The sequence below is a fragment of the Erythranthe guttata genome, chromosome 5 (genome assembly GCF_056151865.1).
Source record: "Erythranthe guttata isolate IM_541 chromosome 5, IM_541, whole genome shotgun sequence".
NCBI lineage: Eukaryota > Viridiplantae > Streptophyta > Magnoliopsida > Lamiales > Phrymaceae > Erythranthe > Erythranthe guttata.
This window is the reverse complement of record NC_142537.1, coordinates 10,554,539-10,626,627: the sequence shown is the minus strand read 5'-3', so window position 1 is coordinate 10,626,627 and position 72,089 is coordinate 10,554,539. Positions and strand designations below refer to the sequence as shown.

General features: G+C 34.7%; 3 protein-coding genes, 1 long non-coding RNA gene and 1 pseudogene across 4 annotated transcripts; 3 read left to right on the top strand and 2 right to left on the bottom strand.

The window, feature by feature from the left end:
* Positions 1-27,669: 27,669 nt before the first annotated feature.
* On the top strand, positions 27,670-30,188 carry LOC105961335 (vesicle-associated protein 3-1). Its single transcript, XM_012985568.2, has 8 exons — positions 27,670-27,902; positions 28,014-28,084; positions 28,157-28,238; positions 28,757-28,869; positions 29,017-29,082; positions 29,493-29,544; positions 29,640-29,710; positions 30,030-30,188. The coding sequence occupies exons 1-8, from the start codon at positions 27,857-27,859 to the stop codon at positions 30,186-30,188; spliced, it is 660 nt and encodes a 219-aa protein (XP_012841022.2). The 5' UTR covers positions 27,670-27,856.
* A 7,050-nt stretch (positions 30,189-37,238) lies between these two features.
* On the top strand, positions 37,239-38,102 carry LOC148770595 (uncharacterized). The gene is made up of 2 exons (XR_016031255.1): positions 37,239-37,490; positions 37,584-38,102. It is a non-coding gene; the product is annotated as an uncharacterized LOC148770595 (long non-coding RNA).
* Positions 38,103-42,846: 4,744 nt separating this feature from the next.
* Positions 42,847-44,831, top strand: LOC148770594 (cytosolic sulfotransferase 14-like; annotated as a pseudogene).
* A 7,112-nt stretch (positions 44,832-51,943) lies between these two features.
* LOC105972142 (uncharacterized) lies at positions 51,944-54,088 on the bottom strand. Its single transcript, XM_088817927.1, has 2 exons — positions 54,028-54,088; positions 51,944-52,659 (listed from the first exon to the last, which is right to left on the bottom strand). Exons 1-2 carry the CDS (start codon positions 54,086-54,088, stop codon positions 51,944-51,946), a joined length of 777 nt encoding a protein of 258 aa, XP_088674053.1.
* Positions 54,089-59,843: 5,755 nt separating this feature from the next.
* Positions 59,844-61,991, bottom strand: LOC148770593 (uncharacterized). The gene is made up of 2 exons (XM_088817926.1): positions 61,931-61,991; positions 59,844-60,559 (listed from the first exon to the last, which is right to left on the bottom strand). Exons 1-2 carry the CDS (start codon positions 61,989-61,991, stop codon positions 59,844-59,846), a joined length of 777 nt encoding a protein of 258 aa, XP_088674052.1.
* Positions 61,992-72,089: the final 10,098 nt, after the last annotated feature.

The following is a 72,089-nucleotide window of genomic DNA, read 5'->3' as shown; positions in this document are numbered from 1 at the left end:
TTTTTTTCCTTCAAAATTCTTTCTACCTCTCCCAAACTCTCTCCAAACTAAACTCTCGGCATTCAATACGTCACTTACGACCTTCAAATACGGTAATTTTAAGTAACTTATTTCATTTCAAGCAATTTATTTACGAATTAATTAACAAATGTAGGTTTACAATCAGGTTTAGGAGTTGAGAGAAAAAAAAACTTGAATTTGCTATGGTTTCGAGCTATAGAACACGAACACTCCAAGAATTTGCAGAGTTTCGTGCTCTGGAATAAATATTTACAACCCCAAGAATTAGAAAAACATAGGGGTCCCCAAATAATATTTTTTACTCTTTATATACACTAATCTTAGTAGGGGTTGTCTAGGGTCCGAGAGGGGTTGTACTACTCGGACTCAAACGATTGAAAATCAACCAATAAAAATGTGACACGTATGATTTGTACGAACCCCATAAAAAAAGTACGATACCTACCTTATAGGTGAAATTACATAAAAACCCCTATAACTAAAACTTAAGTAACAATTAATAATAATTAATAATTAGGGTCATGACAAGGGACTTAAATGCACATTGGTCCACATAAACAACAATCTTTCAAATTAATCCATCACCATGTCTTTACTCTAAAATACCCTCCATAATATATTTTTTTATCAATTTCATCCATTATACTCTAACTTCCTTAATATTACACATTGACCCCAAATTTAAACAAATATATCACATTAAGCCCCATTTTAATATTTTTTTGAAAAAATATTTTTTTTTGAGAAAATAATTTTTTTTCTGAATTTTCTTTTTCGGCCAGATTCCGGCGTTGACCGGGCGGGCGGCGTCCGGCGTTGACTGTTTTTTTTTAAAACATTTTTTTTTGTGAATTTTTTTTTTCGGCCGGTCAACCGTAGTTGGCCGCCGCTCTCCGGCATTGACTTTTTTTTTTCGTTTTTGAAAAAAAAAAAATCTTAGAAAAATATATTTTAATTAATATTACTATCTTGCCTACTAAATTACTGTCTCATACAATAATATTACTATTTCAGACAATAATATTACTGTTTCAGACAGTAATATTATTAATATTATTTTCCTGAACCGTAATATTACTAATATTATTGTCCCAAACAGTGATATTATTGCTTGAGACAGTAATATTACGGTCGAAGACAATAATATTACAGTCGAAAACAACAATAATGCAGGTCAAGACGATAAAATTAATTAATACAATAATATTATTGTCTCAGATAGTTAAATTACTGTTGGAGACATTAATTTTGAGCCAAGACAGTAATATTAATTAAAACATTTTTTTTTAGAAAACAAATTCAAAAAAGAAAGTCAATTAACATTTAAATTATTGCATCCGACAGTTAAATTACTGTTGAAGACAGTAATTTAGCAGCTAAGACATTAATATTAATTAAAATATTTTTTTAAGAAAAAAAAAAGTCAATTAACAGTTAAATAACTGTGGAGACAGTAATTTAGCAGTTAAGATAGTAATATTAATTAATATATTTTTTTAAGAAAAAAATGTTAATTAACATTGAATTACTCTCTCCGACAGTTAAATAACTGCTGGAGACAGTAATTTAACAGCCAATACATTAATATTAGTTAAAATAGTTTTTTTAGAAAAAACAAAATGTAAAAGAAAAAAAAAATCAAAGCCGGAGACCCTGCGGTTGAGCTACCGGAAAAAAATTTCAGACAAAAAAAGAGTCAACGCCGGAGACCGTGGGTCTCTGGCGGTCTCCGGTGGTGGCGAGTCAAAATTGGGGTCAAAATTGAAATTATGGTCAAAAATTGGTTAATTGGCGAAATTAGGCTAAATTAATTAGTCGAGGTATGATCGTGGAATTTTTTTTTTATTTGGGGGGCAAATAGCAAAAATGACCAAAGTTAGGGGCAAAGTACAGTTAACCCTACTTTTAATTCTTTGGTTTAATAATGTAAGGTTAATAAAGTAATTTTACATCAAGTACGATGGAGTACGACCTTTGTACGATCTATTTTTACTGGGTTCGTACTTTAATTTATAAATTCATAGGTTCGTACTGGATCGTACTAGTTCGTACTTTAAATCAATGACTATAAATTTTTGCTAAATATTTTCTACGCACCAGATTAAATCGTTTGGGTCCGAGTAGTACAACCCCTCTCGGACCCTAAACAACCCCATCTTAGTATTCAATGATATTCATTATATATAAATAGTTCAACAATTTTAATAACCATAACTATATTATTTTAAATAGTTGAAGTATTTGTTGCAAATTTTTTACACTTATTCTTGCTTTGATGTGGAATGTCTTAGATTCATTATATTTAATTTGATATTGAGATTCTCTATCAAATTTTATCTATTTCAAGATTTTAAACTTTTTTATCTAATCGTGATCGTTATAATGAATTAATGTGTATGTTATACAATACAAATATGGGCTTATTTTTACAAATTCTTAAAACTTGCCTAGGGCCCCCTATTTCTCATAAATTGCCATATATCTGAGTAGAAGAGTGATGGTGTAAGATCTACACCCTCAAGACCTCCCAAGCACAACTCCCTTGACAGCCGGAAAATCCACCGAGCGCCGATCTTTCGCCGGAGAAGATGAATTTGACGAATGGAAAATATAAATCTGGAGAGAGAGAGAGAGTTTGGAAATGAATATAAAATTCGTATTCATTGTTGAGTCAACATGCTCTTAATCGGATTTAGTACAAGACTCTATATAGGAAAACAAAAAGTAGAAAGAAAAAAAATTCAAATTTTGGGTGGATCGTGAGAATTGTTCAGATATAGAATTAGAATATAATGGAAAATTTGAAATATTCCCCGGCAAGGCGGCCAAAAACTTGTTTGGTAAAAATACCTATACGCAAGTGCACGTATCGAACAAGTAATATAGTGGTCTAAGAGTTCGAGTATTGATCCCACAGAGAATATATAATTGTCTAATCCTAAGCGCTAGATTCTACCAATTATGTTCAAGCCCAACCTACACAGTCGAAAATCGATATAATTTATTTTTAAGTTAAACTAAATTCTCTAAAATCAAATAGAAAGAAACAAATAGGAAAAGCAAGTAAACATGAAGATTATCAAATTAAACGAGCCTAGGATTTTATCTTCCCTATGTGTGATTGTTGATTGCTCAATTCGTTCAAATATACATGTAATTAATTCAGATTACTACCCTGATATATTCTAAATCAATCATAACTTGTTTTCGCGTGTATTAAGATTCTATTATTCAGGATTAAATTATTGTATTCCTACGCAATTCAGTCAAGAACAAAACATTAACACATTTACTATGTTAACACAACAAAAGTTCTCCTACCACAATTGTAATTGTTACACCGATCTTCTGATTCAAATCTAATAATAACAACAAAGCACATAAAGTGGTCAATTTCATGCACTTAATAAAACAAAGTAGAAGAAGTAATTCGGAATTAATACTTGCATGAAACCATAAAAAAAGTTTCATAAATCTCACATAGGATTCAAATAAAATCCTAGAAAGAAAATTAGCTACTCATAGTCATTCTATGAACTAGATTAAAAATTTATAAAAGAAAGAATTAAAACTATGCTTGAATCTTCGATTGTCTTCGTCTTTGCTCGTTGTTCTTGGCTCGAAAAATACGTAATTGGATCCCCAATTTCGTGCTTGATGTTGCTATTTATAATGTGGAAGACTTGGCACAAAAGAAAAGGTTTCTCTGTGTAATTGAAATTCCAAAGTTGAGTAGATTCGCCGGTCCGACGACTGTCTTAGATTTTGACCTAAAACTCGGACGGCCATCTTCAATGTTGTGAGCTATTTTCTCCTCTTCAGCAACTCGGACGGTCGTCAGAGATTTCAAGGTGAAATCGAGACGGTGGTCCCGATTTGTGTGACTTAATGTGGCTTCGTTTTAGCTTGGACGGTCGTCTAGGCTTCTTTCTAACACTTTTGACTTAACTTTTCCCTTGTCGCCTGATTTCGCTCCATTTTTTACGATTTGACCTTTTAATCCGTCTAATTCTTCAATTCGCACCTGAAATACAACAATCCAAGACTTTAAACACCAAATATCAATAAAATCTCACAAAAGTTTTAATAAAGGAATATAATCGAGTGTAAAATATACACTCAACCCAGATTGTGGGTCTTCGATTTTATTTTTTCCATGGACGTGCTACCTTTTCTGTGTAGGTCGCGGATCTTCATTTTTTTCCATGGACCTGCTACCTTTTGCGTGCAGGTCGTAGGTCTTCATTTGTTGTTTACCCATGGGCCTGCTACCTTTTGCATGTAGGTCGCGAAACTTCATTTTTTGCTTTCCCATGGACCTGCTACCTTTTGCATGCAGGTCGCGAGTCTTTGTTTTTGTCTACCGATGGATCTACTACCTTTTGTGTGTAGGCCATTTTTCTCATGGACCTTGCTACGGTTTGCGTGCAGGTTGCGGGTCTTCATTTTTGTTTACCATGGACCTACTACATTTTGCTAGTAGATCGTGGGCCTTCATTTTTGTTTACCCATGGCTCTACTACCTTTTGTGTGTAGGTCGGCCTTCATTTTTGTTTAACCATGGACCTACTACCTTTTGTGTGTAGGTCGCAGGCCTTCTCCATGCAAGCTTACCCTACAAATTATATTAGTTTCAAGCCCTCACATATTTTTGTGAATTTTATTTTATTGACATGTAAATTCAATCGTGTAAATATTCAATCAAACAGACATGGCGGTCCAGAGGTCATGTGTGGTGGCAGTTTTGGAGAGAACCATGTTGGATAAGCTAGCCGTCGGTGATGGTGCCGTAAATCCAAAATTGGAGGAGGTAGTCCGTGTATTGCCATTCATCGGCAGAGATTGAGGCGGGCCTAGGCTTGCCGTGAAGAAGGTCGGTGAGGCAGAAACAACCGATGGTGATGGTGAAGAAGTTGCTCCAATTTCGATAGTTAGAATTTTTAATATCAAGGGTGATTTGAACGGGAGTCTTGATATTGGAACTTGTATGAGTAAGATGGAAAGGGTTGAGAGGGGCCGGAGGTGGAGGAGGAGGAGTAGAGTCGTCATCGGCCATAGAGAAGAAATGGGGCCGCGGTTGAGGAAGGGTGGGAAGTTGGCGGCTAGAATGGAACAATAGGAAAAATAAAATTTGAGAATGAGAGAGATGTGGTCTCTCAGTATATTATTGATACTTATACAATGTGTATAGAAAACCCTAACCACTAACATAAGAAAACTGTAATATAAACATTCCAAAGTTACAAGATCTCTAAGATATGATACCTACAAGATATATAATGGTCCAATCATAATTGGTCAGCCTATGTTGACCATATTCGTGTCCGGATTTTAGAAAAGCGCATAAGATAAGAGTTGTACTCCTTTAATTTAAAATAGTTTTCCAATGCCGCTGGAGTCAGGTTCTTTGGAGCTCGAATCAGAGAGATATGATAAAATTGTGGACATTGCCGAAGCGGTTGCGGACTTGTAGGATTCCTTCTTCCAAATTTGGTGTTATTTCGTTATTTGCAAATTTTCCTTTATTTTTGATCATTTTTCCTTCATTGAAATCTAAGACATTTCATTCACATCAAATGCTAGAATAAGTGTAAAAAATTTCAACAAATACTTAAACTATATAAAATAATATAGTTAGTGTTATTCAAATTGTTTAACTATTTCTAAATTTAAAGTATCGTTTAATATTATGACTAGTATATATATAAAGAGTAGAAAACATTATTTGGGGGACCCCTAATTTTTTATTAAAATCGGGGGCCCTAAGCGACCGCCTCCCTCCCCTATAGTCAGAATTGGGATTTAGAGACGTAGCGAGAATAGGAAAATTTAGTAGAAATTTTGATTTTTAAAGAGTTTTGAAAAATATAATTTGGTGCTAAGAAATTAATTTATTTATAACAAAACCTAAGTAACTAATTATATATTTATTCATAAAGGGAATTTAGTCATTTCAAAGGAAAGTTAAAAAAAAATAACACAATCCGCTATTGTGTGTGTGTGTGTGTGTGTTAGAGGATTTGCCTCGAGGGATGTGGATGGCTTAGACATTCTTACAGAAGAGGGTCGTCGACGGGAGAAATCCAACAATTAAATGTTTCACATGGTCCTGTTTGCAGTAAGTTTGAATAAAAAAATATATCCTTCTGCTTAGGGATGGCAATTGGGCCATGTGAGTCGAGCCTTGGTAGACTCAAACTCAAATACCGCCGAGTTTTACGATTAGAAACTCAAATTCACATATTATCGGCCTTAGTAATTGTAGGCTCAAACTCAGCTCATACAATATTTCTGCTTCGCGTTTAAATCGAGCTCTAATTGCACTTATAACACTACTTAAAAAAAATAAAAAGTCATGCACATATATAGTCATGTAGTAAAATTATTCTAAAATAGCATAAAGACAAGATTTTTTATGAATGTTTTGTTTGCTAATCATTTGCAATAATTCGAGATATTTTAAATAATTTAAATCAATGATAAGCGTAAATATTTGGTATTAAAATAATTTGAGCTCGATAAATTACTTTAATATAAGCTTGAAAGCAATTACAATGGATGAATGTAAGTTCAAATTTCCATTTATCACCAGAGTATTTGTGTAATTAGTTTTAGTTGAATCTATTGGAGATATTAACGTTAAATGATACATTTTTCTAATAACTTAAGCTTTTGGTTGAGGTGGTCATTCAACATGGTATCAGATCCAGGCCAAAAGAAAAGGTTCTGAGTTTGAATCTCACAACCACCCATTTCAAATATTTCAAGTGCAAAGCTTTCCAGATTTGATAAAATGACACTCAAACTTGATCTGGCTCACATCTAGTTAGACTCGGCTCATAAGCTTTTCGGATTTGATAGAATGGCTCAAACTTGATCTGGCTCACAGTTAGTTAAACTCGACCGAAATAAAATCGGGCCGAACAATCGAGCTTCGAGTAGGCCCGGCTCAATTGGCGTTCGTACTTCTGCTTAATTCTTAAGAAGTGGTGATGTTTGCACAAGTGCCCCATATTTCAAATTCAATGTCGAAAAGATAAGAAACAAGAAGTAAACAAATGACTAGAAGTACAAATTGACAACTCCTCAGTTCATTTGAACTCTTTGGCCCTTTTTGCATGTTTGAGTTGAAGACCAAATAGGCGATAATACTTAGTAGCTCAATTTATTTGAACTCTTTGGCCCTTTAGGATTACATTGAAAAATAGAAGAGGTACTAGTAGAATCAAAAGATCCACTTTTAGCAAATAAACAAGAGCAAGGGTGGGGACCACATGGGCAACTCTGGATGTTTCCGTGGAAATGTTTATGGTACCATTTGAAGAACCGAAATTGCCAATAGATAAATATAGTAAACTTATAAAGAATGTTGCAAACTATCGAGCTCCTTTGAACCTACACCCGGTGATAAATATCGGGTGAATCTTTTATTGTCATGTGTCATTTTTTTTTCCTAAAACCCTTAAAGGTAAAAGCAAATGGGGAAATATATTATAAGTAATTAAATATTCCACGTGGCAGAAGAAGACTCACCCGATATTTATTAAATTCGTAGCAAAAAAAGATTTTGCTACACATTTGCTATGATTTTGCCCCGTAGCAGATATGAGTGTGACAAAAACTTTGACGTGGTAAAACAGCCGCAACAAATACTTTTTTGCTACGACAAATCCTAACATTTACTACAACTCCTAGACTATCCCCTAGTAAAAGGTACATTTTATAATCAATTTTTACCGCAACAAAAACAATTGTATTAAAAAGCAAATTTTCAACTGGTTTATCAGCAAGGATTATTCGATGATAATCAATTGAAAGAATCACACTAAAAGGAGAAATTGGGGCATTTGACTTTAGCGTGACACAAAAATAATTAAATGAAAAAAAAAAAGAAGTAGTTGAACCTATACTATATCGAACCTCGTCCATTTTGGACTGCTGTTTGAACCCTTTGGCCGTTTTAGAAGTTGCGCCTGAATAAACATGCCTTACTCCAACGCTCATGTATATGACAAAACGCAAACACGTTTTATCATGGATATATATTTAAAATGCATTTGAACTCTTTGGCCCTTTTCTAACATGAATACTAACATTACTCCTGTTGAATTTTCCACATTCAAACTTCTATAAATACAGCCACATTTGATCTTGCTTTCCATTATTTATCAAATCTACAATCTTTTCGAAATGTCTTCTCCATCGCTAATATTTTTAAAACACTTTTTTCCGAGGGATCTTTCTTGAACTATTTGGCCCTGAAAATAACATTACTCCTGTTAAATTTTCCACATTCAAACTTCTATAAATACGTGATCTAGCTTTCCATAATTTATCAAATCTATAATCTTCAAACCACTTAGATTTTTTCTTTTTTTCTTTTCGCAATGTCTTCTCCATCGCTAATATTTTTACGACACTTTTTTCCGAGGGATCTTTCTATTCAGACGGTGACGAATTGCTTTCACGAAAGCATTCGATTCACAGTTCCGACCCTAATCGCCCTTCTCGGTTTGAGTTTCCAACTCTCCCATCACACCATCACTATAAGCTTCGCAGGCTGCGCTTTGCTGGTTTACTTCTTAGCAATTAGCGGGCACTTGGATTTTGCATTCGGTGGTTACTCTGCTTCGGTCATATCTAGCAATTGTATGATCTGGTCCGGGAAACTTCTTGTTGGTTTGTTAGCCTCTGTTTTATTCCCTGAGTTTGTTAGATTTTTATTATTCTTTCCCTTCTGGGTTTTTATGGTAACTGATAAGAAGCTGCTGCCTTTTATTTACGACCGTTTTCTTCATCCCGTCTTCAAAAAGATTGGGCCAAATTCTTTCTCTGGAGGTCGGACCCTACTACCCAGGTCATTCATCTCTTCTAAATTACTTTTTGTCTTCATTCAGGGGATTCTTTTTTTTTTTTTTTTTTTTTTTTTGTTTTTGAGAAAACCATTAATTAAATAGCTCTAAAGATGTGTTTTATATACAATTATTTATAGGGTTAATGAGACAAAATCCCCTCATTAAGAAAAATATTAGAACTAACCACCCCTCATTATTTTTAATAAGTCAAACCCCCTCCATTAGTGTCATACCAATACTACCCTCACATTTTGTATTAGAAATCAGCCCCCCCACCATCTCTACCTAAACTACGGGATTCATATCAAATATTCATGGGAAAAAAATCTCTCCCCCCTAAATCACGGCAATATGTAGAATATCATCCCAATAATTCGCTAAAATCTACCCATGATCTATGGCCTTCGGTGGAACCCTAGTTTTCTTCATTTGTTGGAAAAAAATTCACAAACGTGTGAATCGAGGAGAAGCAGACACAAAAACATGGTGAAATCAAAAAAATCGAATAAAGGTAGGCTGCTATGAAATCCGTTTTTCCTACAACATATAATTAGATTTCTCTGTTTTATGTCATAATACGACATATTTCCATTTTTTTTTTCAATTTCAGCGACTATGAAGACTGCAAAAATGGTTGATTATTTAAAAATGGAGTTTGTAAACAAGCTTGTTTTTTAGATCTACATATCTATGGTCGCACTATTTGTTGACTCATAAATATTTGTTTCGTATGAAATTTGTTTTATCAGAGTCCACAACAAAGAAGAGATCATTGTTGTCGAAAAACTTAAAAAATTACGGTCATACACTCAGAGTTAACTATAAAATCGGATAGTTCACTATATTTTTTCCAGAGTCAACTATAAAAATTAGATAGTTAACTATAATTTTTACGATGTCAACTATAAAAAAATGGTAGTTAACTATATTGTTGCCAGAGTCAACTATAAAATCGGATAGTTCACTATATTTTTTCCAGAGTCAACTATAAAAATTAGATAGTTAACTATAATTTTTACGATGTCAACTATAAAAAATTGGTAGTTAACTATATTGTTGCCAGAGTTCTACAAAAATTGGATAGTCAACTACAATTGTTCCGATGTCAACTATAAAAAATTGGTAATCAACTATAGTTTTCCATTAATTCACTATATTATATTTCAATTTAAGATACTATGGTGTTATAAAATGAGATGAGATGTAGAAGAAAAGATAAAGTATTGAGAAGATATAGAGAAACTAAAGAGAAAAAATGAAACAGACGAGAATAGAGGAAATGAGGGAAGAGAAAGGAGAGAGAGGGAAGAGAGAGAGAGGAGAGAGAAGAGAGGAAATTGTGGAAGAGAGAGAATAGAGAGAAGATAGGAGAGAGGAGAGAAAAGAGAGGAAATTGTGGAAGAGAGAGAAGAGAGAGAATAGAGGAGAGAGGAGAGAGAAGAGAGGAAATTGTGGAAGAGAGAGAAGAGAGGAGAGAGGAGAGAGAAGAAAAATAATAAATGACAACACGTCAAAAAGGACGGTTGAGAAGAGAGGGGGGGAGAGAGAGAAAGAGTGGGGGAAGAAAGGACAAAATTGGAATAATAAACACGTGAGGGGGGTCTCACAATTCCTAATGTTAATTTTAGATTTCTTTACAAATGGTAAATATTAAAATGGGCCTGGACTCTATTATTTTGTGTATTGAGGGGGTTATCCCTCATTTTCCCTTATTTATACTAATTTTTTTCATCTTGAATAGGATGATTTAATTAACACATTTACATCTCTAAAAGCTAGAGGAATGTTCTGTTTTTTTCTTTATTTTTTCTTACATAAATCTAAATTTTACTTTATTTCTCGTGCAACAAATTTTTTCTTACATAAATCTAAATTTTACTTTATTTTACTTTACACGTTGGAAAAAAATTCATTATATTTAATAAAAGGTTTTTTTGCAAGAATCTCCCCTGTGTAATCTCTAATTGTCAAAAAAATACTTGTGTCAAAAAAATTAGCAAACCCCCCCGGCCCCTATGAAAGTTAGTCAAAGGCGTTAAGCCCCCTGACAGCGAACCGTGCGCTGCACGCGCGAATTGTGCAACTGGGGGTGCGTTTTTTGACCTAAAAATACCTAAATACCCTTTCTCATAAACTTCATGAATTACAAAATCACCCCGAAATTTTTATAAGCACCAAAATGAATTTTGTTAAATTTTCAATTCAGACCATGGCATTGTTGGATAAGCCCTCTTCTCCATCAGACCTAAGCTCCCCTTACCACGTCGGCTCCGCCGGCCCGCCTCGCCACACTACGCCGCTGTCTACGACCGTCCACTCTGTTATGTCTCCGCCGATCTCACCAAATCCTCTATTGCGCCCTGACCCTCACTCGTAAGTGCAGCCACAATTCCTCCCCCGCCAATAGGAACGTCCACACATTTAACAAAGATTCCGATAATGGATGATCCATCAATTTATCTCTGAAGGAACAAGTCAGATATCTATTAATATGATACCTCGTTCTCTTCTATTACCGTGGTTTAATTATATTATGACTTTTTTCTTTTCTTTTTAATTCTTTTTTGTAATATATATTTTTTGTTCTTTTCTTCGTGATTCTAGTTTTTTTGTATGGTGGGAGTGAAGTGTGAACCCGTGTGTGATAGTGTGAGAGAGGGGAAGATGAATTGGAGTTTTGACTTTTCATTTACAATTTTAAGTTTGGAAGGTACTTTATTCTATTTTAGTTAAGGGGTAATTTTGTTATTTCAACTAAGTCAATAGCAAAATCTCGTATAAGGGGCGGTATGCTATACAAAACACAACATAGGGGTTATTTGCTAATTGTTTTAACATAAGGATTCTTTTGATAATTCGAAATTACAAAGGGGGTTCTATGCTATTAACTCTTTAATAAAATCGTAATTTTTATTTCGATTTTAAACAAATAAAATACACAAAATATTACTAAATATAAATATATAAAAGGAAAAAAATCATCTTCCCCGCAGCGCCCCCCACCCCCTCCGGCCCACCCAAATCCACATTTCTTCATCCACCATTTATGCCCCTCAGCCGCTTTTACTCTGCCACCACCGCCCGCACTTCGTTCACCTTCAACGAAGTAGGATTTTTTCCTCACCTCCGACACATGTCCTTCCATCCGACACTTCCAACGCCGCAACACCACCTTCTGCAAATCCGCCGCCTACAACCACCCCAATTCAACTACCAACAAAAACAAACATTACTCAACCCCTCTCTCTCCTCGACCTTCCTAAGCTAATCCTTGCAATTCTTGAGGTTTAGAAATTTTGGAGAGGAAGAAGAGAAGACGAGGAAAGAAATTAGGGGATAGGTTTTGGATTTTAATTAATTTCTGGAAAATTGCAATTTAACCCATACATTTGTTTTAAACCTTCAATTTAGTTCCTTACCTTTAAAAAATATATGTTTAAGGGCTGGATTTTTTTATTGCAAATAACCACGGGGTAGTTTTGTCCTTTCATAAGCAAAAGGGAAGAAAAAATCGCAAACGCGGCGAGTGAGTCGCACGATCAACTCCAAGGGGGGTTTTCGCCTATGACTAGTAAGCATAGGGGGGTATTTGCTAACTTTTTATGACATGGGGAATCGTGCAGTTGCGAATTTCACAGGGGTAGTAAATGCAATTCACTCTAATATTATTATGGTTGACGATAAAACTACTGTAAAGTGTAAACACAATAATACTACCGTCAAACACATCAATATTTTGCTAGCTATTTTGTTTAATATTACTCTGGTTGACAACAATATTACTGTCAATCACAGTAATAATAAACACAATCTTTTTTTATTTTGTTTGATTTGTTGACCTCGATCAACGCAATATTATTACTGTCTACTATTGTAATATTATTGTGGTTGACAGTAAAATTACTGTACACACGATAATATTATTGTGGTTGGCAGCAGTAGTTGACAACTATAAAAAGAACAGCATAATAACAAAACAATTATATTGTTGAGAAAGATACCCAACATCGAAAGCCTTATAAAAAAAAATCAAAACGATGGCGGCGGCAGTGGCGAGGTCACCAAATCCGACGGCAAAGAGAAGGGGTGGATGTAGAGAGGAATTTATGAGTACTTGATGTGATATGATCCTAACTACATCCAAGACGAAGAATTGGAAGACAAGGAAGAGGGAAATTCGTTGGACAAGTCGAATTTCATGCATCCCGAAAAGTCCCGTATAATTCTGGCAGAGTACACTATTTGGCTTATTACTTTCTCATCTGAAGTCCAATTAAGGTGATTCGAATTGCTACAGAAAGCCAACTTAAAAATCTAAAACTTTGCTGTTTTGATCCGAGAGAGATTCGGAGTGGAAGAGGTCAGAAATCGAGCTTGAAGTGAAGACACGTGCACAACCAAATGTCTACTCGAGTTATGAAGAATGTTCATGTCGTCGACTTGATATTTGGAGTTTAGATTTTATTAAATTACGTTTTTTTATATTAGGTTTAATATATTTATATTATTTTAGAGTTAGTTATGGCTAGGATTTTCTTATTTATTAGTTTCCTTATTATAGATTAGGTAAGAGTCCTTTTCCTTGTGAAAAAGGAGTCCTTTTAGATCTTATAAATATGTAGCCAATTTGGCTCTGATACCAAATGATACGAACCACGCCAACATCGTGACGAGACCCGGTATCAATACTTCGGATATCAAATCCCGGACCGTCCAAAAGAAGGAATCAGAAGGGGGTGGAACCGCGACCCATTGCCTATAAAGAGGCAAGAACCTTGGTATGTGAAGACGCCACAATCGACTGCGGAAGATCGATTGATAAGTCGGGATGAACAAACGGAATCCACCGAAATGTTCGAACAGTTCTTAAAGAACCAAAGAGAATAAACTCCATTAAATCATCAAAATTCGTCCATTAAAATCAGCCAAATTGGCTACATATTTATAAGATCTAAAAGGACTCCTTTTTCACAAGGAAAAGGACTCTTACCTAATCTATAATAAGGAAACTAATAAATAAGAAAATCCTAGCCATAACTAACTCTAAAATAATATAAATATATTAAACCTAATATAAAAAAACGTAATTTAATAAAATCTAAACTCCAAATATCAAGTCGACGACATGAACATTCTTCATAACTCGAGTAGACATTTGGCTGTGCACGTGTCTTCACTTCAAGCTCGATTTCTGACCTCTTCCACTCCGAATCTCTCTCGGATCAAAACAGCAAAGTTTTAGATTTTTAAGTTGGCTTTCTGTAGCAATTCGAATCACCTTAATTGGACTTCAGATGAGAAAGTAATAAGCCAAATAGTGTACTCTGCCAGAATTATACGGGACTTTTCGGGATGCATGAAATTCGACTTGTCCAACGAATTTCCCTCTTCCTTGTCTTCCAATTCTTCGTCTTGGATGTAGTTAGGATCATATCATGATGTCGTCTTCTACAACTAAATCGAGAATTGCAGCGGGTGCGGCGGCGACGAGGTCTCCAGATCTGGCGGTGAAGATGATCATTTTTCATCCTACGGATGCTGACATGCGGCTTTTGGCGGCACCGGGTGGAGATGGCAACGACGGCGACAGTTCATAGTCGGCGAGCAGAGGTGGAAGAGGCGAATATGGTGACTTGTGGGGAATGGGTGGCTGATAGACATGGCCACGGGGTGGGTCGGGTCCGGGTCCGACTTTTAGGGTACCCGAAACCGACCCGGGGGGAGGTGGGTCCGGGTCCACCCGGTTTTTCAATTTATTTTTTTATTTTTTTTAAACAAGGAAGAAAAAAAACTTATATTGAAACTTTGAAACAACACGAGATTAACTTTAAATTCAAAATTAAAAAAAATAATTGAATTTAAACACTTAAAATTTTAGAAAAAAATGAAACGATTAAGACTTTGAGACATAAAATAAATAAAATGAAAGTTGTGAAGATTGAATTATGAGTATTCATAAGTGAAAGTAATAATTGAGAAAATTTTCAAAATTTCAAAATTCAAAAAATATAAAAATTCAATCTTCCTTTTAAATTAACTCGTATTTTTTTATATTTTTCAAAATTAAATATATATGCATTTGTTATTAGTCGAGATTTTTTATATTAATAATAATCAACATGACAATTAATAATTTATAAAATATTAGGTATACAATTATTATAATCATTTTACAGTGTTATTTATATTTATATATTTAAAGTTAGGATTATTATAACAAGGAATATATATAACATAAACAAAAGATGTAAAATGATTATAATAGATAATGTTAAATAGATTATTAATTATCATATTCATTATTATTAAATATTTTAATTAAATTATCAACAAATATAATATAATAAAAAATAAAAGATATTGAAAGGACTTGAGCTTAATTCATTTAAATCTTACGATTCGATTCTAATATTTGAATAAAATGTAATGTAAAAAAATATTGATTAAATCATATGACCTACGATTTAATTCTTACGATTTTGACAATTAAACCAATTATTAAAAAGAAATTACATCATAATATTTTGCTTAAACTCGTCATATATAGTCTTATTAAAGTAAAAAATTAATTAGAATGAGATATAATCTATTTTTGTAAAAATAAACATCATCTATATTTTTAAATAATTATCTTATGATGAAATAATCAATAATTTTATTAAGTTCTTGTCAACAATTGAGGTTAATCAATTTAAATTAATTGAAATGAGTCATAATCTATTTTTTAAAATAAACATCTTATTTTATTTTTCATTCGAATTTTTCACACTATCGATTTTAATAACATAAGTGAGTTTGTATTAAGTCAATGCGTTTGTTTTCTATTAAATTTATTCAATACTTTATATTTTTCAATAGTGGAGATTATATCGATATAGTAATTAATAATAGATATTTTGAAGTATTGAACCGTGATTCTATATATATAATTTCTATATATATTTTTAAAAGTTTCTTAAATTGAATTTGTTAATAATTTAATTAAAATTATTTAATAATAATTAATATCAAAATTAATAATTTATTTAATATATTTATCAATTCACACTAGCATTTTATATTATATATATTTATTGGTGTCATTTAATCAAATATGTTGGTTGCTCCAGTGATTAAAGTTGCCCAATTCTTCCCATTTATCCGAGTTTGAATCCCCCAATGCTAATAACACAAAACGTGATGGATCCACCCTAGTATATCCAAATGAGTTAGGAGTTAGAGGGTCTCACTAATAAGTAATAACCCTTATTGTAATATACTATGAAAATCCAATTTTGTTTTACTATAGTGACCGCATAGCTTTCCATATTTTAATAAAGTTTTTTTGAGATCGTTAAATTCGTTGCATGCTTAAAGTCAAAACTCAAAAGAAGAAACAACAAGGAAGCATTTTTGAACTATTTGGTCCTTTTGGCATGTTTATATAAAGGACAAAATGTAGATAATACCCATTTTATTTGAATCTTTATTCTTCAAAACGACCACTTTTTCCATATAAAAGAAAAGGAGTAAATACGGGACCCACGGTCCAAAGAATTTTTCTTTTTTAAGATATTTTTTTCAAGAGATAGATAAATGATCCATCATCCATGGATGCTGCCGAATCTAACACCATAAATATTTTATACCTTTGAAACTATTAAACTTTCAAATTCAAAATAGGAATATAAGATTGGTTAAAAGGAAAATGGGATAAAATAAATATACATAATCTTTTTTAAAAGAAAAATCATACACTAAAAATATAATGTAAGAATTGTCGATATACCAATTGTCGAAATCCTTTTTGCCTATGCTAAAAAAGATGTTTGGTTGAGTTATAAGCTCTTAAAAAATGCTCATAAAATATTTGAGAGGTTATAATGGAGAGTTTATAATTTGGGGCACTTTACAAATAAGTCTATCATTGGGTATTTATTCATAAAAAGATCCAGATAATAAACTCTTTAACAAAAAAAGTCCACACATGGTCCAGAGTTTTGTAAAAGACTAAAATAGCCCCTCATACTTCAATATGCTCCAATTCATCCTTTAATCTAATCTAACCTCAATTTGACCCCAAATTTCACAAATTATTCAATTTTGACCCAAAACACATTTTATGGACAATTTCGCCCGTCACCGCCGTTGACCGCTGAGCTCCGACATTGATTTTTTTTTTCTTCTTGATTTTTCCGCCACCGGTTTCCGTCTTTGAGTCGGCGAACCGGCGTTGACTTTTTCGATTTTTTCCCCCTTTTCTTTAACATCTTTTTTGTCCTTGTTTAAACATCAATATTGCTGTGATTGTCAGTAATATTAACTATATTACTGTTAAACAAAGTAAAATTAACTATACTACAATTTAACACAGTAATATTGCTATATTTATCTCTAGTACAGTAATATTAACACGACAAAACTCATCATTATTGTGTAATAGAGTAATATTAATATGTTGACCGTTCAATAAATGTTAAACATAATAAAAAAGCCAAAAGCATTAATATTACTGTGAGTGACAATAATATTACTATAACAACACTAATATTACCGTCAACCACATTAATATTATACGTTACTCGGTGAATAACTCAAACAAAACAAAAAAAAAAACCCAAAAAAATAATAATATTGATGTGGTTGACAGTAATATTATCGTCAACCACATTAATATTATACGTGATGATGCTAAAAGATAGCTCACCTAGGGTGGTGTAGAAAATGAACTGGGAGAGCAAAGCGGATCAGTAGCTTGACAACTTGATGATCCTGAGGTACCTGCGAAATGAGCACACGTGAACTACGCCGGGGGTTGATCCGGCGGAAACCCCTCCGACGCTCAAGTCAGACATGCTGATAGTGGAAATAGTCCAGAGAATACAGTTGATAGTATTACTCAGTTAATAGGACGTACCTCAATAAAATGAGTAAAACATCTATTTATATGTCATTTATTGGGTTGGGTTTGTTTTGTTGGGCCCAAGCCTTACTTGAAGGTGTTTGGGCCTCGGTGATATTAGTCTTCAATATTGGGCTCGTAGCCCAGTAGGTAAAGAAATTGTAGGCCCATTGGGTTGGCCCAATTAGGCATATCATTAAGCCCCCCACTCTCGAGTCGATGTGGGGGCCATGTTGTGATGGGTCTCAGATCGTGTCGAGAGTAAAAATTGTAGAAGTCGATCGTTGGCGTATGGCCTACTGGTATGCGAAAACGCGTTGGAGCGTGTGTCGGAGGGGTGTGAATGCGCGTTGGCGCATAGCGCGACAAGGTTGTCGCGATGTAAGTTAATTGAGTCGTCGGTTTTGTCTCGCGACGATGTAGTAGCGAATTATCTCCTCGTGGGAGTTGTCTTGTCGCGGGGTAATAGTGTTGATCGAGTTATCTCCTCGTGGGAGTTGTCTCGCGATAATGTAGTAGCACGGAGCTAGTATTCTCCTCGTGGGAGTTGTTATTTTTCGACATTGTCAATGTTTTGACGCGTTGCTTATATGTGTTTACATATAGCCTTGTGCGTGATGTACTTGAGGAGGGGATCAGACTCTCAAGATTTTTTTTATGGGGGTCGTGCCCCTTGTTAGACCTCGTGGGTCTTAAGTATGTTTGGACCGTGGCCACGTTTTAATGAATGACCCATCGAAAACAAGTAGATAAATTTGAGTAATCAAGCTGGCCAGGCTATATAGATTCTCATAATGTCTCTAAGTGCTTCTAGGGTTGTAATCGTGCTAACTTGAGCTTGTGATTATATAGTGAATTTCGGGCGAGTTGTCTCCTCATGGGAGTTGTCTCGCGGTGAGTAATATTTATCGAGTGAGGTGGTTGCACGTGGGAGTTGCCTCGCAACGGGTTGTAGGATTGAGCGAGTGGACTCCTCGTGGGAGTTATCTCGCTTTAGTTTTGAGACTAGAGGGGGTTAGCTCCTCGTGGGAGTTGTCCCGCAACGGGCTATAGGACGGAGCGAATGGTCTCCTCGTGGGAGTTATCTCGCTGTGGTTTTGAGACCCGAGGGGGTTGGCTCCTCGTGGGAGTTTCCTTGTGGGGGGTTGTAGGACCGAGCGAGTTGTCTATTCGTGGGAGTTGTCTCGCTGCGGGTTGTATTACTGCGCGAGTTGGCTCCTCGTGGGAGTTGTCTCGCAAGGGAGTTGTAGGAGCATCGGATGGCGTGCGACTGAGGAGCGCGCGGACTGAGGTCGCTCTGAGCTAATTGTCTCCTCGTGGGAGTTATCTCGAAACGGGTTGAATGGCCGAGCGAGTTGTCTCCTCGTGGGAGTTGTCTCGCTGAGGGTTGTGTTACTGCGCGAGTTGGCTCCTCAGGGGAGTTGTCTCGCAAGGGAGTTGTAGGAGCATCGGATGGCGCGCGACTGAGGAGCGCGCGGATTGAGGTCGCTCTGAGCGAATTGTCTCCTCGTGGGAGTTATCTCGCTGAGGGTTCGTAGTACCGAGCGAGTTGGCTCCTCGTGGGAGTTTTCTCGCTGCGGGTTCGTAGTACCGAGCGAGTTGGCTCCTCGTGGGAGTTGTCTCGCTGCGGGTTCGTAGTACCGAGCGAGTTGGCTCCTCGTCGGAGTTGTCTCGCAAGCCCCCCACTCTCGAGACGATGTGGGAGCCAAGTAGAAAGGGGTACCGGATCGTATTGAGAGTAGATCTGTGCTGTAGTCTTGCGTTAATCATTGGCATGGCGTGGAGAAATATTTTTTTTTATTTATCCGTTTGATAGCGAGCGCGATTTAGTAGGCGCGTTGAAGAATTCGCGCGATTTGGTGGAGCGCGTTGAAATTCTCGCGCGATTTGGTGAAGCGAGGTGAAATCTACGCGCAATTTGGTGGACAGTAGCAAAATTTGTACCCAATTAGGTGGGAGCGCGCGCTCCAAGGTGGCCTTGGGAGGCGCGCGCGCGTGCATGGGAAGGCGCGCGCGCGTGTGAGTTTTTTTTTTTTTTTTTTTTTTACTGCTGGCGCGCGTGCAGTGCACGCGCGCGCGTCTGGCGCGTGTACGCCACGCGTGCGTGCTGGGCACGCGCGCCTCCATGTCTTTTTTTTTTTTTTTTGCTGGCGCGCGTGCAGTGCACGCGCGCGCGTCTGGCGCATGAACGCCACGCGCGCGTGCTGTGCACGCGCGCCTCCATGTTTTTTTTTTATTTTTATTTATTTTTTTTTGGAGCCGCGCGCGCGCGGCTTGGCTCGGCTCGCGCACGCGGCTTTGCTGCATTTCCCCTTTTTTTTTTTTTTTTTTTTTCTTCTTCTTCTTTCTTCTTTCTTTCTTCTTCTAATTCTTCTTCTTTTACTCTCTTTTTTCTACTTCTTGTTCTTGTATTTTTTCATCTTCTTTTTTCTTTTTCTTTCTTCTTCTCTTTTCTTCTTCTTTTTTCTTCTATTTTTTCATCTTCTTCTTTCTTTTTCTTTCTTCTTCTCTTTTCTTCTTCTTTTTTCTTGGGGATGTTCTATTTTTTGAGTAGGAAGATTATCCTCGTCTCTTGCGATGTGATGTGAACCCCTTTGGGGATGTTCTATTTTTTGAGTAGGGAGATTATCCTCGTTCCTTGAGATGGGGTGTGCACCCCCTTGGGGATGTTCTATTTTTTGAGTAGGGAGATTATCCTCGTTCCTTGAGATGGGATGTGCACCCCCTTGGGGATGTTCTATTTTTTGAGTAGGGAGATTATACTCGTCTCTTGAGATGTGATTTGAACCCACTTAGGGTTGAAAGGTAAGGGTGATGCCCAACCTTAGGAGGGGGATAACTGCCCACTTTAGGATGAGGCGCTCGAGACCTATGGTCTGAGGTGGATGCGCACGGTTGTGCCATTGGTTCGCGCGTACGCGTCAGACCCTTTTTTCTGTTTTTGCAGTAGGGACGTGAAACACTTGATGGGATGTGAAACCCCTTGGGGTTGAGAGGTAAGTGGATGTACCACTCTTGAGATGAGATGCCCAATTTTAGGATGGGATAGCCCCTCATTTAGGATGAGGCGATCACAAACCACTGGGGTGAGATGCCCAACCTTGGCGATATATGGTGCCACTGATTCAGTGGCGGCACGAGTTGAATCTTCCGTGATCATACGCTGAAGGTTTTTTTTCGGTTATCTGAACCGTTCGAGAAGTAAGTAGTAATTGATCATGTTGAGGACCCAGTGGGGCCTCACGAGGAGGAGCGTTGGCTCCTGCTATGACGATGTATGGTGCCACTGCTTCAGCGGTAGCACAAGTTGAAGCTTCCGCGATTATACGCTGAAGGTCCTTATCGGTCATCTGAACCGTTAGAGGAGCAAGTACAAGTTGATCTTGTTGAAGGTTCGGCGATCATATGCTGAAGGTCCTCTTCGGTTATCTGAACCGTTCGAGGGGGGCGGAAGTAGACCCCCAGAGAGTCGATGACCCATGGCGAATGAAATATTTTGGGGGCACTGTGAACCCCCAGGGAAACGATAACCCTTGGCGAACGAAATATTTTGGGGGCGATGTAAGCCCCCAGGGAGTCGATAACCCTTGGCGAGCAAAATATTTTGGGGGCACTATAAACCCCCAGGGAGTCGATAACCCTTGGCGAGCGAGATGTTTTGGGGGCAGAGGTAAGCCCCCAGGGACTCGATGGCGGTGGTGCCATAGGTGGCTCCACATGTGGAGCAGGTGCTGGTATCGCGTTGGGAGCATTTGCTCCCATCGTGGCGATATATTGGGTCACGGCCTCTGTGGCAGCGCGAGTTGAAGCTTCTGCTATCATGCGTTGAAGCGCATCCTCGGTTATTTGAACCATTTGAGGAGCAGGGAGTGGTGGATCGGCGAGTGGTGGGTCCCGAGGGGGGATCACCTGAACCTCGCGAGGCGGATCCATGGGATGTGGAGGAGGTGGCAAGCCAGAGCCTCCACGAGGTGGGAGGTCGTTAGCTGTGTCATTTTCTCTCCGAGCAGACGCCTCAGGAGGATCTTGTTGGCTACGTGATCTGGTTTGCATCGTTCCCACAGACGGCGCCAAAATGATGATGCTAAAAGATAGCTCACCTAGGGTGGTGTAGAAAATGAACTGGGAGAGCAAAGCGGATCAGTAGCTTGACAACTTGATGATTCTGAGGTACCTGCGAAATGAGCACACGTGAACTACGCCGGGGGTTGATCCGGCGGAAACCCCTCCGACACTCAAGTCAGACATGCTGATAGTGGAAATAGTCCAGAGAATACAGTTGATAGTATTACTCAGTTAATAGGACGTACCTCAATAAAATGAGTAAAACCTCTATTTATATGTCATTTATTGGGTTGGGTTTGTTTTGTTGGGCCCAAGCCTTACTTGAAGGTGTTTGGGCCTCGGTGATATTAGTCTTCGATATTGGGCTCGTAGCCCAGTAGGTAAAGAAATTTTAGGCCCATTGGGTTGGCCCAATTAGGCATATCAATACGTTACTCGGTGATTAACTTAAACAAAACAAAAAAAAAAACCCAAAAAAATAATAATATTGATGTGGTTGACAGTAATATTACTATAACTACAGTAATATTACTGTCAACCACAATAATATTATTGTGTTTCCAGTAATATTACAATAATAGACAGTAATATTATTACGTTACTCCATGAATAACTCAAACGAAACAAAAAAATCAAAAAAAAATAATAATAATCGTGATGTGGTTGACCGTAATATAATTGTGTTGACTTGTCAACAAATCAAACAAAATTAAAAAAAAATAACAAAAAAATAATAATAATATTGTCATTGACTCTAATTATACTATCAACGGCATTATAATTACATAAATGTATTGTAAACGGTAGTACAATTACGTGAATATACTGTCAGTGACAGTATAATTACGTTAATTAACAGTGACAGTATAATTACCGTTAATGACAACATAATTACGGTCAACATTTAGCGGCGGACGTAAAAAAAATATATAAAAAAAAATAAAAATAAAAAAAACTAAAAAAAGTCAACGCCGGAATCCGGCGGCGGAATAAACAGAACATAAAAAAAATCGAAAAGTCAACGCCAGAATCTAGCGGCAAATAAATATTTTTTGAAAAAAAAAAGTTTTAAAAAAATAGTCAAAGTTGGATTTTTGTGGTCAAAATTGATTAAATTGGGATTACAAATAAGAATTGAGTGTAAATGGTTGGGGGTTATTTTGTCATATACATGAATTTTTCCTTTATTTATAATAAATATTAAATGGATGGGCTTATTGGTGAAAGAGATATATCCCCTAAATCTAGAATAATAAAGATGTTTGGTCAGGGACTTATGCACAAAAACCCCTATAATTTATAAGAGCTTTTTTAGCCGGGGAAATTTGTTAAACCCTCCTTTGTTCGAGGGGAAAATTGTGAGGTGCATAAGTAAAGTCCCATATTAATTAAGTACAAGAAATGTCATGAATTTATAAGGCCGGATGGTATCACATTGATATCATGCATTTTGAGAAACTCAAGAGTAAAGCCATTTGGGCTTGATATTGGTTCATGTGAACAGTATCATACTATTTAAGTGAATTGGTGATGTTCCATCAGATTCACAACATATAATAAGAAAAAACTAAATTAACAAAAAAAATCAAAAGGCGTAATAAAGAATAAATAAACAAAAATTCAAAAAATGAAGTTAAAAACGTAGTCGATTAACCTCCAACATTGAACATCTACTCAAACGGAACGACCCAAGACCAATCCCGCCCCTAATCACCGTCGCCCTCGTCGCGACCTCTCTAGGAGAAGGAGAAGGAGCGTTGTTGTACTACCGGCGCTGGTGACATACTTGTTCTTCATCTCTGGATCGAGAGAGAAGAACCTAGAGATTTGAGTGCATGAATAGAAAAGAGAAGAAAAAAGGTAGAGAAGAGAGAAGAGAGAAATGAAAAATGTAGGGTTTGGGAACGGTCTGGTTGGTATAATAACACTTAACTCTATGGCCCGGTTTTGAAGGGAGACGACAAAGGCAAACCGCCTTGGACCCCGATTTTTTACGAAGTTTAGGGACCACTGATTTTGAAAAATAATTCTTTATATGTTAGTATTTATATAACATTTTTATTTAAGGCCTTTATTTCCAAAATAAACTTTACCCAATAAATTAATTGTTTAACAAAGTATCTTAAATAAAAAAATGAAAATACATTTGGAAAAAACCCCACAAATAAATCATGTAAATTACACTCTTCTGATGTTTTGTGTTTCTGAAATGCTAAATCCTGCACTAACTTTATCAAATCATGCACATAACTAAATATATTTTTTTCTTTAACATTTTCTCTTCTCCTTCCACACTCTTCTTCTTTTTCCCTAACTTTTCACAAATCACACACTAAAAACGTCCCTAGCATCCCAAGTTCGAATTTGACAAAAAAATTCACATGTTCAAACTAAAATAAAATTAATTTGAGGAAAAAAATCGAATAAATGGATTTGAATAATTAAATAGGCTTAATGAAATCGAATAAATATTAATTAAAATTGAACTCATTTTTTATGATTATTCACGTAAAAAATAATAAATTTTGAGTGACTTGGATAAAATCATCTTAGAGAAAAGTTAGAAAGAATATGAGATTGTTTTAATTATGTGTGGAATTTAGTAAATTTTAGTATGAGATTTAACACGCCTCTTTGTGTTTTCAATCTATCAAATTCTATCTATTACAAGATTTTTATATTTTATTTTTTACAATTTTACTCCTTCAACTAATCCACGCACATTACAAATCTATTATTCTAAGGAGTTCTAATGATCATGCTGTATACATACTCTATAATAGTTTAATTTAATAATATATAATTTTTTCTACTTATTTGTGTTGTTGTTTTTTTTTTTTTTAACAATAAATATCCTTCAAATATTCGGGACCGCTGCCGCCAACCCCCAGTAAACTTTAGTTCACCCTCTCAGATTATTGATCTTCCCAACCAAAAGAATCCTGGATCGACTCTTACTTCACAATTTGTATATTCCAATAGTTTGAGTAGTTATAACAATATTATTTGAACTACTCCATATATATATATATATATATATATATATATATATATATATATATATATATATATATATATATATTAATTCGAGATTATATATGTGACTTGTTATATATTTTTAGTGCTTTATTTTTACTAAAACGTGGTTTTAATGCTTATTATAATTTTGATATGTTGTTGGGCCCCAAAATCCTAGGATCGGGCCTTATTGTATTCGTATTTTGCTTTTATGCGTTGGCAATTTTTTTATTGCTCAGTTGCAATTTATTTATGGGGTTTTGTGGGTAGGTTTCTAACCAAGCATCTTTATTATTCTATGTTTAGGGAATATATCTCTTTCACCAATAAGCACATCCCATTAATATTTATTATAAATAAATGAAACATTTATGTACATGACAATATTACCCCCAACCCTTTATACCCAATTCTTAATTGTAACCCCAATTTAATCAATTTTGTTCAAAAAATCCAATTTTGATTTTTTTTTTCAAAAAACATTTTTTTTGCCACCGGATTCCGGCGTAGACTTTTCGATTTTAGTTTTCTATTCTGGTCTGTTTTTTTCCGCCGCCGGATTCCGGCGTTAATTTTTTTTAGTCTTTCTTTTTTTCTATTATTTTTTTTTTCTATTCCGGCACTAAATGTTGACAGTAATTGTGCTGTCACTGACAGTAAATTAACGTAATTATACTGTCAATGAACAGTACATTAACGTAATTGTACTGCTGTTGACATACATTTATGTATTAGTTCATCTGCCGTTGACAATACATTAACGTAATATTATTATTATTATTATTTTTTCTTATTTTTTTTTAATTTTGTTTGATTTGTTGACAAGTCAACGTAGTTATATTACTGTCGTTGATAGTAATATAACTGTAAACACAATAATATTCCACATCAATATTATTATTTTTCTGGGTTTTTTGTTTAGTTTGAGTTATTCACGGAGTAACGTAATAATATTACTGTCTATTATTGTAATATTACTGTAAACATAATAATACTACCGTGGTTGACGGTAATATTAATGTTGTTATAGTAATATTGTTGTCAACCACATCGATATTATTATTTTGTTTGGGTTTTTTTGTTTGTTAAAGTTATTCACGGAGTAACGTGATAATATTACTGTCTATTATTGTATTATTATTGTGGTTGACGGTAATATTACTGTTGTTATAGTAATATTACTATCACTCACAGTAATATTAATTCTTTTGGCTTTTTATTATGTTTACATTTGTTGAACGTTCAACATAGTAATATTACTCTATTACGCAATAATAATTAGTTTGTTGTGTTAATATTACTGTGCTAGAGATTAATATGGCAATATTACTTTGTTAAACTGTAGTATAGTTAATTTTACTGTGCTTAATAGTAATATAGTTAATATTACTGTCAATCACAATAATATTGTTGTTTAAACGAAAAAAAAATGTTACAGAAAGGAAAAAAAAATCAACGCCGGTGACTGGCGAAAAAATCAGCAAGGAAAAAAAAAAAAGTCAACGGCTGTAATAGACGAAATTGTTCATAAAAATGTATTTTGGGTCAAAATTGAATAATTTGTGAAATTTGGGGTGAAATTGAGGTTAAATTAAATTAAATGATGAAATTGGAGCATATTAAAGTATGAGGGATTATTTTAGTCTTTTACAAAAATGTGGACCATAGATAGACTTATTTGTAAATGAGTTTATTGCGTGACTCTTTTTATGAATAAGTACCCATTGATGGACTTATTTGTAAAAACCTCTTTATTTATTTCCATTGTGTAAGAGACATGTAGTTCATTGCAAATACCAACCATGTGAAATCTCTAATTGTCAAATACCCCCTATCAAAAAATAATTCGCTCATACCACCCTGTGTAAACAAAGTCAAGGCATTGAGACCCATAAAAGCATATCGTGTCTCTCACGCGCTCCAGCTGCAATTTTGTCTTAATTTTCGATTGTGAAATATCAAAAATGTCCCCAGGCTCATTTTCCTTCCCTCTTCTTCATTCTTCACCGTTCCCAACATTCATCGTCCCCAACATGTAACCATCAACGATTACCGCTACCAGCCGCGAGATGGAGATGGTGTAAACTCCCTCTTGACGGTCACAAAATTACTCCACCACAACTCCTCTCCGGGCCTCCATTTTCGCCGCCCCAGTCGTCCTAATTTTTGGCCCTCCGCCACCCACCGCTTCACCTCCACCGCGAAATGTGGCGCCATCAATTGGGAGAAGCGAGTCCAAACCTCTGCCCATCCTCACTCCAACTCTTCCTCCTACTTCCACAACAACATCGCCGGACCCACCACCATTTTAGGACCTGCAAAAACGCAACCCACATCCATCTACAGACCCTTTATTAGAAATCGACAAAATCGATCAAGCCGTGAGCTTCTACGCTGCCACCGAAAAATTCGGAGCTTGAAGAAGCCCGAAAAATTGATGGATGTGGTGGTGCGTGGTGGGCGGCGGCGGTGAATGATAAGTATGATTGGAAATTGAGAGGAAGAGTGAGGAATTGTGCAGCGGCTGTGCAAAATTGCATAAAGTTTGGAGATGGGTTTTGGAAAATTACAATTTAGTCCCCTAATTTAAGTTTTAGACGTTTAACAAAATTCCAGTTTAGCCTCTTAAATTATTATAATTTTTATGTTATTCCACCTAGGGGTATACTTGTCTTCTTAATTTCGGTCAACGACTAAAATGATAATGGGTGCGGTGAGCTTCGAAAAGTATTACACAGGAGGTATGAACGAATTATTTTTTGACAGGGGAGTATTAAAGGATTAGAGATTTCACAGGGGTGGTATTTGCAATTAAATCAAAAGACATGCACTCTGAAAAGGTCCAGAGATGACTTTTGACTTTTATTATAAAACTTGTCTGAGTCGTTTTCTACTCCTACTTGTTCATGTATTTGATTTACGCTTCCTTACATTCATCCGATTCCAATTCAAGTTCGCCCATCATCAAATTGTCTGATACGATCAACTAGTGATTCTTCAAAGGATTAATTGATCAATGGAAAAGCTTCTGATTATCGAACCTCAACACCTCAATTTTACTTGTCAGTTTATTTATTATATTCATCACATTTTTTTAGCTTTGCGGATATATGGAGCAACGGTATTTATTGATTATCTTTTGTTTTTTTTTGTTTTTTTGTTGGCTTGGTTAGACGAGCCGAATAAGGAATCATCTTCGTCGATCCGACTTTCCAATAAGACCGATCAGCATGTTGCGTTTAAGGTGGAATTTCTTTACGCAATTATTTTCTGATTTCTGAGTGCTAATTAGTTGACTACTGTCATTTGTGTTTAGGTTATGACTACGACACCGAAGAATTACTGCGTCCTACCGAATATCGGAGTTGTTTCGCCAGGATCGAGTTGTGATGTTTCAGGTACCTCAACATTTCTTTTCTTTTGCCTCTCTGTTTTCTCTGCTGTCATAACACACAAAAAAATAAATAAAAATAAAAATAAAATACGGGTAAATTACACCTATACCCCCGAGGTATGCTAAAATAACTTTAAGGTCCATGTAGTATTGGTAATTACAATCACTCCCTGAAACATTGTTAGAAATTCTAATGGGATAATGCATTGGATATGTTATTTCGATAAAATTCTAACGGACTATTAGTTTCAGTAAGTGGTTACCCCAAAATTTCTTAAATTGCTTTCGAACTCTATGTTGTCTTCACCACTTCCTGAAACTAATAGTCCATTAGAACTCTATCGCAATAACGTATCCAATACATTAATCACATTAGAGTTTCTAACAATGTTGCAGGGGTAATTGTAATTAGCAATACCACAGGGATTTTAAATTTATTTTAGCATACCTCAGGGGAGTGGGTGTAATTTACCCATAAAAAAAAAATGTTTGAACTTTCATCTGTTGTTATTTATGTTGCAGTTAAAATGATTGGTCCAACTGCACTCCCAACTGAAGGGAAATGTTCGGACATATTTTTGATTAATACTGTGGTTGCAAGTTCGGGTGCAACCACATTAGATGCTAAGAAGCTGGTAAAAATATATTCAAAATTAAATAAATAGAATGTTTATGTTATATATGGTTGATCCTATTTATCTTTGTTCTACATCTTTGTTACTATCTTCAAACAAATAGATAGTCAACTTAAAATCTGAAATTAAAGATTTTGGAATTTGCAGTTTGATAAGCAGGCTGGACTTCAAATTCAAGAATGCAAATTGGGAGTTATCTACACTTTCTCTGAGGTATGGCCAAATTACGAAAAAATCCCTCTTGTTTAGGTAATTACAGCCATCCCCTCCCTTTAAATTATTTTACATAAATTTATGTAATTCGGTTATTTATTGAACCAAATCGTATATTCAGTTTGGTAAACGGTATGAAATGTTGGTGTACCGAAATTTTGGTTCGGTTTTTCCGAATTAACATCCATAAATTTACCTTTGGAGTGGTCTTTTCATAAGAAAGAACATAGTTGAGGGGTGACTGTAATTACCCAAACATAAGGGGGTTTTCGTAATTTGACCATAACTCAGGGGTGGCCGTAATTTGCCCTAAAATAATTTACTTGCGTCTTCAACTTGTATTACGTTGATTGTAGTTCTTGTTTTTGCTCTCGTTTTCGTAATATTATTTCCGTTGGTTGAAATGCAAGATGGGCGTAAGCAAACTTGTTGAAATTCAGCCTTCAGAGCTCAAGTTTGATTGTAAGTCGTCAGATACATCATTTTAACGCATTCTTGAGTTTCATACTTTTATTTTAATTTTTTTCCGGTCTTAACTGTTTCTTGATTTCTGTTAGTTAAGCTGAGGAAGGAGCTCTCTTGTTCGCTCAAATTGTCAAATATGACCGATACTTGTGTCTTTTTTAATGTAAGTTTCCATTATCATGTCAGCAAATCTAACTCATGCAAATATTCCTACTCTTTTTTATTGCTCAAACTGCCCATCATTTGCCTTCGATAACTGCCTTCCCTAGGCTGCGTTTGGATTGAGTGATTTCAGTTGAATGTAAATTGGGAAAATTTGAAATTCCAAACAATTGCTCAAAAACAACTAAAGGTGAGAGCTATGGATTTAGAATCCCTGCATCAAATCCTTTCATCCAAATGCACCCTTACTGCTCCGTCATTGAAAGTTGATATTTTTTACGTTGACGTGAATAAACTACATATACGAGTTATGTGTGTAGGTGAAAACTACAGATCCAAACAAGTATAGTGTTCAACCAAACATCGGGATTGTGTTGCCGCGATCAACTTGTGATGTCATTGGTAACTATTTTATATTATTTTCTCTTTTTTTTAAGCATATTATTTTGCTCTATTTAATACTTGGCAAGATAAACTAATACATTCCGGACTTTTGCTTGTTGTTATAAAGATGAAGTGAACTTAGCCAAAATTTGTTGTTTTTTTGTAAAGTGAGAATGAAAGCTCAGAACGAAATTCCTCAGGAAAAGCAATGCAAAGATAAGTTTCTAATTCAGTGCACAGTCGGAAGTCCTTCAGCTACTATAAAGGACGTTACCCCGGAAATGGTAACTACATATTTAACGAATTCATTTCTCTAATTGCCCAATTTATTCGACAGCTATGAATAAGTACATGGGTCTCATCTCAACTGTTTCTTACCGTTGTAGTTTAATAAAGAAGTACGTTCCGTTGAAGAGTACGAATTGGGAGTGGTCTACAATTTCGCATTGCAAGAAGGACCTCTTAATTATATTCCTCAGGTTATACGAGGGTTCATTGCGAGTAGCCTCGGTAGTTTACTCGTGAAAGGCGTCGCTACTGGCTTGCTAGGGCTAATCCTTTCGTACTTGGTGATGAAAATACTGCCTCAAATATGGTACGGAAACCGAGTTTATACAAATGCACCGAATATTATAACGACGCGCTTTGCCTTGAAAGCTTGTCTAATTGATTAATGCACATTGTTGTTGTGGTGCAGGAGTCTGAGCATTGTGATAGGGAAGCTGGCTGTGAAGATGATTCAACACTTGGTTTCGAACTCGGTTGAAGAATGGATTGTGAAGATCCTTGCTGTTGCCTTCATTTATTTTACGAAAATTCTTTTTCAGACGCTGGGCCAATTCATCTCTGAGTACACGAGCTTTATATTTTGAAATTTTGAGTGGATAAGATGATCGATCGTGGGGGACGTTCGATTTTTACTTTTATTTGATTTTGAATTTATTTTATTATTGCTGTGGAAAATGGCAATAGAGGGTTCTTGTATATAATGTATACACACACGTACAGGATTCTCCTAAGCGGGGGAATTTTTTTCTTTTTTTTTCCATTTTATGTGGTTTATTTGGAACCATTATGGTTAGGTGTGGGCATTCGGGTCGGGTTATTTGGGTTATGACCCGACCGGATGGGATAATTTTTGAATTAACCGGGTTTTTCGGGTTTGGGTACCCGGTGCTCCCAAAGCGGATCGGGTCCGGGTATTAGCGATTCTACCCAGATATCTGATTGAGTTCCCGATAAAAAATAAAAAAAAATATTTTTGTGTAAAATTGGTTACGGTCTCTTTTTATGTATTTGTTATTAATTGTTTTTGTGTAACAAATTTAGTAATTCTTTTGTTTTTATCAACCTGTGTATGTAACAATATGTTTTATTCTACTACCCGTATTTGTAACCAAGTAAAGCAACATCTAATATATTTTTAATATTTTATGAAGTGTGATCTCACATGTAGAATTTGAAGTATTAAATAATTATTAAAAAAAAAACAGCAAAAGCCGAACCCGACCTGAAATAATTGGGTTCGGGTAATTTTTTTTTTTTGCAAAAAACCGAATAACTCGACCCGACCTGAATGCCCACCCCCTAATTATGGTGATTGGGGTCATGCGGGTCTATTCTATGATACGCCAGGTGAAATACACCTAGTAGATCTTTATCATTCATATACACACAAATACACATACACCCATATTGGTGTGTTTAAATCAACCGTGAATAAAATCACCCGGTGTAGTTTTCAACGAGTGTAGCATGGTAATAACCATTCTGGTGAAAGCAATACTTATGCTGATTATTAGTGTTCGATTGCGTGGAGTGGTAGATCCAGGGCCGACCCTAGGGTGGGGCGAGCAGGGCCCACGCCCAGGGCCCAATTTCACTGGGGCTCAAAATTTTAATTTTTTAATATATATATTATTCATTTTTATGTGCAAAATTGTTTTATTGTTTGAAAAAAAATATTTTCTAATTTTTTAATAAAAAGATTTCTACACTTTTATTATTTTTTATTTTTTTTATAAATTAATTTTAAAAATATATTTGAAATTTAATGTTTTTTTTTATTTTTTTTTATTTTTTTTATTTTAATTCTAAGTGTTTTATCTAGACATTAATATTTTCAAACTTCTATTTATGAGGTTTATGTTAACAAATAATTTAATTATATTATTTTATTAAGCTTAAGATGCCGGACGTCGCCCCCAAGCTACCGAAAAATTATATTCTCGCTCTGGTTCCTGAATACGCCGGACCGGCCCTGGGTAGATCCACTTGTGTGCAAGAGTGTGGACTTTGCATACCCTTGATTTCAATTTTTTTTTTCTTTATTTACATATAACTTTTGTATTTTAACAATTGTTGAGGCTAAATTTTCAATGTTTATTAAAAAAAAAAAAATTCTCACTAATGATCATTAACTTATATTTTTACATTTTCTCTTTTCAAAAAGGTAAATAGCACTTAACCCCCATATGGTTTCCCTATTATTCACTTTACCTCCTCTGATATCAATTTAAGAAATTTACCCCTTTGTGGTTGTCAAGGTGTTGCGGCCGTCTAATAAACTGATGAAAAATGGTAAATATCTGGAATACCCTCTTATTTTTCTGCACGGACCATTTTTTACCCCTGTTCAGTTTATATTTTCCCAAAAGATTAACTGAGCAAAAATTACATTATGGGTTTAATTGTTTCTTCACTATTAATTTATGCATGTTAATCTTTTAATAAATTGTGTTTAAGTAACATGGGCTTAAACATTCTGAGAAAAAAAACATGGGCGTAAACGAAGCACAAACCTCGTAATTCCCTCAGATCCATTTTTGTTGAGCATGAAGATTTGTTTTTCAGACTTTGACCTAATTGAGGAAGTCAACAAACAAATTAAACGAAAATCAAAGTTTTTCATCCATTTCTGTACATTTCTCTCTGTCGACTAAGGTCTTGTAAAATTTTTGATTGCCAAATGAGTTTATAACCTTTTTTGTCTCCCTTCCCCCCTCTGATTTTAGGGAAATGATATCTAGTTTTTAAAAAACTCTTTTTTCGTTTTCATTTTCTTTTTATGTTTCTTATTGACTTTTTGTTTATTTTATTTATTCTAACCGGAATTTCAGATTATTCATTTCTATTCAATAAAGGCAGGGAATATATTCAGTTTTTGTTAATGGCGTTTTTTGTTAATTTGAATAAATAGTTTTTGTTAATTTAAAGCTCCATATTCTATTTGAGGATTATTAGTATTCATTCGTGCGATGCACGGGGTATTCATCATAAAAATAAATATTTGATTTTAAAAAGTTCTTGGAATACTAAGTTCAATGATTAAAGCGCAAAACAAGGTAAAAAAAATTATTCCATGTAAGTAACGAATTAAACAAAAATAGGTGAAAAAAACAAAAGATCGAAGGTATGGTTTACTTTCCGTATACAAAAGGCGAATACATCGTTACCATTACCGTTACTATTACCATTACTATTATCGTTACCATTACCAATACCAATACGAATACCAACACCATCACCATTATCATTATCATATTCATTCCTGATACCAATACGGATATAAATACCGATGCAAATACCGATACCAATACCATTACCACTATCATTGCCATTACAGTTACCGTTACCATTACCATCGCTAATACTAATTAAAATAATAGTAATAGTAATACTAATATGATAATAATACTATTACTATTAATAATGCTAATGCTAATCATAATCATTATGCTAATGCTAATCCTAATTTCCTAACACTAATGCTAATGCTAACCATAATCCTACTCCTACTACTACACCCAATCATAATTCTAATCCTAATTAATCCTAATACTAATCTAATACTAATGTTAATCTTAATCCTAATACTAATTCCAATTATAATTACAATCCTAATAATAATACGAATCATAATTATAATCCTTATAGAAAGGCAAATATGCTAATGATAACACTAATTTTAATATTATTTTTCATATTCTAATGCTAATTCTAATCATAATCCTAATTATAATGCTAGTACTAATACTAATCATAATGTTAATTGCAATACTAAAATGCTAATGGTACTGCTAATGCTATTCATAATACTAAACTAATACTTATATGCTAATGTTAATGCCAATGTTAATATACTAATGCTAATCGTAATTTTAATTCTACCGCTACTGCTAAACTAATGTTAATCCTAGACATAATCCTAACTCTCATGCTATTAATCCTAGTCCTAATGCTAACGCTAATGCTAATATTAATCCTAATCATATCCCAAAGCATAATTATAACTATAATATTAATCCAAATCCTAATGCCAATGCTAATTCTAATTGTAATCCTAATGTTAAGGCTAAGTCTAGTACTAATCATAACCATAATCCCAATCATAATCATAATAATAATAATAATCATAATTCTAACCCAAACCCTAGTAAAAATAATCATAATACTAATACCACAACGAATATTAATACTAATACTAATACTAATACTAATACTAATACTAATACTAATACTACAACTAATACTAATACTAATACTAATATTAATACTAATACTAATACCAATAATAATACTAATACCAATAATAGTACTAATACTAATATTAATACTAAGAGCATCCACAATGGAGCTCTCCAAATCCACTCTCCAAACCATGGGGTCCACATGCCACATACCCACATTCATCCTCCTTAAACTCCTCTCTAAAAATAGGTCCCACTTACACACTCTCCAAATTAATTTTTGCTCCAATGGGTACATTTTGGCCCTCTCTAAAATAGCTCTCCAAATATTAAATTATAATAAAATATTCATTATTAATATAAATATTATATAATTCTGATATAATTAAAAATAAGTATATATTTTGATATAATCAAATCTAATTATTGATTATTAAAATTCTTGATTTTTGGTAATAATTCTGATATAACTAAAATTTAAAAAATAAATTTTCAAAATTTATATATTTAATTGATAAATTTGATATAATTCTTGATTAATTTAATTTTTCATTTACGCCATCTTATCTAATATTTTATAATTTTTAATTATGTTGTGAGTTATTTACAAATAACATAAATTAACATAAATAATAAAAACACAAAATATTATAAATAATTAGCATAAAAATGTTGGAACATCCCTCCAACTATAGGCATAAACAAAAAAAAAATACGAGAATACTAGGAAATTAATTATTAAGATCTGTGAATGTTGACTTACTTTTTCGTGCACGACTTATGTTTTCTCTTTGTTGTTCAAGGATCCAAGTTTGTTGATCAATAATCCATTTTTTACCCTCAAGTGTAGGTGCTGACTCGGGATCCATCATCATTATGTCTTTCTCAAATCGTTTCTTTTCTTGTTCTTGCATTGCTGCAATTCTCATCTGCTCGGTTTCTTTTTGAGCTTGTAGCCTCATTTGTTTTGCTTCCATTTTGGCTTGTAACTTTTGTTGTTCTCTTGCAGTTCTTCTAATGGCTTCTTCTTCGAACTGACTTGATGTTTCTTTCCTCATATTAGCGAACTCCTTTGCAAATAAGTCCATGGAAGGAAGACTTTTCTTCTTTTTTGTAGGACCTTTTACAATTTTGCGACCATCAGGACGTACTAGTCCAGTTGAGTCGTGATTAGATAATCCATCTTCATCATCAAGGCTAACTGAGGTTGGAGTCCCAGTAGGGGTGGATTGCTCAGTTGATGGAGTTTGTGCATTCGAGGACTCTCCAACGTCATCATCATCATCCAAATTAATTTCTGTCCTTTTTCTTTGAGAAGTTCTTTTCTGTTTTTCTCGTTGGTCGTTGACATGACGGTACCATTTTGAAGTGTCCTTCAGAATTAGCCAACAAGTCTCCCACTTAAAATGATGATTTTCTTTCTCAAAATATAATTTTGTTGCTGCTCCCATCTACAGATAAAACTTGAAATATAAATACTTGACTTAAAAATTTTTGTAAATACATATATATATATAAAAGTGAATGAAACGTAATTTTTTTTCCATTTACTTACATTATCTTCGGCATTGTATCCACTTATACGAGCTCGTTCAATCACACTGAGGTATCCGAAAACTTGCTAACGCTTTGTTGAATGGTCGACCACCGATTCATTAGCCCATTTGAATTTATGCCAACATCTTGTTTTAAGTTGTTTATGAATTCCATTCTAATTTGGTCCCATAACCTCCCTCTCTGTTGATCTGTACCGACTACTGCATCTTCAGAAATATGTAACCAAGATTTACACAATGCTTCATCCTCTTGTATAGTCCAGTTTGGCTGTCGCTCTCTTTGTCCTTGTCCTCTAGAACTCTTCTTGCTTGATGTATGTGGGGTTTGCATTTGCTCTTGAGTTGGAATTTGAGTTGAACCTGCAAAAACAAAAGGATTAAATGGAAATTGTGAAAATTGTGAATTGGTAGAATAAGGATTAAATGTTTGAGACTCATTTTGTGTTGGTGGCTGACTATATAGTGGATGCATATTAGGATTGAAATATTTGTATGGATCCATGATTTAGATGTAAAATGAAGGTGAATTTGTGAGTTTTCATCATCAATATAAGACTACTATTTATAGTGGAGAAAAATAATCCACCAATTATCATACCACTTAGCCCGAAAAATAATATACACACTATCTTATCCCTGCAAAAACCATGGCACTTTTCTCGAAAAACAATTCACTCAATATCTTATCTCTGGAAAAATCAATCCAATCAATATCTTATCCCTGCAAAAAATTAAATTGCTATCTACCATTAACTCTGCAACAAAATAATTCATCCACTATGATAACACTTTCCCGATAAACCAATTTAATAAATATCTTATTCCTGCAAAAATCATGGCACTTTTCACGAAAAATAATTCAGCCATTATCTCTGCAACAAAATAATATCTATGCAACAAAATAATTCAGCCACTATGATAACACTTTTCCCGAAAAATGAATTTAATCAATATCTTATCGCTGCAAAAAATCAATTTAATCACTATCAACCATATCTCTGCAACAAAATAATTCACCCACTATGATAGCACTTCATCTTATCCCTGCCAAAAAAAAAAAATGGCTTGTTCCCAAGAAATTAATTCACTCCATGATTTTCCACATGGCCTTGTTCCCCATCCAAACCAATTTAAACTCATTATAAATAGTTTCTTCATGTGTAAAGTTCTATTAAATAAAAAATAGAATGGCTTCTTCATCTGGATGGTTTCCAGAAGATGAGTCAACATTGTTTCAATCATCAAGTTCTTCATCCACATCCTCAGAGGATGAAGAGCTTTTTTCCATTCGTATGAGGAGAGAGACTCAAAATATGCTTAATTGTATTCCAATAATACATCAAGCATATACAGACCAATCATCCCGTCGACGGTATATTAATCGTGATCGTGAAAAAAGTCATCAGCAATTATGGGATGACTATTTTTCTGATAATTGCACTTATCCACCTGATTTTTTTCGCAGGCGTTTTAGGATGCGTAGAGATTTATTTCTTCGTATCTCGAATGATCTTGAAAATCATAACTCATACTTCATCCGAAAGAGAGATGCTATTGGCCGCCATGGTCTATCCTCTATTCAAAAAATAACTGTTGCACTTCGTATACTTGCTTATGGATTTTCTGCAGATCATTGTGATGAATATTTCAAGATTGGGGAGACGACTGCATCAACGACATTAAAGATATTTTGTTCCTCGATAATTGAATTGTACGAGGAACAATACATGCGCTCACCAAACGAATATGATATTGCTCGTTTACTTCAAGAAGGTGAATCGCGAGGATTTCCAGGTATGCTTGGTTCTTTAGATTGTATGCATTGGGAATGGAAAAATTGTCTAACTGCTTGGCATGGCACACATAGAGGCCGCCATCATAAACCGACTTTAATTCTAGAAGCAGTTGCATCCCAAGACCTTTGGATTTGGCATTCATTTTTTGGCATGGCAGGTGGTAATAATGATATTAATGTCTTAGATCATTCTCCACTAATTTTCTGACACAAAAATGTATTTGGAGAGCCCCACTGGGGATGCTCTAATATACTAATCCTAATATATTTATGCTAATCCCAATATACTAATGGGAATGCTAATGTTATTATTAATATTAATGCTTCTCCTAATTATAATACTAATGTTGATACCAATCTTAATGCTAAAGCTAATGCGAAACTAATATTAATCCTAATCACAATCCTAATATTAATACTAATTCAAATCCTTATCATAATCATCATCCTAATACTAATTGTAAAATGCTAATGCTAATACTAAGGCTAATTCTAATGTTGATGCTAATATGGATGCCAATGCTAATAGCCTAATACAAATGGTAATGCTAATGATCATCTTTATACTAATGTGAATGCTAATACTAATATTAATACTAATTATAACGATAATCGTAATTTGTTAATGTTAATGCTATCGTCTATGCTAATGCTAATGTGAATGCTAATACTAATATTAATATTAATCCTTATATGCTAATGCTATTCCTAGTATATTAATCATAATCCTAATGGAAATGTTGATTTGTTAATGCTAATCCGAATACTATCTTAATGCTAATGTTAATCCTAATTATAATCCTAATCATAATATTAATACTAATCTTAATCATAATGTTAATGCTAATGCTAATTTTAATCTTCCATCGTAATGTTAATACTAATCTCAATCTTAATACTAATTATAATCTCTATCCGTATCTTAATCGTTATCATAATCCTAATCCTAATACTAATAATAATCATAATCCTAATTTTAATTTTGAAAACTAATATATGCTAATGGTAATACTAATATGCTAATGCCAATACTAAAACTAATCTTGATATACTAAATTTATATGTTAATGCTAATGTTAATCCTAATTATAATTCTATTATAAATCATAATCATAATCTTATTCCTAATCACAATCTTAATTATAATTTTAATCTTAATCATGACTATGATCCTGATCCTAATTCTAATGTTGATCGTAATTCTGATCCTAATCAGAATCCTAATTCTAATGTTAATCCTAATCTCTATGGTAGGCCTAATCATAATTATAATCGAACCGTAATCCTGATACTGATACTAATTGTAATCCTAATGTTAATCATATTATTAATACTAATCTTAATCCTAATACTAATTCTAATACTAATCTTGATCATCATTATGATCTAAATACTATTCCTAATCCTAATTGTAATACTAATACTAATGCTAATATATGCTGATGGTAATTTAATGTTCAAACTTATATGCTAATGTTTATTATAACTATAATATGGTAATGCTAATACTAATATATCCTAATGCCATTTGCTAATACAAATCCTAATATGCTAATGCTTATACTAATATGCCAGTGTTAATAGTAATATGATAATATTAATACTAATGCTAATCATAAAAGGTTAATGCCAATGCTAATTATAGTCCTAATCTCGGTCATAGTCATAATCTAAATTCTAATTATAATTCTAATCGTAATCATAATCGTGATAAAAAATCCTAATCTTGATCATAATCTTAATGATTATCTCGATCTCAATCTTGATCGTAATCTTAATGTTGATCAAAATACTAATGCAGTAATACTAATAGTAACATTAATATCCACCCTAATATACTAATGGTAAATTAATTTTAATCCTAATATACTAATACTTGTAACAAAAAAAAAAAAAGCGAAATCCCTTGCCCCAGGGCCCCCCATCCCTTGGCCCCTAATATACTAATGCTAATTATAATACTAATATAATAATGGTAATACTAATATGCTAATGTCAATGCTAATACTAATACTAATGTTAATATACTAATACTATTATGCTAATAGTAATACTAATCGACTAATGTTAATGCTAATGTTAATCCTAAAATGTAATCCAAGTCCCAATATTTCCTATATACTAATCTTAATCTAAATTGTGATCATGATCCTGATCCGAATTATAATCATGATCCTGGTCTTAATTCTAAACCTAATCTTAATATTGATCATGACTTTGATCCTATCAGAATTCTAGTATGTTAATCTTAATCGTAATACTAATACTAATTCTAGTATTTATATTTATACTTATACTAATTGCAATAGTAATATTAATAATATTAGTTCAATATGAAATTATTTAAAAACATGACTTATCATGTATGATTGTTGTGATTGCACAACAAACATTTCATGCTTGTTAATTTGGTCGCGAATAGTCCTCTACCACCTATCCATCCGGCATGGTATTGGTATTGGTAATAGTATTGTATCGGTACTTGTATTGGTATTGATATTTGTTTTGGCATTGGCATTGGTATTGTATTGATAATGATATTTGTTTTGATATTGGTATTGATATTGGTATTGGTATTGATATTGATATTGATATTGGTATTGGTATTGGTATTGGTATTGGTATTGATATTGGTATTAATGTTAGTATTAGTATTAGTTCGTTGATTTTTTTAGATTAATACTTTATAATCTTAGAATCCCGTGTATCGCAAGGGTGAGATACTAGTTTGATATAATCCTCAATAATTCTTTTAATGGGGAGAGACCCAAACTATTTTGGCACCATTTGAGAAAACTCCACTTGTACTTATAGCCAGCCATTTTTCCAATTATGCCAATGCCACCTCATCAACAGTATCACGCACTATGCGGCTACCTCATCAGCGTTTTTTTTTTTTTTTTTTTTTTTTTTTGTTTTTATATAATTTTTTAATTCTTTTCATTGATTTTTTATTATCTTTTTATTTATTTATTAACTTAATTTCTCTATCTGGTATATTAATCGACTATGCTTCATAGTCGATTAATGAATTGACTACTAAAAATTAAAAAAAGCCCAACCACATAACAAATCAACATTATTTTTACAAAACAAATGATATACATAAATTGTAATTGATTTATTCAAATCGGAATCAATACTCAAAACTCCAAAAATGAATTAAAATATAAAGTCATAACCTTAATCGACTACCAAAATAGTCGATTAACACTTTAATCGACTACCAAAGCGTAGTCGATAAACTTAATCGAATTCATAAAACATAGTCGATTAAGGGTCTAGCGTGCGCGAATTTCTCTACCAGCACTGTCCTTTGCCCGATCTACCAAATTTTTTTAGATCTGCCTCCCCATCTTCACCACACCGCCGCCACACCACCATCACCACCCCACTTCGATATTTTGACGGGTTTTTATTACAAATAAAGTAAAAAGTAAATCACAACCCGCACTACCAATCAAAGCAGAACCACTACCCATCAATATCCGATTCTGGCAACAATCGAGAAAAAAATCATCTTCCTCGCACTCATTCCGGCAGCACGCTGCGAAAAAAACCATCATCAAGAGAAGGAGTGTCGTTCTAGAAGCACCGACGACTCTTGTTCTTTGCCTCAATATCAAGAGAGAAAAAACCAGAGATATGGGTGGGATATTGAAAAGAGAAAAAAATAGCATAGAATAAATGAGAGGAGAGGCGTGGAAAGAAGAAGATAAATGATAAATGAGATTATGGTTCTTCAAGGGTATATTAGAAAATTCAGATTTGTTAGGAGGTTTGTTTTAAAGGGGGAGTGGTTTCCTCTAATTACTTTTGAGATATGGATTTTCCTTGACTACATTTCCTAGATGGGGGGTCTTGCTAAGTATTCCAAAATTAAAATGGAACTGGAGTGGGATTTCAAAAAGAAAATGGAAAAGAAATTCTTAAAATTCATCAATTTCGATATGTATTATCTGAAACGTATATGGCTTTAATTTGAAGGTCTCAAATGAATATTGAATAATCTATACTAATGACAAAGGTTTCTCTTAGTTATTTGGCAAAAAACGTGGAAATAAATACATTTCTTCATTTCAACTACGGTATGTGTAACACAGTAATTTCTACGCTACATGAAGGTTATACCGGTTGAATTTTTGTCATTGATCTACACACACCAATATAGGTGTGGGTGTTTTTAGGTTCTTATAAATTGTAAAGATTTACCCGATATATTTCACATGGTGTAGTATAGTATAAACTGTGTAACACTTATCTGTTTTACCTCATTAGATTATTGGTACCAATAATAATAGGTTTGCCTAATAGGGTCAACCCAATGGACATACAATTTTTTAACTTACTGGGCCACAAGCCCATGTTTGAAGCCCACTACAACGAAGACCCAATCACCTTTAGATAAGGTTTAGGCCCGACAATCTCAATTAACCAACTCCAGCCCAATCGACAAGGTATAAATAACGATTTAATTTATTTATTAAAGGGGCACCCTATTATCTAAGAAATACTACAATTTGTATTCTCTCAACTACTTCTCCTATCCGCACGTCTGACTTGAGCGTTGGAGGGGTTTCTGCCGGATCCACCCCCGATCTAGTTTACGTATTCTCTGATCACATGTATCTCAGAACCATGTAATTCGTGAGCTAGTGATCCACTTTGCTCTCCCAGTTCATCCTACCTCAATTACTTAAAGTGATCTAACATTAGCATCATCATAATTGCGCCGTCTGTGGAAAGGCATACTAGATCACGTAGCATGCAGGATGACCTTTAGACATCATTATGGCTCTGGCTTGCCACTCCCCCATCCCCGTATTTGGGATCCAATACATGTCCCTCCTCAAGAGCCCCACCGGGGACTCAATATGATCAACTCCTCCCAACTCCTCGGACGGTTCAGATAACCGAAGAGGTCCTCCAACACATGATAATAGAGGTTTCAGCTCGTGCTGTCACTGAAGCAGTGGCACAATACATCGCCGCAGCGGGATCAACGCTCCCCCTGCGGCTCCACCCGTGGCACAATCACCTCCACCGCCAACGGATAATGCATCCACCTCAGACCCTAGGTCTCGGATGCAACAATCTACTCATAGCAGCTCCTCTCAGAATCATCTAACTCGTGAGTCAATGATCCTCTTTTCTCTTCCAACTCATCCTACATGAATTACTTAAGGTGATCTAACATTAGAATGAACATCAATAATTTCAAAACAACATTTATACCCCTTCAATATTTTTTTTGATTTTTTCTAAGTGCATACAATGTACTGTAAATAGTTGTTTTAAATATTTTATTATAATTACATCATCTCTTCTTAATATTATTTTACATTTTTTTTGTTTCTGACTAACATGTAAGATAAAAAGAATAAATCATTGATTTTTTTTTTTCTCTTTGAAAAAGGTCAACGCTTATTGAGAGAATTAATGCATAGCATTCATTATTAGGCTGGTCTATTGTTTAAAGCGCTTATTTTATATAGTCCAATGCTTCTTTTAATAGGGAGTCCCTATGCCCAAATTATTTTGCAACATTTGAGAAAAGTTACGTTCACTCCTAATTTCAGCCAGTCATTTTTTCAATTATGCCTCTGCCACCTCATTAACATTGCCCGAAACTCGAAACCCGAAATTCGAAACTCAAAACCCCGAAACCAAAACCCGACAACCCGAAACCCAAAACCCGAAACCCGAAACCCGAAACCCGAAACTCGAAACCCAAAAACCCGAAACCCAAAACCCAAAACCCGAAAACCGAATCTCATCAACCATTTATTTATTTCGTTTTTTAACTTTGTTCTCTATTAGGTATATTATTAGACTACGATGAAGCATAGTCGATTAAAAAAATGACGACTAAAAGTAAAAAAACACAATACATAAAAACGAAAATCACCATTTTTTACAAAACAAATAATATACATAAATTGTAATTGATTTATACAAATCGAAATCAATACGCAAAACAGTCGATTAAAACTTATGTATAAATCAATTATAATTTATGTATATTATTTGTTTTGGTATACAAAACAAATAATATACATAAATTTTGGTATACGATATTATTTTTCCGAGAAGAATTGTATTCTCAAATGAACTTCAAAGCCAAAGATTCCGACATATTATTGGCAAGTCTTCCTAAATCAGGAACCACCTAGTTAAAAGCCCTCGTTTTTTCCCTAGTTAATCGCAATATTTATTCTGTTGATCAAAGCCCTTTACTCACTATTCATCCTCACACACTTGTGCCTTTCCTATGGGATGATATTTATTCAGACCAAGGAAATCCTCAAAGAATCTAGAATAACACTCAAAGAATCTTCTCGACCCACACGCCTTTCAAATTCCTTTCTGATTCCATACGTGAATCAAAATGTAAAATTATCTACATCTGCAGAAACCCTTTGGACCAGTTCATCTCTCAGCGCCAGTTCTTTCTTGAAAACAAGCTAGGAAAAGATGGAGTCCCACTTGGACTAGACGAGACTTTCGATATGTTTTGTGAGGGAACTCATCCGTATGGGCCCTTTTGGGAGCAAATGGTTGGATACTAGAATGCACATTTGGAGAATCCTGCTAAAGTGTTGTTTCTAACGTATGAGGAACTCAAACATGATATATCATTTAATGTAAAGAAGATTGCTAAGTTTCTGGGGCGCCCTTTTTCGTCGGAGGAAGAAGAAAAGGGCCTTATAGAAGAAATCTCAAGGCTATGCAGCTTTAACAGTTTGAAGAGCTTAGAGGTAAACAAGAATGGATATGTTTACGATGGTGTACTTAAAAATAGTTCATTCTTTAGGAAAGGAGAAGTTGGAGATTCGACAAATTATCTGACAAAATGAACGCATGAACAAGCTCATGGAGATCAAATTCCAGGGCTCCGGTTTAAAGTTCAACACCTAACTTACTTAATGGTTCACCAATAATGTGTTTATTTAAGTCTTCTACTTCTTATTGTTATTATCATTATGTAACTTTAATAATTGTGTTTGTAATAGTTGGCAATCGTGTCTGTGTTGCTTGCAATGGTTATTTAATAAAACGACTAATATGAAATGCTAGATTCTTGTTGTCTTAAATGAAAAATACATAGAGAAATCTTTGGATATTATAAAATTTGCAGAAATATTATACGTTTTTAAAAAAGTAAGAAATAAAAAAATATGTGAAAGTTACAAAACTACCTAGAGTATTTCATAAATGATAAAAATATATGATTTTATTTTTTAGTAAATAGCATTTAACCCACTGTGGTTACAATTTCTGCATTTTTGCTGCCTCTATAGGTGAACGGCGGCAAAAACTCGTCGGTATATAAGTACCAACACTATCAAGCAGTGGCGAAGCTAGGATTTCTCCAAGGGCGGGGGGCGGGGGAATATACATAAAAACTAACATAAATAAATTAATAAGAACAATAACTGCTCCAAGAGTGAGGAGTTTAAGATATTGCTACATGATGGACTTAAATTTTAGGGGTTCCGGGGCAGCGCCCTTGAAAAAAAATAGGATATTTTTTAGAAGAAGATAGGAAATGAAAACTTAGGACCTTATTTTTTGCATTAATCTGAATTTTGGGTGGACTAAATAATAAAAAATTGGACAGGTCTGACTCCGTCCTTGCCCATTAATAGACTCGCCCTAGTTCCATGTCACGTATCTTCCTTATCCTACATGTTAGACTTATTTATTATTCTTCTTTGTTTTCTTTAATTAAATTTTTTATTTTATTTTTATATAAAACTTAATTGTTCAAAATTATAGAACCATCATATAAAAAGATATAAATTATATATACATGTATAGTAGTAAATAAATTTAAAATTTGCAGGGGGGCCGTGGCCCCTCGGCCCTACACTAGCTTCCCCGCTTCCCCACTGCTATCAAGGGCTTAAGCCTGAGCTCTTCTTCAAAATGTCCCATGAAATCTACAATTATGGTGACGGGTATTATATTATATTATATTATATTATATTATCTATTTACAGAAACAAATAATCAGTAAATCATTTTTGTTTATCTTATTTAATTTAATTGAATTTTCAGTTTGATTGGAAAAGTGGCTGTTGTGGCTGCTGATCGCAGCCATAAATGAATCCACAAAGAACCAAATGACCAAGAAATCAACTTCTTGTCTGCATGGCATAACTCAGCTGACTCAGTAAGTCATAGTACTATTTTCTTAATAGAAAAGTATTATTAAGTATATTAATTAGTTAAATAATTAGAGCATACTGTCTGTAATTTCATTAACCAATGTTAATCAATTTTTTGCAATTGACAAACAGCACCCCAGCACTTGGGTAATACCTTGTGAGTAACGTGCACATTTTCCATTGTTCATAAGTAATCATGGATACGCGTGAAACACAGTGTGAGAATTAAATAACAGGCACATACTGCAAAATAAATATACATGTAAGTAATACAAAAAATAATTGTGTTAGTGAATCAAAATATATATTTTTTGTGATTTACCTTCATATTCGTTGAATTTTTTTCTTGGAGACAACATTGCTAGTAATATTAGTTAGTAAATAGCACTTAAATCTCCTCTAGTTACAAACTTTTGCTGATGACCCCTCGCGCTTGTAATATCAACATATACCCCCTTTGTGGTTTATGAGGGTAGCTTCTGTTAGTTTTCCGTCAAACTTAAGCTTTCGTGAACTTTTTTTTTTTTTTTAAATTGTTTGAACTTTTTTTTTCTTCAACATTTTTTGGCCCGTCTAAACAGTAATATTGATGTGGTTGACAGCCATATTAACTATATTTACTCATTGGAGACGATCTTATGGGTGACGTCGACGGAACCACAAGTGCCCAACCATCATGTCCACATCTTTCGATGCATCCATTGTCAATCACTGGATCGTCAAGATACACTCCTCCTTCACAACATCCTTGCCTCCGTTTCACCTACAATCAGCGCGCTGATTGCCCGAGCGCCTACTTCTCATGTTGCTTGGACAAAATTGATCAAACTTTAAGCCAATCGCTCCAGGACTCGTGTTATGCAATTAAAGGAGGAGCTCACCATGTCCCAGCGTGGTTCCCGGTCTGTTACGGAGTATCTTCACACTGTCAAGGTTCTCACTGATGAAATTGCCCTCATTGACACTCCAATTTGAGCCGCCGATCTCACACTCTATATCCTGAATGGCCTCGGACCTGAATACCGTGAGAACATCGCTCCCATCCTGTTCCGAGAATCAGCCGTGCATGATCTGCTAGTCGCACACGAAAGGGAGAATGGACTCCGCTGCTCAATCTCTCGTCACCACAGCCAACTGCACCCAATCTAAATCTTTTGGGAATTCACGTAATACGAACGACGACACTTCTCGGCGTGGTTTCACTGGCCAAGTCAAGCCTCTAAATAATATCAATTTCCAAGTTCCAATTTTGTGACACACTTGGCCACACAGCAAAATATTGCCCAAAGTTGCAATCATTACATGCCACAAAACATCATACTACCTCTGCAAAAGATAAGAAGTGGTTGCAGTAAGTTCTTGTGGAAGTGATGAAGCTTACTTTAGCTTGGTCTTCTCGGCTTAAGGGAATCTGACGATACACTTGAGAGGCATCCATCATACTCAACATCTCGCAACCGGCAGTTTAATCCACAAGCTGGTCTATTCGGGGGCAACATATAGTAATCTTTTGGGCATGCTTGTTGAAGTCTCTGAAGTCAATGCACATTTGCCACTTGGCTTCCCCCTTCTTGACTAACACTGCGTTGGACAACTAAGTAGGAAAACGAATTTCCCGAATATGTCCCGCTATTAATAACTTACGTACCTCCTCATGTATTATTTTTTCCTTTTCTGATCCGAAATGTTGTCGCTTTTGTTTTATTGGCTTCGCGTTTTGTTTTATGTTCAACTTATGCACAACCAGTTGCTCGTCAATACTCCCCAGATCCGGGGGCGAGAAGGCGAACACATCTTGATTGTTCCGCAAGAAATTTGTTAGTTGCTCTGATACGACTGCATCCATATTGCCTCCTATTCTGGTGGTGCGAGACGCGTCCTTTTCACAAAGCTGGATTACCATTAACTCCTCCATTGGCTAAACATGAGCCTCCTCCTTTGTCGGGTCCACCTCCGGCCTTTGGTCCTCTTTTCCCCGGTTGCTACTCGCTTTTCCGGTTCGAATAACATCTATATTTCCTATTCGCGTCATAATAGCAACTTCTAGAGGATTCTTGATCCGCTTGAACTTCTCCGATTTGATCCAGAACGGGAAATGTTAACTTCATATGATATGTCGAGACAACGTCCTGAAATAAGTTCATGGAAGGCCGACCCAGTATGATATTGTATATAGAAGGCGCATACAGAACCAAGAAATTCACCGACCGCGTAGCTCGCGTTGGCTCCATTCCAAGGGAAATGGGGAGGCATACCTCTCATACTGAACGCACTGATTCTTCAGAGAATCTTATAGATTCGTCTCCACATATTTTAACTTGAAGTTCATGTTTATTTTATTGAAACACTCGTAGTATATGATGTCGTCGGAACTGCCGGTGTCCACCAGTATTTTAGCGATGTCAAAATTGGCCACCATAACCGTAATTACCAGTGCATCAGAGTGGGGTTGCTGATTGCTTCTTGGTCTAGCTGACAGAAAAGGATGAGGGGGACACGTGAGACTCTTTGCACCTCTTCAAGCTGAGCCTCCATCTCGTATAAACGCCGAAGGTGCGCACGAATCACCCTGTCTGCCTCTTCCATTTCTCCGAATAACTCCTTCATCTCTCACAGCTGCCGAAGGTTTGCCTGCCGTGCCCTAATGCAATCTTCACCCGATGGTCCTCCCAGAATCATGCATGCTTATGAAATTATCCTGTGGCACGTGGTCCTTCATGTCGTTTTGCTTTTTTGCTTTTCTCTTACTGGTTCCTTTCGAGGTTCGTTCGCACGCCGAGCAGGGACCAGTTGCGGGCACGAATTCCCATCCTTTACGAACTCTAGTAGATTTTTCGCGCGTATCAACCTTTGGATTTCATCCCGAAGATGCTGGCACTCATTAGTAGTGTGACCATAATCGTAGTGGAAATGACAAAAGCTTCCCAGCGTAGGGCTTCTCTTTGGTACCTCCGCATAAGTGCACGGCCATTTTAGCTTTCAGTGATTCTCTATGTCTACCAATATCTCGCCTGGCGGTGCTACTAACTATACATAACTGTCGAAATGAGGTCCTACTCGCCTCTCGCTTGGTCCTTCTTTTTTAATCGACTGATTCAACCTGTGTATTTTATACTCTTTCTTTTCCTTTCTTCTCTCGCCTCCGTCTTTGGCCTCACCAAATTTGTTATGCTCTGCTTCTTCTGCGTTCATGTACCGTTCTGCCTTTTTTAGCAAAACATTGAAGGAGAGAGGAGGCTTTTTAGAGAGTGAGGTGAAGAATTCTCCCGCACGCAATCCCTGGGCGAGGGCATTGATCAGGACCTCCTCCGAAGTGATTGGTACTTTTAGGGTAGCCGCAATGAACCGCTTGATGAAGCTTCGCAAGTACTCTCCCTCCCTTTGCTTAACCACGAACAAAGTTAGGGTGCTTCTTTTCTGCTTCTTTGAGCTTGCAAAGTGATCCGTGAATTAGGAACTCAATTGATCGAATCCGCTAACCGTGGTGGTTTACAGTTGGCTGAATCAAGTTTGGGCGGCGCCCGCTAACGTGATTGGAAAGACCCTGCACTTTACCCCGTCGGTGAATCGGTGCAATGTTGAAGTGTTGTTGAACCTACAGAGGTGTTCGAACGGGTCGGTAGTCCCAAGGTACTCGTAAGTAACCGGTCGAAACGAGTGCGGCAACTCGGTATCAAAGGCTTATGGGCAGACTCATTTATCTAACACATACCAGACCTGATATAACATACGCCGTAAGTATCGTGAGCCAATTTATGCATGAACCAAACAAGGGAAATGGAAGCGGTCAATAGAATTTTGAGATATCTTAAAGGTAATTCTGGCAAGGGTTTATTGTACTCGAAGAATGATGTCTTAAATGTTGAAGGTTATACTGATGCAGATTGGGTGGGAGATCAAACAACGAGGAGGTCCACATCTGGCTATCTAACCTTTGCGGAAGAAAATCTGGTTACTGAGAAGTAAAAAACAGAAGTCGTAGCACGATCTAGTGCAGAGGCGGAGTTCCGAGGAATGGCTCAAGATTTATGTGAATTGTTAAGATCAAGAGCGTCGTAAAAAAATTAGGGGTAGAATATAAAGTCCCTATGAAGTTGTATTGTGATAACAAGGCAGCAATTCAAATTGAACATAATCTTGTTCAGCGTGATCGAACTAAGCATCTTGAAATAGATCGTCATTGTATCAAACAAAAACTCGATCAAACAGTCATATGTTTTCTGTTTGTCAAATCTGCTAGTCAACTCGCTGATGTCCTCACCAAGGCAGTATCGGGCAAAGAATTTCACAACGTGATAGACAAGTTGGGCATGATAAACATCTACTCACCAACTTGAGGGGACTATTAGCCGAGAAGATTTGTATAGATCCTGAGATTGTATGGATATTATTTATTTTCCTTGTACCTCTATAAATGGTTAATAAAACATACAAGAATTATTCTTCTCTTTCCCGTGTTCAACAGAAAACATGGCCCCAGATGTATTAATTAGGCCCAAGGAGGGGTCACTTTGACCAAATGAATATTTTCAATTAACGTTTGATTGTTGCCAATCAGTAATATCATCTTTCATGATCTTCTCTCTCCCCGTCGAAAAAGTAATGATGCTCTGATTTTGGGAGTTTTCTGCCAAAAGAAAATTATCCATGATTTGTAGGGATTCTTGATTATACGACAAAACCAATTTTTCCTATCTAGGTGCAAATATTCCGCCACCATTCCCATGAATCCCGTCGCCGGAGGCCTAAATTTCTCGGGTCTCTGTGATGAAGATCCAACATCCACCGGAGGTAGTTTCACCCCACCCCGATCAACACTCTTCGCTTGTCGGACTATCGCCTTCGCCATTGAAATAGCTTTCAACCATTCACCATAAGGAGTATGTTAATCCTTATCCCCTGGCGAAAGAGTATATTGCATGGCACAACCACCAGAGATATGATCCAAACAACCACCAGAGATATTGCATGAGATTCTTTATTTTATTTTATGGATAATATTTGTATTTGGAAACATGTCATTCAACAATCATTGTTCTAAAGTTAGCTAAAAAGGAACTGATGTGTTTGATTATACATAAGATAAATTAAATACAATAAGATAAATTAAATACAACAAAATTGTAAAATTTTATAATTTGGAGTCAAACCACTTGTTTCAAACTGATCTACATTCAAATTTCAACATTATTTAAACCGTTAAATCAGACAAAAATCATAGTTGTTAGAAATTGCTGATATAGATTATTTATGATTGTATAATGTTGACCAAATTTGTTGGTTTTTATTGGGACAATATTAGAATTTACAGAAACTATTTATTTTGGCTTGTTGTGTTGAGAAAAAAAAGATAATATTCATAAATAAATAAAAATGTGATGAAAATCACATAAATCACACAAAATGTGATTGAAAAAAACGCACAAATTCCTCATCTATGATGAAATCGGACAAAATCACCTCAAATTATGATGAAATCGCACAAATAACCACCCAAAAAATATCATAAATGTCGATATCGCGATATCGAATGATATTTACCGTTATTTACGAACGATTAATAAATACGCTGATTGTTGAGTTATATCGTTTCAATAAAAAACTTGATTGTATCACGATATTGACTATATTGTATAGTCGTGTTTTTATAAAAGAAAACAAATATATAATGCAATCAATGAATATTACAAAATATCAATTTCAAACAATCTATGAAATTTTTGAATGCAACCAAAAAGCTCTAACAATCCATAACAATGATAATAATAGTAAAATAAAATAAAAAGGTATCCATAGAAAATAGAATTTAATTTGTCTATGATGTTTTAGTGCATTTATATCACAATACATTTGCATTAATTAAAACTTCTGAAATGGATCAAACTCGGGGCTTTCAGAGGAGCCTTCTCCACGACCATAATTGCACGACATATATGCATTGATGGCTCTCGTCGATCCACCTAATTCTTCCCCATCTTCCATCGTGCCAGCAACATGCGGCGGCAAGGGGACATAATACCCCATCGTCGGCGCCGCCAGTGATGCTGGTGCTGGTGGCGACCGCACCATATGAGCACCTTGCGGCTGCTGATGGTTAACGAAGCCACCATTATCGTCGTCACGCCTAACAAACTGCCCCAACTGAGTCATGGAGCCTCGCTCGAGGTCCTGCTGGGCTCGATGCTTATTGAGGAAAACGATGAGGGGATCTATGTAGTCGCCGAAACCCAACGACGTCATTGCCGCAAGCACGTCCTCCGGAGTGACGGTTTTTCGGTAGTCGCGGTGGCACCGGTTGTTCGCCTCAGCAGTAATGAAGTCGATGAACTCGGAGACGCACACTTGGATGGCCTCCTTTGCATCGTCGGCGATTTTAACGTGGTCGGGGAGGACGCACCGCATGATGCGAGCGATATTTGTTGTCGGCATGTATTGGTCTGCCTCTCTTTTGACGCCTTGGTGTTGCTCTTGGTTCACCTCTCCGGGCGTGGCATTGGTTGGGGCGTCCGGGATGTTGACAACATTGGTGGCGGTGGCGACGACGTTGGGGACGCCCCCTTCCCTAATGACAATGCCTGAAATGATATATTTAAATTTGTAAATAAAATATACACATGACAATGTAATAATGACATAATATAGAGGGATGCGATATAGGATCGACATATGCAATGCAATAAAGAAAAAAAATAATATTTTTCAAATCTATAAAAGCAAAATAAATTTAAAAACTCGAACTTATTCAAAAAAATATGTATAAAATTGAGTAGCCAATTTTCTGTTACTTGTTGTTCATGTTTTATATATGACCATCTTTTATTATCGTGATTGTGTACAAAAAGCAGAGCATATAGGTATGACGAACTTATGAAGTGGTTTGATTTTTGTCCAATAACTAACAACAAACAAATTATGTAAAAGTCACGTACAAAAAACTCACTTTTATTGCACTAATCTCTCACACACTGTGATATTCTATTATATTTTATATTGCAATTTATGTTTTATTTTATTTGAAATAACTGTATATATGATGTCATTAATATACATACACCGTTTATCGATAAATGAAATACAATTATATAATACATATATAAAATAAATATTCATCGAATTGACAAAAAATATGAGGATTATATTGTATCAATTTTATTACAACCAATTTTAACCACATTAATTAGAACCCTTTCTGATTTTATCCGTATAGAATCACATTTGTTTTGTAATAAAATAAAGAATTACTCTTTATTATGAAAAAAAAGTTGATTGAATATATTAAAATACTAATTACAATGCATTGGATTATTTTGAAAAAGAAAAAGAAATTAAGATGAAATGAGGAAAATTGAAATCCAATCATTACATGAACAATTTTGTTTTTTTAATTAACGTTTGTTCTATCCTAGACAAAAAAAATTCAAAATATCATAAAAAGTAAAAGATGTTAAATATAAACGAAATCTGAATAGAATGTGCTACACAAAAACGACAAAAATAAATAAAATCATTTTTTATACAATTCACACAAGGAGATCCCTGAAGCATGAAAAAAATTTACGAACTTGAACCACACCAATTCGCTAATAGAAGAACGATTTGTGGATTTTTTTAAAAGAGTACCATAAAAATTAAAAAACTTTACTCGTCAAACATACAAGAAATCGGAATAGAATGATATACGAAAGCGAGAAAAAAAATCATTCTTTTACCCAATTCACGCAAGGAGATCTGTGAAGCATCAAAAAGATTTGCGAACTTAAATCGCACAAATGTGCAAGTAAAAGATCGATTATCAAAAAACTATTTCCAACCAATTAACACGTATTTTTTACTACGACAAATAAGAAACGTGAACATAAAAATAAAACACAAATCTATGCACATTGTTCATATAGATTTAATCTTAAAAACAAAATATTAGGAAACAGGAGTGTAATTTTTACCAGATGTGCCTGCTCTTCTGGTGTACTTATGTTCTATGTTTGAGCTTCCTCCTCTCTCCATTTCTTAAAGTTTTACTTTTGATTCAAACTGTATGTTTTTTTCACCTTCTCTCTTTTGTTCACACAAATGTAACAAAATATTTTTTTTATGCCTTTTACTCTTGTGTGTGTGATGAGCTGTGAAGTGTCAGAGGCACAATTGCATTCAATATATAGATAAGTGAGACCTTTGAAATGAGTCCACAAGGGTGAAATTAGGGTTGTGAAAGGTAGAGGAAAAATGGGCAAAAAATATTAATTGTTGTTTCTAAAGCCTAAGATATACGTGTATGAAGCAAAATTGACAAAAATAAGTGAAAAAGTGTGCAAAAATTTATTGAAAATCCTATGAGGCAATATTACATGTATATGATTTTTTACACTTCCGATTATTTATTTATACTAAATAAATGGAATTAATCTTGATTTTGATGCTACCAATTACTCGTCGTCAAATGCTAATATAGAAATAATTCAAAATTTCACTAGGTGGGATAGACACGACTTAATTACGACAGCTATTTAATCCGTCTTAATAGTGAATTGTTGAATTGTTATGATAATAAGATTTTCAAATCTTGTAAAGTTGTAAGAATAAAATTATTGCATTTATTTATTTGCAAGGTTGAACAAATTAATTTTTATATTTTTCGAATTCTAATAGACAATAAAATATAATATAAAATATTGACGTCAGATGTTTTATTAAGTCAGATTATACGAGATAGAGTTAATAAAAATTATCCGACTTCGATATAGCCAAATCTCCATTTGCAAGATCTTTTTTTACCTCTATTTTGTGGTCTTTGTCAGTTCTCGAGTGGGAACTATTGAATTCAAACAAGTTCGTATTTTGTTATAGAAATTTTACAAAGGAGTGTTGTGTAAAAAGAAAACATTAATTTTATATTAATTACAATTTAGTATGAATGTTTAAAGTCTCATCGTCATCTTTGTATCTTTTTTTTGTCTAGAGTTACTTGTTTTATTTTTAAATTCGATAATGAACTTAATATCCATGGCCCATGATTGGAAAATACTTGTTAGTACTGAAATGGTCTTAATTGATGAGGAGGTTGTGAATGATTTGTCATGTTTTTATATAGAAATTTGCACTTGTGATCCCTCAAGTTTATACCGATTTTACATTTGGTCCTCCATGTTCAGGGAAAACACATTTGGTACCTCATGTTTAAATAATTTAACACTTTTGGTTCTTTCCATCAATTTTATCGTTAGTCCGTCAGTTAAGAAAAAATTGGACACATGCTTGATCCTGTTATTACTGACGAAAAATTGACAGAAATGACAAAGTGTTGAATTTTTGAAACATGAGTGACCAAATGTGTTTTTTGCGAACATGGGGGACCAAATGTGAAATTAGTGTAAACTTTAGGGGTGAAATTTGTATTTTCCCCTATGTTTGTATCTTAACTTCAAGATTCATATTTTATAATATGGTGGCAAAATACAAGCTACATAAAATGAAATCACTTTGAGTAAATTAGTGGAACGTATAAATGAATGTAATAGTTGTAGTTATAATATTCTAATTCATTATATTATACAACTTAATATATTGATTAATTGTGTTAAAGCTATAAAATATAACCAATTTTATTGGTTTTGTGCATACTTATTAAAATACTAGTTTTAAAAGGGAAAAATACAAATTTCATCCCTCAATTTTGCAACGGTTTCACATTTGGTTCTCTATGTTCACAAAAAATACATTTGGTTACTCATGTTTTAAAAATTCAACTATTTTAGTCTTCTCCATCAATTTTCCGTTACTAATAACAGAATCAAGCATGTGGCAACACTGGCTAATTGACGGACTAACGGTAAATTGACCAAAAATGTTAAATTATTGAAACATGAACATGGGACCAAAAGTGAAATCGGTGCAAAATAAGGGGTAAAAACTGTAAATTTCCCACTTTAAAAATAAGCAAATTTTGTGGTTTTTGAATGTAAAGTTTGACTAAAAAACGGTAATTAATGTTGTATTTCGAAGCAATAAATAAATAAAGTTTTATGATATATAATCTTGTAATTCCTCCCAATTTAATTTCGTTAAGATTAGTAAATAGTTCGATTTCATTATCAAAACCATGTTCCATGTCGTTATTCATTCAAGATCAATACGTTCAGTCCCCCAAGGGATGGCCTAGAGGTTGGAGCAAGTGAGCCTATTTCAATTGTCCCAGGTTCGAATCCCCGTGCCAAAGGTCGGTAGGTGGAACTTGTCACACATGGTTAGCTAGTGGGGTTTACATTTCTCATATGATTTGCAAGCTATTGTACGAGAGTGTAGGTTTACCCAGTGCAACTTTGGTTGGCTGCGGGTTCCTTCATTACCAAAAAAAAAAGATCAACATGTTCAATTATTTTTTATATGAAATACGAATTAACTTATTTTTTATAAGAATTTTCTTTCTTTAGTTCAATTATTTAATAATTGGTTCATTTGGTTTGATTAAATGTTTATTGTTTGGGGGTAAATCAGACTATTCCATATTAGCCTATTTTATATTAATATAATAAATAATTTGAAGTGAAAAGGGTAGATGCGTAATTTCTCAAATTAATATTTTATTCATTTTTCTAGGAAACCCAAAATCACTTTTTGATTCAACGGTTCAGATCTAATCTATTGAAAATGAATAGTAATTTAGGGGTATCTAACCTCAGCCAGTTTTTGAGCTATCTGACGCTAGAAGCATCCTAATAACCGAGTGAAAGAATTCAATGCCTCCGAATTCATGTACTTTAAATATAGAGCAAATGACAAAAAAACCCATCACATGGGACTTAAATGTACATTGGTCCACAAAAAAAAGTCTCTCAATTAAACCCATCCCCCATGTCTTTAGTCTAAAATACCCTCCATAATATAATTCTTATCAATTTCATCCATTATGCTCTAACTTCCTTAATATTACACATTGACCCCATTTAAACAAATATATCACATTAACCCCCAATTTTTTTTTTTCAGAAAATAATTTTTTTTCGCCAAGATTCCGGCGTTGACTTTTTTATAATTTTTTTTCTGAATTTTTTTTTTCCGGCAAGATTCCGGCATTGACTTTTTTTTTTTTTTGAAAACTTTTTTTTTCCTGAATTTTTTTTTCCGGTCGGTCAACCACCGTTGACCGCCGGTCTCTGGCGTTGACTTTTTTTTTGTCGATAGTTTTTTTTCTTAGAAAAAAATATTTTAATTAATATTACTGTATTGGCTACTAAATTACTGTATCAGACAGTAATATTACTGTTTGGGAAAATAATATTATGAATATTATTTTCTCGAACAGTAATATTATTGTTTAAGACAGTTACATTACTGTTGGAGACAGTAATTTAGCAGCCAAGGCAGTAATATTAATTAAAATATTTTTTTAAGAAAAAAAATTTCAAAAAAAAAAAAAAAAGTCAATTAACAGTTAAAATACCGTCTCCGACAGTTAAATAACTGATGGAGACAGTAATTTAGCAACGAATACAGTAATATTAATTAAAAATATTTTTTTTAAGAATAAAAAATTCAATTAACAGTTAAATTACTGTCTCCGACAGTTAAATAACTGCTGGAGACAGTAATTTCGCAACGAATACAGTAATATTAATTAAAATATTTAACAAAAAAAAAAGTCAATTAACAGTTAAATCACTGTCTCCGACAGTTAAATAACTGCTGGAGACAGTAATTTAGCATCGAAGACAGTAATATTAATTAAAAAAAAATTGAAAAACAAAAAAGTCAATTAACAGTTAAATTACTGTCTCCGACAGTTAAATAACTGCTGGAGACAGTAATTTAGCAGCCAAGACAGTAATATTAATTTAATATTTTTTTAAGAAAAAACAAAATTATAAAAAAAAAAAACAAAAAGTCAACGCCGGAGACTCGGCGGTCAACGGTTGTTGACCTAACGGAAAAAAAAAATTCAAAAAATAAAAAAAAGCCAACGTAGGAGACCGCCGGTCTCCAGTGGTGGCGAGTCAAAATTGGGGTCAAAATTAAAATTAGGGTTAAAATTGGTTTATTGATAAAATTTGGCTAAATTGGGGTGTAAATCATGAAATTGGAGTTGAATTGGGTTTCAATTAATTGGGGGTAATTTTGGTATATATAAAAAGGATTTTCCTTATTTGCAAATAAGTTTGAATGGGCTGGATTTATTTGAAAGATAAAAAAGTTGAATGTCCCTCTTTTAATTAAGTGCCCTTGTCATGGGCCTATTTGCCATTTGCCCTTAAATATAACTTGTATAAAATCATAGATCTTTGAATCCCGAGATTTTATGGATATTATTTATTTTCCTTGTACCTCTATAAATGGTTAATAAAACATACAAGAATTATTCTTCTCTTTCCTGTGTTCAACAGAAAACATGGCCCCAGATGTATTAATTAGGCCCAAGGAGGGCTCACTTTGACCAAATGAATATTTTCAATTAATGTTTGATTGTTAATCCGTAATATCATCTTTCATGATCTTCTCTCTCCCCGTAGAAAAAGTAATGATGCTCTGATTTTGGGAGTTGTCTGCCAAAAGAAAATTATCCATGATTTGTAGGGATTCTTGATTATACGACAAAACCAATTTTTCCTATCTAGGTGCAAATATTCCGCCACCATTCCCATGAATCCCGTCGCCGGAGGCCCAGATTTCTCGGGTCTCTGTGATGAAGATCCAACATCCACCGGAGGTAGTTTCACCCCACCCCGGTCAACACTCTTCGCTTGTCGGACTATCGCCTTCGCCAGTGAAATAACTTTCAGCCATTCACCATAAGGAGTATGTTAATCCTTATCCCCTGGCGAAAGAGTATATTGCATGGCACAACCACCAGAGATATGATCCAAACAACCACCAGAGATATTGCATGAGATTCTTTATTTTATTTTATGGATAATATTTGTATTTGGAAACATGTCATTCAACAATCATTGTTCTAAAGTTAGCTAAAATGATTGTTAAGGAACTGATGTGTTTGATTATACATAAGATAAATTAAATACAATAAGATAAATTAAATACAACAAAATTGTAAAATTTTATAATTTGGAGTCAAACCACTCGTTTCAAACTGATCTACATTCAAATTTCAACATTATTTAAACCGTTAAATCAGACAAAAATCATAGTTGTTAGAAATTGCTGATATAGATTATTTATGATTGTATAATGTTGACCAAATTTGTTGGTTTTTATTGGGACAATATTAGAATTTACAGAAACTATTTATTTTGGCTTGTTGTGTTGAGAAAAAAAAAGATAATATTCATAAATAAATAAAAATGTGATGAAAATCACATAAATCACACAAAATTTGATGGAAAAAAACGCACAAATTCCTCATATATGATGAAATCGGACAAAATCACCTCAAATTATGATGAAATCGCACAAATAACCACCCAAAAAATATCATAAATGTCGATATCGCGATATCGAATGATATTTACGAACGATTAATAAATACGCTGATTGTTGAGTTATATCGTAAAAAACTTGATTGTATCACGATATTGACTATATTGTATAGTCGTGTTTTTATAAAAGAAAACAAATATATAATACAATCAATGAATATTACAAAATATTAATTTCAAACAATCTATGAAATTTTTGAATGCAACCAAAAAGCTCTAACAATCCATAAAAATGATAATAATAATAAAATAAAATAAAAAGGTACCCATAGAAAATAGAATTTAATTTGTCTATGATGTTTTAGTCCATTTATATCACAATACATTTGTATTAATTAAAACTTCTGAAATGGATCAAACTCTGGGCTTTCAGAGGAGCCTTCTCCACGACCATAATTGCACGACATATATGCATTGATGGCTCTCGTCGATCCACCTAATTCTTCCCCATCTTCCATCGTGCCAACAACATGCGGCGGCAAGGGGACATAATACCCCATCGTCGGCGCCGCCAGTGATGCTGGTGCTGGTGGCGACCGCACCATATGAGCACCTTGCGGCTGCTGATGGTTAACGAAGCCACCATTATCGTCGTCACGCCTAACAAACTGCCCCAACTGAGTCATGGAGCCTCGCTCGAGGTCCTGCTGGGCTCGATGCTTATTGAGGAAAACGATGAGGGGATCTATGTAGTCGCCGAAACCCAACGACGTCATTGCCGCAAGCACGTCCTCCGGAGTGACGGTTTTTCGGTAGTCGCGGTGGCACCGGTTGTTCGCCTCAGCAGTAATGAAGTCGATGAACTCGGAGACGCACACTTGGATGGCCTCCTTTGCATCGTCGGCGATTTTAACGTGGTCGGGGAGGACGCACCGCATGATGCGAGCGATATTTGTTGTCGGCATGTATTGGTCTGCCTCTCTTTTGACGCCTTGGTGTTGCTCTTGGTTCACCTCTCCGGGCGTGGCATTGGTTGGGGCGTCCGGGATGTTGACAACATTGGTGGCGGTGGCGACGACGTTGGGGACGCCCCCTTCCCTAATGACAATGCCTGAAATGATATATTTAAATTTGTAAATAAAATATACACATGACAATGTAATAATGACATAATATAGAGGGATGCGATATAGGATCGACATATGCAATGCAATAAAGAAAAAAAAAAATTTCAAATCTATAAAAGCAAAATAAATTTAAAAACTCGAACTTATTCAAAAAAATATGTATAAAATAGAGTAGCCAATTTTCTGTTACTTGTTGTTCATGTTTTATATATGACCATCTTTTATTATCGTGATTGTGTACAAAAAGCAGAGCATATAGGTATGACGAACTTATGAAGTGGTTTGATTTTTGTCCAATAACTAACAACAAACAAATTATGTAAAAGTCACGTACAAAAAACTCACTTTTATTGCACTAATCTCTCACACACTGTGATATTCTATTATATTTTATATTGCAATTTATGTTTTATTTTATTTGAAATAACTGTATATATGACGTCATTAATATACATACACCGTTTATCGATAAATGAAATACAGTTATATAATACATATATAAAATAAATATTCATCGAATTGACAAACAATATGAGGATAATATTGAATTAATTTCCCCTATTTATTACAACCAAATTTAACCACATTAATTAGAACCCTTTCTGATTTTATCCGTATAGAATCACATTTATTTTGTAATAAAATAAAGAATTATTCTTAATTATGAAAAAAAAAAGTTGATTGAATATATTAAAATACTAATTACAATGCATTGGATTAGTTTGAAAAATAAAAAGAAATTAAGATGAAACGAGGAAAATTGAAATCCAATCATTACATGAACAATTTTGTTTTTTTAATTAACGTTTGTTCTATGCTAGACAAAAAAAATCAAAATATCATAAAAAGTTAAAGATGTTAAACATAAAAGAAATCTGAATAGAATGTGCTACACAAAAACGACAAAAATAAATTAAATCATTTTTTATACAATTCACGCAAGGAGATCCCTGAACCATGAAATTTTTTTACGAACTTGAACCACACCAATTCTCTAATAGAAGACCGATTTGTGGATTTTTTAAGAGTACCATAAAAATTAAAAAACTTTACTCGTCAAACATACAAGAAATCGGAATAGAATGATATACGAAAGCGAGAAAAAAAAATCATTCTTTTACCCAATTCACGCAAGGAGATCTGTGAAGCATCAAAAAGATTTGCGAACTTAAATCGCACAAATGTGCAAGTAAAAGATCGATTATCAAAAAACTAGATCCAACCAATTAACACGTATTTTTTACTACGACAAATAAGAAACGTGAACATAAAAATAAAGCACAAAACGATGCACATTGTTCATATAGATTTAATCTGAAAAACAAAATATTAGGAAACAGGAGTGTAATTTTTACCAGATGTGCCTGCTCTTCTGGTGTACTTATGTTCTATGTTTGAGCTTCCTCCTCTCTCCATTTCTTCAAGTTTTACTTTTGATTCAAACTGTGTGTTTTTTTCACCTTCTCTCTTTTGTTCACAAAAATGTAACAAAATATTTTTTTATGCCTTTTACTCTTGTGTGTGTGATGAGCTGTGAAGTGTCAGAGGCACAATTGCATTCAATATATAGATAAGTGAGACCTTTGAAATGAGTCCACAAGGGTGAAATTAGGGTTGTGAAAGGTAGAGGCAAAATGGGCAAAAAATATTAATCCTTGTTTCTAAAGCCTAAGATATACGTGTATGAAGCAAAATTGACAAAAATAAGTGAAAAAGTGTGCATAAATTTATTGAAAATCCTATGAGGCAATATTACATGTATATGATTTTTTACACTTCCGATTATTTATTTATACTAAATAAATGGAATTAATCTTGATTTTGATGCTATGAATTACTCGTTGTCAAATGCTAATATAGAAATAATTCAAAATTTCACTAGGTGGGATAGACACGACTTAATTACGACAGCTATTTAATCCGTCTTAATAGTGAATTGTTGAATTGTTATGATAATAAGATTTTCAAATCTTGTAAAGTTGTAAGAATAAAATTATTGCATTTATTTATTTGCAAGGTTGAACAAATTAATTTTTATATTTTTCGAATTCTAAAAGACAATAAAATATAATATAACATATTGAGGTCAGATGTTTTATTAAGTAAGTCAGATTATACGAGATAGAGTTAATAAAAATTATCCGACTTCTATTTAGCCAAATCTCCATTTGCAAGATCTTTTTTTACCTCTATTTTGTGGTCATTGTCAGTTCTCGAGTGGGAACTATTGAATTCAAACAAGTTCGTATTTTGTTATAGAAATTTTATAAAGGAGTGTTGTGTAAAAAGAAAACATTAACTTTATATTAATTACAATTTAGTATGAATGTTTAAAGTCTCATCGTCATCTTTGTATTTTTATTTTTTTTTTGTCTAGAGTTACTTGTTTTATTTTTAAATTCCATAATGAACTTCATATTCATGGCCCATGATTGGAAAATACTTGTTAGTATTGAAATGGTCTTAATTGGTGAGGAGGTTGTGAATGATTTGTCATGTTTTTATATAGAAATTTGCACTTGTGATCCCTCAAGTTTATACCGATTTTACATTTGGTCCTCCATGTTCATGGAAAACACATTTGGTACCTCATGTTTTAATAATTGAACACTTTTGGTTCTTTCCATCAATTTTATCGTTAGTCCGTCAGTTAATAAAAAATTGGACACATGCTTGATCCCGTTATTACTGACGAAAAATTAACGAAAATGACAAAGTGTTGAATTTTTGAAACATGAGTGACGAAATGTGTTTTTTGCGAACATGGGGGACCAAATGTGAAATTAGTGTAAACTTTAGGGGTGAAATTTGTATTTTCCCCTATGTTTGTATCTTAAATTTAAGATTCATATTTTATGATATGGTGGAAAAATACAAGCTACGTAAAATGAAATCACTTTGAGTAAATTAGTGGAACGTATAAATGAATGTAATAGTTGTAGTTATAATATTCTAATTCATTATTGATTAATTTTGTTAAAGCTACAAAATATAACCAATTTCATTGGTTTTGTGCATACTTATTAAAATACTAGTTTTAAAAGGGAAAAATACAAATTTCATCCCTCAATTTTGCAACGGTTTGACATTTGGTTCTCCATGTTCACAAAAACCACATTTGGTTCCTCATATTTTAAAAATTCAACTATTTTAGTCATCTCCATCAATTTTCCGTTACTAATAACAGAATCAAGCATGTGGCAACACTGGCTAATTGACGGACTAACGGTAAATTGATCAAAAATATTAAATTATTGAAACATGAACATGAGACCAAAAGTGAAATCGGTGCAAACTGAGAGGTAAAAACTGTAAATTTCCCACTTTAAAAATAAGCAAATTTTGTAGTTTTTGAATGTAAAGTTTGACTAAAAAAGGGTAATTTTGTATTTCGAAGCAATAAATAAATAAAGTTTTATGATATATAATCTTGTAATTCCTCCCAATTTAATTTCGTTAAGATTAGTAAATAGTTCGATTTCATTATCAAAACCATGTTCCATGTCGTTATTCATTCAAGATCAATACGGCCAGTCCCCCAAGGGATGGCCTAGAGGTTGGAGCAAGTGAGCCTATTTCAATTGTCCCAGGTTCGAATCCCCGTCAAAGGTCGGTAGGTGGAACTTGTCACACATGGTTAGCTAGTGGGGTTTACATTTCTCGTATGATTTGCAAGCTATTGTACGAGAGTGTAGGTTTACCCATTGCAACTTTGGTTGGCTACGGGTTCCTTCATTACCAAAAAAAAAAGGATCAACATGTTCAATTATTTTTTATATGAAATACGAATTAACTTATTTTTTTATAAGAATTTTCTTTATTTAGTTCAATTGTTTAATAATTGGTACATTTGGTTTTATTAAATGTTTATTGTTTGGGGGTAAATCAGACTATTCCATATTAGCCTATTTTATATTAATATAATAAATAATTTGAAGTTAAAAGGGTAGATGCGTAATTTCTCAAATTAATATTTTATTCATTTTTCTAGGAAACCCAAAATCACTTTTTGATTCAACGGTTCAGATCTAATCTATTGAAAATGAATAGTAATTTAGGGGTATCTAACCTGAGCCAGTTTTTGAGCTATCTGACGCTAGAAACATCCTAATAACCGAATGAAAGAATTCAATGCCTCCGAATTCATGTACTTTAAATATAGAGCGAATGACAAAAAGGCCCATCACATGGGACTTAAATGCACATTGGTCCACAAAAAATAAATCTCTCAATTAAACCCATCCCCCATGTCTTTAGTCTAAAATACCCTCCATAATATAATTCTTATCAATTTCATCCATTATGCTCTAACTTCCTTAATATTACACATTGACCCCATTTAAACAAATATATCACATTAACCCCCAATTTTTTTTTTCAGAAAATAATTTTTTTTCGCCAAGATTCCGGCGATGACTTTTTTTTTTTTTAAATTTTTTCTTTCCTGAATTTTTTTTTTCCGGTCGGTCAACCACCGTTGACCGCCGGTCTCCGGCGTTGACTTTTTTTTTGTCGATATTTTTTTTTCTTAAAAAAAAATATTTTAATTAATATTACTGTCTTGGCTACTAAATTACTGTATCATACAGTAATATTACTGTTTGGGACAGTAATATTATGAATATTATTTTCTCGAACAATAATATTATTGTTTAAGACAGTTAAATTACTGTTGGAGACAGTAATTTAGCAGCCAAGGCAGTAATATTAATTAAAATATTTTTTTTTAAGAAAAAAAATTTCAAAAAAAAAAAAAAAAGTCAATTAACAGTTAAAATACCGTCTCCGACAGTTAAATAACTGATGGAGATAGTAAATTAGCAACGAATACAATAATATTAATTAAAAATATTTTTTTTAAGAATAAAAAAGTCAATTAACAGTTAAATTATTGTCTCCGTCAGTTAAATAACTGTTGGAGACAGTAATTTAGCCACGAATACAGTAATATTAATTAAAATATTTAACAAAAAAAAAAAGTCAATTATTAGTTAAATTACTGTCTCCGACAGTTAAATAACTGCTGGAGACAGTAATTTAGCATCGAAGACAGTAATATTAATTAAAAAAAAATTGAAGAAAAAAAAAATCAATTAACAGTTAAATTACTGTCTCCGACAGTTAATAACTGCTGGAGACAGTAATTTAGCAGCCAAGACAGTAATATTAATTAAATATTTTTTTAAGAAAAAACAAAATTATAAAAAAAAAAAGTCAACGCCCTTGTCATGGGTCAAAATTAAAGTTAGGGTTAAAATTGGTTTATTGATAAAATTGGGCTAAATTGGGGTGTTTATCATGAAATTGGAGTTGAATTGGGTTTCAATGAATTGAGGGTAATTTTGGTATATATAAAAAGGATTTTCCTTATTTGCAAATAAGTTTGAATGGGCTGGATTTATTTGAAAGATAAAAAAGTTGCAAATAAGTTTGAATGGGCTGGATTTATTTGAAAGATAAAAAGGTTGAATGTCCCTCTTTTAATTAAGTGCCCTTGTCATGGGCCTATTTGCCATTTGCCCTTAAATATAACTTGTATAAAATCATAGATCTTCGAATAGGATACTCAAAACCTTGCGTTGAGAAATATTATGCAGCGGAATATAAATGACACAAGTTTTAAATCATTATCTACAAATATAATATAATATCCATGTATTTACGCATAAAATATCCAAGTTTTATTCTTTACGCATAAAATATCCCTCTATAAAATTTTATTACTCGAAGCAAATCAAAGTTATATGTGTTTTTACATATATGTGTATTCTTTACACATAAAATATGGGTTTTTTGCAAAAACCACTCCTGTGTAATCTTGAATTGCTGAAAACGACCTCGTGTTAAAATAATTAGCAAATACCCCCCTATAAAAATTAGTCAAAGGCAATAAGGCCCTTAGGAGCTCACCGTGCACTTCACTCGCCATGGATGAGAGTGGGGGTTCGTTTTTTGACACGAAATACCAAAATGCAACTAGAAATTTTATAAGTACCAAAATGAAGTTTTTAAAATTTTCAATTTAGTCCTTTATATTTTCAATTAAGCCATCTTCTTCAACCTAAAGAGTAGCCCTCCACTTTTTCACCATGATTTTTTCCAGCCAAAACCATCAACCAAATCCATATATGAACATGAAGTTCATTTCTATTCCAAATCCAAGAAAACTAAAGGGAAGAAAAACGGCACATCCATGCCCAAACAAAAAAATATACAAAAACCCTTCAAAGAACTTTCTTCCAATTTCCGTAGCATTTTCTTTCAATTTGTGAAAACTTAATTCGTACATTCAGGAAGAAGAAGAAGAAGAATGTCAAACTCGAAGAATCATTTCCGTCGTTGCCTTTCAATGCCACCACCGCTATTTTATCTTCTGAATCCACAATTTTCGTGTGCCGAAAATGGCCGTTGCAACACTTTTTTCTTCGGATCTGAAAAAAAAAAGAACAAAAAGAAAAGAAAAAAGGAATCCCCACCCACCATTGTCAGCAACCATTTTTCTCCTTTTCCTAGACGTGCAATGAAGAGGGGAGAAGCTGGTTTGCTCCGTTTTGTGTGATCTTTTTTTTCATTTCTTTTTGTTTAAAACTGAAAATTACTAAAAACGTATTAGGGGTAGTTTAGTCATTTTATACAAGTCAACCATCAATTTTGAAGTAAGTGGCAGTGTGCTTCGTAAAACACAACATAGGGGGGTCCTTGCTAATATTTTTAACACGAAGACTTTTTCGGCAATTTGAAATTTCACAGGGGGTTATGTGCAATTAGCTCCATAAAATATCTATATATATATTTTAGGGAAAAATACAGTTTGCACTCCTAAACTATGGGGTCTGTCACAAACACTCTCCTAAACTACAAAACGTAACAAAATGACCCCTATAATTTTTGGTCAACGCTTAAGCAACTTACACCGTTAGTTTTCGTATGCATTTACTTCTTTACCCTTAAAATATATTTGAAATGTTAGACCCCATTTCCTATTAATATGCACAACTTTCTAAGCATCACCCCCACCAACAATTCTCCTGGTTTTTTTCTTCCTCATTTCTCAGACTTCTCTCATCCCTCTAATACGGATTAAGTTCTCGATTTTTCATGTCAACCGTTCCGGCGAAAATATTTTTCGGCAGAGGTTTTTTCTCCACTTCATCTCCCTATGTTGCTTCATCCCCCTTCGAGCTTCTTTTTTAGTTACGGTTTCACCCAATTCACTCCTCCGTCGTTCTCGACTTCGTGTAGCCTTGGTCCTGCTCGCCGGACCTTTTTGCTTGCAACGACGCACTATTGTTTCGTCTTGGCCGGAGGGAGTAGGGTTTGTTAAATTTTAAAGCAATTTTAGATTGATTGCATCAAGATTGAATCTTGGTTCTTGATTGGAGGGGCCGAAATGTGAATTGTATTTGAATGCAAGGGTTGATATATTCTGTAATTAATTTGTTTAATTTTATATTTAATTTACTTTAATCATTTATGGTCTTAAGTTTGAGCTTAAGTGTTTTGAATTTGGGGCAATTTTCAATTGAGTAATAATTTATTGTTAGAAAAATTATATGCTCTCACTAAAAGAAAATATTTGTTCTTTCTGATTTTTTTTTTGTGCATGCATTAATTAATTAAATAGGTTACTATATTAATAAGTTAACAAAATCATTTTTTTTGCAATGAAATAAAATAATTATTAAAATTGGAATAACATAATCAATTTAAATTTAAATATTTTGCTTATTTACAATTTTAAGTTTGGGGTAAAAAAAATATATTTTCATACATAAAATTTAAATATCTTTATTCATATAGATATAGCAAAGTGAGGGTTAAAAATGTCAAAACAATGAAATAGGAGAGGGTCAACCTGCCACATCAGCACATTACAAACGGATTAAAAACGGAGGGATCATTTTGTTACGTTTTGTAGTATAGGGGGGTGTTTGTGACAGACCCCATAATTCAGGGGTACAAATTGTACTTTGCCCTATATTTTATATATGATTAGTGCTTCGTATATCGGAGTTATGTTTCCCTTCATAATATTTTTATGTGTATTCTTTACATTTAGTAGTATAGATATATGTATATGGGGATGTATAATAACTATGTAAAAATTTCTTAAATACATATTTTTAAAATTTCCTAAATTATAATAAATGGTTCATAGTTTAATGGTTGATTGGAAATAAAAAAGGCATGTGGAAAAATAATTATGGTACGGATATATATATTTGATATACCTAATTGGGCCAACCCAATGGGCCCCCTAATTCGCCTAATAATTGGGCCCACTACACAAAGCCCAGTCACCTTCAAAATAAGGCTTAGGCCCAATCAAGTAAACCCAACCCATTTAACGACATATAAATAGAGGTTCTTATTCATTTTGTTAAGGTACGTTCTATTATTCACAAGTATTCTAGAGTGCACATTCTCTCTACTATCTCCACGATCCGTACATCTGACTTGAGCGTCGGAGGGGTTTCTGCCGGATCAACCCCCAGCTTAGTTCACGTGTGTTTATTTCGCAGGGACCTCAGGATCATCAAGTTGTCAAGCTACTGATCTGCTTTGCTCTCCCAGCTCGTTTTCTACACTACTCCAGGTGATCTAAGTAATTAGCATCATCATTTTGGCACCGTCTGTGGGAACGATGCAAACCAGATCACGTAGCCAGCAAGATCCTCCTGAGGCATCCGCTCGGAGAGAAAATGACACTGCTAATAACCTCCCAACCCGCGGAGGCTCTAGCTTACCAGCTCCTCCACGTGTTCCGGATCCGCCTCGCGAGGTTCAGGTGATCCCCCTCGGGACCCACCACTCGTCGATCCGCCACTCCCTGCTCCCCGAACGGTTTAAATAACCGATGATGCGCTCCAACGCATGATAGCAGAAGCCTCAACTCGTGCTGCCACAGAGGCCGTAACCCAATACATCGCCACGATGGGAGCAAATGCTCCCAACGCGATACCAGCACCTGCTCCACCTGTGGAGCCACCTATGGCACCACTGCCAGTCCAAAACCAAATCAGTGTCTCCTCCTCTACCTCGGACCCACGGTCCCGAGTGCAACTATCCACCAATCACCGAGGGGCACAGCCCAGACAACAACATCAGCGCTCACCCCCACGGGGGAATGTGTCTCCACAGAGAGTCCCTCTCTTTAATGAGAGAGAAGACGAGGTAAACAACAGAATGTCTCGCCAAATGTCCTTCCCCCAATTGAACAATCCAATTGGCGGAAGAATGCCCGCCCCAGTAAGACGCAGTCCTTTCACCATGGACATCCTCAACGAGGTATTACCTCAAGGAGTGAAGATCTCGGGGTTACCTCAATTTGAAGGGACCACCGATCCACAAGAGCACATAGAGAAATTTAACCCCATGGCAGATTTGTACAGCCCAACGGACGCTGAGATGTGAAAAATGTTCCTAACCACTCTCTCCAAGAGAGCTATGAATTGGTTCAACTCCCTACCCACAGGATCGATTGGGACCTTCGCTCGATTGTCAACACGGTTCACCAATCAATTCTCCATCAACAAGCAGTATGCCAAAACCCCAGCCCACTTTTTCTCTGTAGTACAAAGAGATAACGAAACGCTCCGCAACTACATCAAGCGTTTTGTAGAAGCCGTTCACGAAGTCCCCATCATAGGACAAGACATGCTCTCCGGGATCATGCAGCAAAACTTAAAGCCGGGTAGGTTCAAAGAATCTATTGCTGGAAGGCCTCCAGGCAACCTAGAGGAATTGCTGAACCGAGCCAAGAAATACGTACAAATAGAGGAAGCCTCTACCCATGCTCCTCCCAAAAGGAAGAGGGAAGATGACTGTCAGGACGTTAGGAGGCGGGATGATCGACGTCCACCACTCCCACCTCAAGGCCAATCATCTTCCTCCTACAATAGGTTCACTCCGCTAAACACTCGTCTTACTGAAATCCTTCATGTGATAGAACAAAGAGGTTTAGCATAAACTCCCCGCCCTATGCAGCCAAACGCGAAACGAGAAAAGTCGGATCGCTAATGTCGATTCCATAAGGATAGAGGACATACTTCCGAGGAATGTGCACAACTCAAAGTAGCCATTGAAAGACTGATCAAGCAGGGCCACCTAGGCGAATACATCGATAAGCCTCGAAACAAGCATCGCGATGACCTCCCACGCCGAGATAACAATCGAGATCAACCACAACGACGAGAGGAGGGAGGTCATCGGCGAGAACAAGATAACAATGATAATCAACCCACTAGGGGAGTCATTGCCTTTATCTCTGGAGGACCAGCGGGCGGCGATTCACAGAATGCAAGACGCTCCCTCGCTCGATCAGCACGTATGAATCAAGAGCACGCCTCTCCATCCGCATCTATCTATCAGATACGAAGACCTGATCATAGCATAGTCTTCAACTCCTCGGACATCGAAGGTCCAAATGAAGATCATGTCGATGCGTAAGTAATCACAGTAGACGGTGGGAGCTCAACCGACATCATGTATCTCCACACATTCAAGCAGCTGGGCATAGATAACGCCCGGTTTAGCCCCATCACTACACCACTAAAAGGATTCACGGGAGAGGGAATTTTATCCACGGGAGAAGTGGAGTTACCCATCTCCTTAGGGGAAAATCCTTGTCGAATTATGAAGATGATAAAATTCCTCATCGTCGACAAACCATCCCCTTATAACATAATCCTAGGGAGACCAGCGACCCATACATTCAAGTCAGTGCCTTCATCTTACCACCAAAAGTGGAAATTCCCCACTCCTTATGGAATGGGAGAGGTACTTGGAGATAGACGTCTCGCTCGAGAATGTTATGCAAGAGCTCTACGTGAGCCATCTAAGAAACCTAATCCTTTAGGAGAGGAGACGACACCCCGAGATATGATAAGCAAAAATGGGTCAACGCAGTCATCGAAGCTGATAAAGAAATCTTAATCAGCGTACCTGACGACGCCACCAAGTTAGCAGCTGTTGAAGAGCTAAAATCAGTAGAACTCATACCCGGAGATAATTCTAAGCTTCTCCGCATCGGATCTGATCTAGATCAAGAAGTGGAGAATCAACTAGTTAACTTCTTTAGACACAATGGGGATGTGTTTGCTTGGAAAGCTCAAGATCTGACGGGAATTCCTCCCAAAGTAGCATTGCATCGACTAAACATCGACAAAAGATTGAAACCAGTCAAGCAACGTAAAAAGACTTTTGGTCCTGAGCGCAACAAACATATCAAAGAGGAAATTGCAAAACTCTTAGATGCAGACCACATTAGATCATTCAATATCCCGAGTGGTTATCCAATGTGGTATTAGTACCTAAACCCAGAGGCAACTGGAGGCTATGCGTAGACTTCACCAACCTCAACAAGGCATGCCCCAAGGATCCTTTTCCTTTACCAAGGATCGACCAGCTCATAGACTCAACCTCAGGGTGCGAACTTCTCAGCTTCCTTGATACATATCAAGGATACAACCAAATAATGCTCACCCCAGAAGACCAAGAGAGAGCTAGCTTCAT

Coding starts and splice junctions, on each gene's coding strand:
- LOC105972142 (XM_088817927.1), bottom strand. CDS start 54,088: ATGGAGAGAGGAGGAAGCTCAAACATAGAACATAAGTACACCAGAAGA. Junction 52,660..54,027: donor CAGAAGAGCAGGCACATCTG/GTAAAAATTACA, acceptor ATATCATTTCAG/GCATTGTCATTAGGGAAGGG.
- LOC148770593 (XM_088817926.1), bottom strand. CDS start 61,991: ATGGAGAGAGGAGGAAGCTCAAACATAGAACATAAGTACACCAGAAGA. Junction 60,560..61,930: donor CAGAAGAGCAGGCACATCTG/GTAAAAATTACA, acceptor ATATCATTTCAG/GCATTGTCATTAGGGAAGGG.
- LOC105961335 (XM_012985568.2), top strand. CDS start 27,857: ATGGAAAAGCTTCTGATTATCGAACCTCAACACCTCAATTTTACTT. Junction 27,903..28,013: donor TCAACACCTCAATTTTACTT/GTCAGTTTATTT, acceptor TGGCTTGGTTAG/ACGAGCCGAATAAGGAATCA. Junction 29,083..29,492: donor TTATCTACACTTTCTCTGAG/GTATGGCCAAAT, acceptor TTGAAATGCAAG/ATGGGCGTAAGCAAACTTGT.